Source organism: Piliocolobus tephrosceles, chromosome 10 (assembly GCF_002776525.5).
Source record: "Piliocolobus tephrosceles isolate RC106 chromosome 10, ASM277652v3, whole genome shotgun sequence".
Lineage (NCBI taxonomy): Eukaryota > Metazoa > Chordata > Mammalia > Primates > Cercopithecidae > Piliocolobus > Piliocolobus tephrosceles.
In genome coordinates, this window is record NC_045443.1 from 35,394,666 (window position 1) to 35,466,754 (window position 72,089).

A 72,089-nucleotide genomic window follows, 5' to 3' on the forward strand; every position below is an offset into this window, starting at 1 on the left:
TGTCCTTCCTCAGATTCCACAAAAACAGTGATTTCAAGCAGCTCAACCCAAAGAATGGTTTTACTTCATGAGACGAATACACACATCACAAAGCAGTTGGTCGGAACATTTCTGCACGTTTTATCGGAAGAGGTTACCTTGCTCACCACAAGCCTTCGTGCATCACTAAATATCCGTTCACAGATTCCTCAAAGACAGAGTTTCACAACTGGGCAACATAGAGTAAGCATTAAATCTGTGAAGTGAATGCACATATCAGAGAGCAGATTCTTGGAACGCTTCTTCCTAGATTTTATTTCAGTATATTTCACTATTTGCCATAGCCCTCAATGCACACCAAAATATCACATGTTTGGTTTCTCAGGAACAGTGCTCAAACGCTGCCTTGTGAGAAAAGAGGTAAAAATTCCTGAGTGGAATGCATACATCACAAAGTAGTTTCTCAGAAAGCATCTATCCAGTTTTCATCTGAAGATATCTCCTCCTTTACCGTAGGCCTGAACATGCTCCCGAATGTCCCTTCGTGGATCCATGCATGACGGAGTTTCCAAACTGTGTAATATAAGAAAAGTTTTACCTATGCGAGATGAATAAATGTATCTAACACAAAGCAGTTTCACAGAAATCTTCTTTCCAGTTTTTGTCTGAGGATATTTCCTTTTTCACCATTGCTAACCCCATACTCCGGAATTTCTCTTAGTAGCTTTCTATCCAAAAGAGATTCCCGAATTCTTTGTGAGAAGAAGGGTATATTTTTGTGAGTGGAATGCCTACGTCACAAAGCAGCTCCTCAGAAAGCTTCTCTCCAGTTTCTTTCTGAAGACGTTTCCTTTCTCACCGTGAGTCTCAAAGTGCTCCAGAATATCCCTTCTCAGACTAAACAAAAACAGTGTTATAATACTGCTCAATGAAAAGAGAAGCTTAACTGTGTGAGCGGAATTCACATGACACAGAGCAGTTTCACAGAAAGCTTCCTTCTGTTTTTTCTCTGAGGTTATTTCTTTTTCAGGATATTCTAAAGAGCGTTTACAAATGTCCTTTCTCAGATTCCACAGAAACAGTGATTTCAAACCGTTCAATCCAAAGAATGATTTAACTCTATGAGATGAGTGCAAACATCACAAATGAGTTGCGCATAAAGCTTCTATCCACTTTTCGATGAAAGACATTTCCTTGCTCAACAAAGGCCTCGGGTTACCACTTACTATCCCTTTGCAGAATCCTAGAAGACCAACTTTCAAACTGGGAAATGTAGAGTAAGCTTTAACCCTGTGAAAAGAACCGACATGTCAGAGAGCAGTTTCTTCGATTGCTTCTTTCTGTTTTTTATTGGACGACATTTCACTTTTTACCATAGTCTTCAATGTGATCCGAATATCACTCTTTTGGTTTTACAGGAACAGTGTTCAAACTGCACCTTATGAGAAGAAACTTATAACTCCCTGAGTGGAATGCACACATCACTGAGCAGTTTCTCAGAAAGTTTCTCTCCAGTTTTTATCTGACTGTATTTCCTACTTCACCATAGGCCTGAGGTTGATCCCAATTTCAAAGCTGCGCAATGTAAAGAAAGCTTCATCTATGTGAGATGAATAAACATAGCAAGAAGCTGATTCACAGAAAGCTTCTTTCCACTTTTTGTCTGAAGATATTTCCTTTTTCACCATAGTACTGAATGTGCTCCCGAAGGTCCCTTCGTGTATCCGTCCACGACAGTTTACAAACTGCGTAATGTAAAGAAAGCTTTATCTATGTGAGATGATTACACATATCACAGAGTAGTTTCCTAGAAACCTTCTTTCCAGTTTTTGTCGGAGGCTATTTCCCTTTTCACCATCGGCATCAACATGCTCCCGAATATCACTTGATACCTGTTTCTCCAAAAGGGTTTCCCCCAACGATGTATGAGAAGAGAGGTATAACACTGTGAGTGGAATGCACATGTCACAAAGCAGGTCTTCGGAAAGCTTCTCTCCAGTTTCAGTCTGAACATATTTCCTTTTTCACTGTAAGCCTGAAAATGCTCCCGAATATCCCATCACACGCTAAACATACACAGGGTTAAGAAACTGCTTAATGAAAACAGAGGCTTCTCTGAGTGAGAGGAATTAAGACGACACAGAGCTCTTACACAGAATGCTTCTGTGTCGATTTTACCTGATGATATTTCTTTCTCCATATTCTAAGAATCGTTCCCAAATGTCCTTGCTCAGATTCCACAAAAACAGTGATTTCAAGGTGCTCAATCCAAAGAATGGTTTAACTCTATGAGATAAATACAAACTTTGCAAAGCAGTTACTCAAAAAGTTTCTCTGCAGGTTTCATGGGAAGCCGTTTCCTTACTCACCACAAGCCTCCGGGCGTCACTAAATATACCTTCACAGATACTTCAAAGACAGAATTTCAAAAGTGGGCATCAGAGAGTAAGCGTTAACTTAGCATACTCATTAACATAGAGTAAGCGTAACTCTGTGAAGTGAATGCACATATCAGAGAGCAGATTCTTGGAACACTTCTTCCTCGATTTTATTTCAGTATATTTCACTATTCACCATAACCTCAAGGCTCTCCGAAATAACAGGTTTTTGATCTCACAGAAACAGTGTTCGAATGCTGCCTTGTGAGAAAAGAGGTATAATTCCCGGAGTGGAATGCATACAACACAAAGTAGTTTCTAAAGAAGCTCCTATCCAGTTTTGATCTGAAGATATCTCCTCTTTCACCGTAGGACTGTATGTGCCCTCAAAAGTCCCTTTGCAGATCCGTTCATGATGGAGTTTCCAAACTGCATAATATAAGAAAAGTTTTAACTATGCCAGATGATTACATATATCTAACACAAAGCAGTGTCACAGAACTCTTCTTCCAGTTTTTGTCTGAGAATATTTCCTTTTTCTCTATAGAAATCCTTCTACTCCCAAATGTCTCTTGGTAGCTTTTTCTCCAAACGGGAATCCGGAATCCGCTAGGGAAAGAGAGTTATATTTCTGTGAGTGGAATTCACACGTCAGAAATTAGCTCCTCAGAAAATTTCTATCTAGTTTCTATGTGAAGACGTTTTCTTTCTCACCATAAGCCTCAAAGAGGTCCTGAATATCCCTTTCACAGACTAAACAAAAACAGGGTTATGATACTGCTCAATGAAAAGAGAAGCTTATCTATGTGAGCGGAATTCACGAGATATAGAGCAGTTTCACAGAAAGATTCCTTGTTGTTTCCTTCTGAGGTTATTTCTTTTTCAGGATATTCTAAAGAGCGTTTCCAAATGTCCTTTCCCAGATTGCACAGAAACAGTGATTTCAAACTGCTCAATCCAAAGAATGATTTAACTCTTTAAGATGAATACAAACACCACAAAAGAGTTGCGCAGAAAGCTTCTCTCCAATTTTCGATGGAAGACATTTGCTTGCTCGACACAGGCCTCCGGTTGCCACTTACTATCCCTTCGCAGAACCCTCAGAGACCGACTTTCAAACTGGGAAATGTAGAGTAAGCTTTAACCCTGTGAAAAGAATGGATATGTCAGAGAGCAGGTTCTTCGAGTGCTTCTTTTTGTTTTTTATTGTACGACATTTCACTTTTTGCCATAGTCTTCAATGTGCTCCCAATACCACTCTTCTGGTTTTACAGGAACCGTGTTCAAACTGCCTTATGAGAAAAAAGTTATAACTCCCTCAGTGGAATGCACACATCACCAAGCAGTTTTTCAGAAAGCTTCTCTCCACTTTTTATCTGAATATATTTCCTATTTCACTGTAGGCAAGAATGCGATCCCAAATATCCCTTCGTGGACCCATCCACGAGGAAGTTTCCAAGCTGCGTAATGTAAGGAAAGCTTCATCTATGTGAGATGAATAAACAGCAAAAAGTAGATTCACAGAAAGCTTCTTTTCAATTTTTATCTAAAGATAATTCCTTTTTCACCATAGTCCTGAATGTGCTCCCGAATGTCCCTTCGAGGATCTGTCCATGACAGTTTCCAAGCTGCGTAATGTAAAGAAAGCTTTATCTATGTGAAATTATTACACATATCACAGAGTAGTTTCCTGAAAAGCTTCTTTCCAATTTTTATCTGAAGCTATTTCTCTTTTCACCATCGGCATCAACATGCTCCTGAATATCACCTGGTACCTCTTTCTCCAAAAGGGTTTCCCCGACACTGTATGAGAAGAGAGGTATAAATCTGTGAGTGGAATGCACACGTCACAGAGCAGTTCCTCGGAAAGCTTCTCTCCAGTTTTGGTCTGAACATATTTTCTTTTTCACCGTAAGACTCATAGTGCTCCCGAATATCCCATCACACCCTAAACACACACAGGGTTAGAAACCTGCTGAATGAAAAAAGAGGCTTAACTGAGCGAGAGGAATTAAGACAACACAGAGCAGTTACACAGAAAGCTTCCTTCTGGATTTTACCTGAGGAAATTTATTTCTCCATATTCTAAAAATTGTTGCCAAATGTCCCTGCTCAGATTCCTCAAAAACAGTGATTTCAGGCAGCTCAATCCATAGAACGATTTAACTCTATGAGACGAATGCACACCTCGCAAAGCTGTTGCTCAGAAAGTTTCTCTGCTGGTTTCATCAGAAGAGGTTTCCGTGCTCACCACAAGCCTCTGGGCGTCACTAAATATCCCTTCACAGATTCTTCAAAGACAGAGTTTTGAAACTGGGCATCATAGAGTAAGGGTTAACTTAGCATACCCATTAACATAGAGTAAGCATTACTCTGTGAACTGAATGCACATATCAGAGAGCAGATTCTTGGAATGCTTCTTCCTCGATTTTATTTCAGTATTTTTCGTTATTCACCAGAGTCCTCAATGCGCTCCAAAATAATAGTTTTTTGGTTTCACAGGAACAGTGTTCAAATGCAGCCTCAAGAGAAAAATGTATAACTCCCTGAGTGGAATGCATACATCACAAAGTAGTTTCTCAGAAAGCTTCCATCCAGTTTTTATCTGAAGACATCTCCTCCTTCAACGTAGTCCTGAATGTGCTCCCGAATGTCCATTTGCAGAAACTAAGTGCATGACTTAGTTTCCAAAATGTGTAATATAAGAAAAGTTTTAACTATGTGAGATGAATGAATATATGTAACACAAAGCAGTTTCACAGAAATCTTCTTTCCGGTTATTGTCTGAGGATATTTGGTTTTTCACCATAGCCGTCCCTACACTCCCGAATGTCTCTTGGTAGCCTTTTCTCCAAAAGATATTCCGGAATCCTCTCAGAGAAAAAAAACGGATATTTCTGTGAGTGGAATGCACACGTCACAAAGCAGCTCCTCAGAAAGCTTCTCTCCAGTTTCTATCTGAAGATGTTTCCTTTCTCACCATGAGTCTCAAAGTGCAGTTGAATATCCCTTCTCAGATTAAACAAAAACAGTGTTATGATACTGCCCAATGAAAGAGAAGCTTAACTGTTTGAGCTGAACTCACGTGACACAGAGCAGATTCACAGAAACTTTCCTTCTGGGTTCTCTCTGAGGTTATTTCTATATCAGGATATTCTAAATAGCGTTTCCAAATGTCCTTTCTCAGATTCCACAGAAACAGTGATTTCAAACTGCTCAGTCCAAAGAATGATTTAACTCTATGAGATGAACACAAACATCACAAAAGAGTTGCGCAGAAAGCTTCTCTCCAATTTTCGATGAAAGACATTTCCTTGCTCGACATAGGCCTCCAGTTGCCACTTACTATCCTTTTGCAGAACCCTCAAAGACCGGCTTTCAAACTGGGAAATGTAGAGTAAGCTTTAAGCCTGTGAAAAGAATGGACATGTCAGAGAACAGTTTCTTCGAGAGCTTCTGCCTGTTTTTTATTGGACGATATTTCACTTTTTGCCACTGTCTTCAATGTGCTCCAAATATCACTCTTTTTGTTTTACAGAAACAGTGTTCAAACTGTGCCTTATGAGAAGAATGTTATAACTCCCTGAGTGGAATGCACACATCACCAAGCAGTTTCTCAGAATGCTTCTCTCCAGTTTTTATCTGACTACATTTTCTATTTCACCATTGGCCTGAAAGTGTTCCCAAATATCTCTTCCTGGATCCATCCACGAGGGATTTTCCAACCTGGGTAATTTAGAAGGTTCATCTATGTGAGATGAATAAACATAGGAAAAAGCAAATTCACAGAAAGCTTTTCTCCTGTTTTTATCTGAAGACAGTTCCTTTTTCACCATAGTCCTCAATGAGCTCCTGAAGGTCCTTTCATGGATCCGTCCATGACAGTTTCCAAGCTGTGTAATGTAAAGAAAGCTTTAATTATGTAAGATGGTTACACATATCACAGAGGAGTTTCCTAGAAAGCTTCTTTCCAGTGTTTGTCTGAGGCTATTTCCCTTTTCACCATCGGCATCAACATGCTCCCGAATATCACTTGGTACCTGTTTCTCCAAAAGGGTTTCCCCGATGCTATATAAGAAGAGAGGTCTAACACTTTGAGTGGAATGCACACGTCACAAAACAGTTCTGCAGAAAGTTTCTCTCCAGTTTAGGACTAAACATATTTCCTTTTTCACCGTAGACCTCAAAGTGCTCCTGAATATCCCATCACATGCAAATCATACACAGGGTTACAAAACAGCTCGATGAAAAGAGAGGCTTAATTGAGTGAGAGGAAATAAGATGACACAGAGCAGTTATACTGAAAGCTTACTTCTGGATTTTACCTGAGGATATTTCTGTCTCCATATTCTTTTTTTTATTATTTATTTTATTATACTTTGAGTTCTAGGGTACATGTGAATAACGTGCAGGTTTGTTACATATGTATACCTGTACCATGTAGGTGTACTGGACGCATCAACTCGTCAGCACCCATCAATTCATCATTTATATCAGGTATAACTCCCAATGCAATCCCTCTCCCCTCCCCCCTCCCCATGATAGGCCCTGGTGTGTGATGTTTCCATTCCCGAGCCCAAGTGCTCTCATCGTTCAGTTTCCACGTATGAGTGAGAACATGCGGTGTTTGGTTTTCTGTTCTTGTGATAGTTTGCTAAGAATGATGGTTTGCAGCTGCATCCATGTCCCTACAAAGGATGCAAACTCATCCTTTTTTATGGCTGCAGAGTATTCTATGGTGTATATGTGCTACATTTTCTTAATCCAGTCTGTCACTGATGGACATTTGGGTTGATTCCAAGTCTTTGCTATTGTGAATAGTGCTGCAATAAACATACGTGTGCATGTGTCTTTATAGGAGCATGATTTATAATCCTTTGGGTATATACCCAGAAGTGGGATGGCTGGGTCATATGGTACATCTAGTTCTAGATCCTTGAGGAATTGCCATACTGTTTTCCATATTGGTTGAACTAGTTTACAAACCCATCAACAGTGTAAAAGTGTTCCTATTTCTGCACATCCTCTCCAACACCTGTTGTTTCCTGATTTTCAATGATTGCCGTTCTAACTGGTGTGAGATGGTATCTCATTGTGCTGTTGATTTGCATTTCTCTGATGGCGAGTGATGATGAGCATTTTATCATGTGTCTGTTGGCTGTATGAATGTCTTCTTTTGAGAAATGTCTGTTCATGTCCTTTGCCCACATTTTGATGGGGTTTTTTGTTTCTTTCTTGTACATTTGTTTGAGTTCTTTGTAGATTCTGGATATTAGCCCTTTGTCAGATGAGTAGATTGCAAAAATTTTCTCCCATTCTGTATGTTGCCTTTTCAATCTGATGGTAGTTTCTTCTGCTGTGCAGGAGCTCCTTAGTTTAATTAGATCCCAGTTGTCAATTTTGGCTTTTGCTGCCGTTGCTTTTGGTGTTTTAGACATGAAGTCCTTGCCCGTGCCCATGCCCTGAATGGTATTACCTAGGTTTTCTTCTAGGGTTTTTATGCTATTAGGTCTAACATTTAAGTCTCTAATCCATCTTGAATTAATCTTCGTATAAGCAGTAAGGAAAGGATCCAGTTTCAGCTTTCTACTCATGGCTAGCCAATTTTCCCAGCACCATTTATTAAATAGCGAATCCTTTCCCTATTTCTTGTTTCTCTCAGGTTTGTCAAAGATCAGATGGCTGTAGATGTGTGGTATTATTTCTGAGGACTCTGTTCTGTTCCCTTGGTCTATATCTCTGTTTTAATACCAGTGCCATGCTGTTTTGGTTACTGTAGCCTTGTAGTATAGTTTGAAGTCAGGTAGCGTGACGCCTCCAGCTTTGTCCTTTTGACTTAGGATTGTCTTGGCAATGCGGGCTCTTTTTTCATTCCATATGAACTTTAAAGCTGTTTCTTCCACTTCTGTGAAGAAACTCATTGGTAGCTTGATGGGGATGGCATTGAATATTTATATTGAATATAAATAACCTTGGGCAGTATGGCCATTTTCACGATATTGATTCTTCATATCCATGAGCATGGTATGTTCTTCCATTTGTTTGTGTCCTCTTTTATTTCACTGAGCAGTGGTTTGTAGTCTCCTTGAAGAGGTCCTTTACATCCCTTGTCTGTTGGATTCCTAGGTATTTTATTCTCTTTGAAGCAATTGTGAATGGAAGTTCATTCATGATTTGGCTCTCTGTTTGTCTGTTACTGGTGTATAAGAATGCTTGTGATTTTTGCACATTAATTTTGTGTCCTGAGATTTTGCTGAAGTTTCTTATCAGCTTACGGAGATTTTAGGCTGAGACAATTGGGTTTTCTAAATTTACAATCATGTTATCTGCAAACAGGGACAATTTGACTTCTTCTTTTCCTAACTGAATACCCTTGATTTCTTTCTCTTGCCTGATTGCCCTAGCCAGAACTTCCAACACTATGTTGAATAGGAGTGGTGAGAGAGGGCATCCCTGTCTTGTGCCAGTTTTCAAAGAGAATTTTTCCAGTTTTTGCCCATTCAGTATGATATTGGCTGTGGGTTTGTCATGAATAGCTTTTATTATTTTGAGGTACGTTCCATCAATACCGAATTTATTGAGCATTTTTAGCATGAAGGGCTGTTGAATTTTGTCAAAAGCCTTTTCTGCATCTATTGAGATAATCATGTGGTTCTGGTCTTTGGTTCTGTTTATATGCTGGATTACGTTTATTGATTTGCGAATGTTGAACCAGCCTTGCATCCCAGGGATGAAACCCACTTGATCATGTTGGATAAGCTTGTTGATGTGCTACTGAATCCGATTTGCCAGTATTTTAGTGAGAATTTTTGCATCAATGTTTATCAGGAATATTGGTCTAAAATTCTCTTTTTTTGTTGTGTCTCTGCCAGGCTTTGTTATCAGGATGATGTTGGCCTCATAAAATGAGTTAGGGAGGATTCCCTGTTTTTCGATTGATTGGAATAGTTTCAGAAGGAATGGTACCAGCTCCTCCTTGTACCGCTGTTAGAATTCAGCTGTGAATCCAATTGGTCCTGGACGATTTTTGGTTCGTAGGCTATTAATTATTGCCTCAATTTCAGACCCTGCTATTGGTCTATTCAGGGATTCCACTTCTTCCTGGTTTAGTCTTGGAAGAGTGTAAGTGTCCAGGAAATTTTCCATTTCTTCTAGATTTTCTAGTTGATTTGCGTAGAGGTGTTTATAGTATTCTCTGATGGTAGTTTGTATTTCTGTGGGGTCAGTGGCGATATCCCCTTTATCATTTTTTATTGCATCTATTTGATTCCTCTCTCTTTTCTTCTTTATTAGTCTTGCTAGTGGTCTGTCAATTTTGTTGATCTTTTCAAGAAACCAACTCCTGGATTCATTGATTTTTTGGAGGGTTTTTTGTGTCTCTATCTCCTTCAGTTCTGCTCTGATCTTAGTTATTTCTTGTCTTCTGCTAGCTTTTGAATGTGTTTGCTCTTGCCTCTCTAGTTCTTTTAATTGTGATGTTAGAGTGTCAATTTTAGATCTTTCTTGTTTTGTCTTGTGGGCATTTAGTGCTATAAATTTCCCTCTACACACTGCTTTAAATGTGTCCCAGAGATTCTGGTATGCTGTATCTTTGTTCTCATTGGTTTCAAAGAACATCTTTATTTCTGCCTTCATTTTGTTATGTACGCAGTAGTCATTCAGGAGCAGGTTGTTCAGTTTCCATGTAGTTGAGCGGTTTTGATTGAGTTTCTTAGTCCTGAGTTCTAGTTTGATTGCACTGTGGTCTGAGAGACAGTTTTTTATAATTTCCGTTCTTTTACATTTGGTGCGGAGTGCTTTACTTCCAATTATGTGGTCAATTTTGGAATAAGTGCGATGTGGTGCTAAGAAGAATGTATATTCTGTTGATTTGGGGTGGAGAGTTCTGTAGATGTCTATTAGGTCCGCTTGGTGCAGAGATGAGTTCAATTCCTGGATATCCTTGTTAACTTTCTGTCTCATTGATCTGTCTAATGTAGACAGTGGAGTGTTGAAGTCTCCCATTATTATTGTATGGGTGTCTAAGTCTCTTTGTAAGTCTCTAAGGACTTGCTTTATGAATTTGGGTGCTCCTGTATTGGGTGCATATATATTTAGGATAATTAACTCTTCCTGTTGTATTTATCCCTTTACCATTATGTAATGGCCTTGTCTCTTTTGACCTTTGAAGGTTTAAAGTCCATGTTATCAGAGACTAAGATTGCAACCCCTGCTTTTTTTTGTTCTCCATTTGCTTGGTAGATCTTCCTCCATCCTTTTATTTTGAGCCTATGTATGTCTCTGCATGTGAGATGGGTCTCCTGAATACAGCAGACTGATGGGTCTTGACTCTTTATCCAGTTTGCCAGTCTGTGTCTTTTAATTGGAGCATTTAGTCCATTTATATTTAAGGTTAATATCATTATGTGTGAACTTGATCCTGCCATTATGATGTTAACTGGTTATTTTGCTTGTTAGTTGATGCAGTTTCTTCCTAGCTTTGATGGTCTTTACATTTTGGCATGTTTTTGCAATGGCTGGTACCGGTTGTTCCTTTCCATGTTTAGGGCTTCCTTCAGGGTCTCTTGTAAGGGCTGCCTGGTGGTGTCAAAATCGCTAAGCATTTGCTTATCTGTAAAGGATTTTATTTCTCCTTCACTTATGAAACTTAATTTGGCTGGATATGAAATTCTGGGTTTAAAATTCTTTTCTTTAAGAATGTTGAATATTGGCCCCCACTCTCTTCTGGCTTCTAAAGTTTCTGCTGAGAGATCTGCTGTTAGTCTAATGGGCTTCCCTTTGTGGGTAACCCGACCTTTCTCTCTTGCTGCCCTTAAGATTGTTTCCCTCATTTCAACTTTGATGAATATGGCAATTATGTGTCTTGGAGTTGCTCTTCTGGAGGAGTATCTTTGTGGCGTTCTCTGTATTTCCTGAATTTGAATGTTGGCCTGTCTTACTAGGTTGGGGAAGTTCTCCTGGATGATATCCTGAAGAGTGTTTTCCAACTTGGTTCCATTTTCCCCTCACTTTCAGGCACCCCAATCAGACGTAGATTTGGTCTTTTAACATAATCCCATACTTCTTGCAGGCTTTGTTCATTTCTTTTTCTTCGTTTTTCTTTTGGTTTCTCTTCTCGCTTCATTTCATTCATTTGACACTCAATCGCTGATACTCTTTCTTCCAGTTGATTTAGTCGGTTACTGAAGCTTGGGCATTTGTCACGTATTTCTTATGTCATGGTTTTCATCTCTGTCATCTCATTTATGACCTTCTCTACATTAATTAGTCTAGCTATCAATTCTTCCAGTCTGTTTTCAAGATTTTTAGTTTCTTTGCGCTGGGTACGTAATTCCTCCTATAGCTCTGAGAAGTTTGATGGAATGAAGCCTTCTTCTCTCATCTCATCAAAGTTATTCTCTGACCAGCTTTGATCCGTTGCTGGTTATGGTCTGTGCTCCTTTGCAGGGGTAGATGCGCTCTTATTTTTTGAATTTCCAGCTTTTCTGACCTGGTTCTTCCCCATCTTTGTGGTTTTATCTGCCTCTGGTCTTTGGTGATGGTGACGTACTGATGGGGTTTTGGTATAGGTGTCCTTCCTGTTTGATAGTTTTCCTTCTAACAGACAGGACCCTCAGCTGTAGGTCTGTTGGATATTGCTTGAATTCCGCTCCAGACCCTGTTTGCCTGGGTTTCAGCAGCAGAGGTTACAGAAGATAGAATATTGCTGAGCAGCGAGAGTACCTGTCTGATTCTTACTTTGGAAGCTTCCTCTCAGGGCTGTACTCCACCCTGTGAGGTGTGGGGTGTCAGACTGCCCCTAGTGGGGGATGTCTCCCAGTTAGGCTACTCAGGGGTCAGGGACCCACTTGAGCAGGCAGTATGTCCATTCTCAGATCTCAACCTCGGTTTTGGGAGATCCACTGCTGTCTTCAAAGCTGTCAGACAGAGTCGTTTGCATCTGTAGAAGCTCCTGCTGCTTTTGTTGTTGTTGCTGTTAACTGTGCCCTGTCCCCAGAGTGGAGTCTATGGAGACACGCAGTTTTCCTTGAGCTGCTGTGAGCTCCACCCAGTTGGAGCTTTCCAGCAGCTTTGTTTACCTACTTAAGCCTCAGCAATGGTGGGTGCCCCTCCCCCAGCCTCGCTGCTGCCTTGCAGTTAGATCACAGACTGCTGTCTTAGCAATGAGGGAGGCTCCGTGGGCGTGGGACCCTCCCATCCTGGTGTGGGTATATTCTACTGGTGTGTCCGTTTGCTTAAAGCACAGCATTGGGGTTGCAGTCACCCCATTTTCCAGGTGTTGTGTGTCTCAGTTCACCTGCCTAGGAAAAGTGATTCCCTTCCCCCTTGCGCTTCCCAGGTGAGGCGATGCCTTGCCCTGCTTCAGCTCTCACTGGTCAGGCTGCAACAGCTGATAAGCACCGATTGTCCGGCACTCCCTAGTGAGATGACCCCAGTACATCAGTTGAAAATGCAGAAATCACCGGTCTTCTGTGTCGCTTGCACTGGGAGTTGGAGACTGGAGCTGCTCCTATTCAGCCATGTCTTTCTCCATATTCTAAGGATCGTTTCCAAATATCCTTCCTCAGATTCCACAAAAGCAGTGATTTCAAGCTGCTCAATCCAAGGAATGGTTTAACTCTAAGGACGAATATGTACATCGCAAAGTAGTTCCTCAGAAGGATTCTCTGCAGGTTTTATTGTAAGACGTTTCCTTGCTCACCACAAGCCTCTGGGTGTCCCTAAATATCCCCTTAGAGATTCTTCAAAGACAGACTTTTGAAACTTGGCAACACAGAGTAAGCATTAATTCTCTGATGTGAATGCACATATCAGAGAGCAGATACTCTTAAGGCTTCTACATCGATTTTATTTCAGTATATTTCACTATTTGCCATAGTCCTCAATGTGCTCCTAAATATCACTTTTTCGGTTTCACAGGAACAGTGTTCAAACTCTGCCTTGTGAGAAAATCGGTATAACTCCCTGAGTTGAATGCATACATCACGAAGGAGTTTCTCAGAAAGCTTCTGTCCAGTTTTTATCTGAAGATATCTCCTCTCTCACCATAGGCCTGAATGTGCTCCCGAATGTCCCTTTCTGGATCCATGCACCGAGTTTCCAAACTGCGTAATATAAGAAAAGTTTTAACTATGAGAGATGAATAAATATATCTAACACAAAGCAGTTTCACAAAAATCTTTCCAGTTTTTGTCTGAGGATATTTCCTTTTACACCATAACCATCCCTATACTCCGGAATGACTCTGGTAGCTTTTTCTCCAAAAGGGATTCCGGAATGCTCTAGGAGAAGAAAGGTATATTTCTGGGAGTGGAATGTACACGTCACAAAGCAGCTCCTCAAAAAGCTTTTCTTCAGTTTCTATGTGAAGACGTTTCCATTCTCACTGTAAGCCTCAAAGTGCTCCAGAATATCCCTTCATAGTCTAAACAAAAACAGAGTTATGATACTACTCAATGAAAAGAAAAGCTTAACTTTGTGTGAGCGGAATTCACGTGACACAGAGCAGTTTCACAGAAAGCTTCCTTCTGGTTTTCTCTGAGGCTATTTCTTTTTCAGGATATTCTAAAGATCGTTTCTAAATGTTCTTTCTCAGATTCCACAGAAACAGTAATTTCCAACTGCTCAATCCAAAGAATGATTTAACGCTATGAGACGAATACATGCATCATAAAAGACTTGAGCAGAAAGCTTCCTTCCTATTTTCGATGTGGACATTTCCTTGCTCGACACAGTCCTCCAGTTGCCACTTTCTATACCCTTGCAGAACCCTCAAGAAATGTAGAGTAAGCTTTAACACTGTGGAAATAATGGACATGTCAGAGAACAGTTTCCTCGAGTGCTTCTTTCTGTTTTTTATTGGACGACATTTCACTTTTTGCCATACTCTTCAATGTGATCCGAATATCACTCTTCTGTTTTTACGGGAACAGTGTTCAAACTCTGTCTTATGAGAAGAAAGTTAAAATTCCCTGAGTGGAATGCACACATCACCAAGCAGTTTCTCAGAACGCTTCTCTCCAGTTGCTATCTGACTATATTTCCTATTTCAACATAGGCCCGAATGTGATCCCAAATAACCCTTCGCAGATCCATCCACAAGGAAGTTTGCAAGTCACGAAATGTAAAGAAAGCTTCATCTATGTGAGATGAATACATATAGTAAAAAGCAGATTCACAGTAAGCTTCTTGCCAGTTTTTACCTGAAGATATTTCCTTTTTCACCATAGTTCTGAAAGTGCTCATGCAAGTCCCTTCGCAGATCCGTCAATGACAATTTACAAGCTGCGTAATGTAAAGAAAGCTTTATCTATGTGAGATGATTACACATATCACAGTGTAGTTTCCTAGAAAGCTTCTTTCCAGTTTTTGTCTGAGGCTATTTCCCTTTCCACCATCAGCATCAACATGCTCCCGAATGTCACTTGGTACCTTTTTTTCAAAAGAGGTTTCCCTGATGCTGTATGAGAAGAAATGTATAACACTGTGAGTGGAATGCACACATCACAAAGCAGGTCCTCGGAAACCTTCTCCCCAGTTTCGGCCTCAGCGTATTTCCTTTTTCACCATAGTACTTAAAGTGCTCCCAAATATCCCATCACACACTAAACATACGCACGGTTAGAAAACTGCTCAATGAAAAGAGATGCATAACTGAGCAAGAGGAATTAATATGACACAGAGCAGTTTCACAGATACTTCCTTCTGGATTTTGTCTGAGAATATTTCTTTCTCCATATTCTAAGGATCGTTCCCAATTGTCCTTCCTCAGATTCCACAAAAACAGTGACTTCAAGCTGCTCAATCCAAAGAATGGTTTAACTCTATGAGACGAATACACACATAGCAAAGCAGTTGCTCAAAAAATTTCTCGCACGTTTCATTGGAAAACCTTTTCTCTCTCACCACAAGCCTCTGGTCACCACTAAATATTCCTTCACAGATACTTCAAATAGAAAGTTTTGAAACTGGGCAACATAGAGTAAACATTAACTCTGTGAAGTGAATGCACATATCAGAGAGCAGATTTTTGGAATGCTTCTTCCTCGATTTTATTTCAGCATATTTCACTATTCGCCATAGTCCTCAATGTGCTCCGTTATATTACATATTTGATTTCATAGGAAGAGTGTTCAAACGCTGCCTTGTGAGAAAAGACGTTTAAATCCCTGAGTGGAATGCATACATCACTAAGTAGTTTCTCAGAAAGCTTCTCTCCAGTTTTTATGCGAAGATATCTCCTCTTTCACCATAGGCCTGAAAGTGCTCCCGAATGTCCCTTCACGGATCCATGCATGACGGAGCTTCCAAACTGCATAATACAAGAAAAGTTTTGGCTGGGAGCGGTGGCTCAAGCCTGTAATCCCAGCACTTTGGGAGGCTGAGACACGTGTATCACGACGTCAGGAGATCGAGACCATCCTGGCTAACATGGTGAAACCTCGTCTCTACTAAAAAAAAAAAAAATACAAAAAACTAGCTGGGCGAGGCGGCGGGCGCCCAGAGTCCCAGCTACTCGGGAGGCTTAGGCAGGAGAATGGCATTAACCTGGGAGGCAGAGCTTACAGTGAGCTGAGATCCAGCCACTGCACTCCAGCCTGGGTGACAGAGCGAGACTCCGTCTCAAAAAAAAAAGTTTCAACTATGCGAGATGAATAAATATATCTCACACAAAACAGTTTCACAGAAATGTACTTTCCAGTTTTTGTCTGAGGATATTTCCTTTTTTCACCATAAAGTTCCCTATACTCCCGAATGTCTCTTGGTACTTTTTTCTCCAAAAGGGATTCCAGAATCCTCTAGGAGAAGAAAGGTATATTTCTGTGAGTGGAATGCACATGTCACGATGCAGCTCCTCAGAAAGCTTCTCTCCAGTTTCTATCTGAACACGTTCCCTTTCTCACCATGAATCTCAAAGCGCTCCTGAATATCCCTTCACAGACTAAACAAAAACAGTGTTTTGATACTGCTTAATGAAAGGAGAACCTTAACTCTGTGAGCGGAATTCACGTGAATGCACATATAAGTGAGCAGATTCTTGGAACGCTTCTTCCTCGATTTTATTTCAATATATTTCACTACTCGCCATAGTCCTCAGTGTGCTCCGAAATATCACATTTTTGGTTTCACAGGAACAATGTTCAAACCCTGCCTTGTGAGGATAGAGGTATAACTCCCTGAGTGGAATGCATACATCACAAAGTAGTTACTCAGAAAGTTCTTTCCAGTTACTATCTTATGATATCTCCTCTTTCACCAAAGGCCAGAATGTGCTCCTGAATGTCCCTTCATGGATCCGTGCATGATGGAGTTTCCAAACTGCGTAATATAAGAAAGGTTTTAACTATGCGAGATGAATAGATATATCTAACATGAAGCAGTTTCACAGAAATGTTCCTTCCCGTTTTTGTCTGAGGATATTTCTTTTTCACCATAACCGTCCCTATACTCCCCAATATCTCTTGGTAGCTTTTCCTCCAAAAGGGATTCCGGAATCCTCTAGGAGAAGAAAGACATATTTCTGCGAGTGGAATGCACACGTCACAAAGCAGCTACTCTGAAAGCTTCTCTCCAGGTTCCTTCTGAAGAGGTTTCCTTTCTCACCGTAACCCTCAAATCGTTCCAGAATACCCCTTCGCAGTCTAAACAAAAACAGTGTTATGATATGCTCAATGAAAAGAGAAGCTTAAATGTGTGAGCGGAATTCACGTGACAGAGCAGTTTCACAGAAAACTTCCATCTGGTTTCCCTCTGAGCTTATTTCTTTCTCAGGATATTCTAAATAGCGTCTCCAAATGTCCTTTCTCAGATTCCACAGAAACAGTGATTTGAAACTGCTCAATCCAAAGAATGATTTCATTCTTTGAGATGAACACTAACATCACAAAAGAGTTGCGCAGAAAGCTTCTCTCCAATTTTCGATGGGAGACATTTCCTTGCTCGACACAGGCCTCCGGTTGCACTTACTATCCCTTCTCAGAACCCTCAGAGGCCGACTTTCAAACTGGGAAATGTAGAGTAAGCTTTACCCCTGTGAAAAGAATGGGCATGTCAGAGAGCAGTTTCTTGGAGTGCTTCCTTCTGTTTTTTATTGGACGACATTTTACTTTTTGCCATTGTCTTCAATGTGCTCCAAATATCACTCTTTTGATTTCACAGGAACAGTGTTCAAACTGTGCCTTATGAGAAGGACATTAAAACTCCCTGAGTGGAATGCACACATCACCAAGCAGCTTCTCAGAATGCTTCTCTCCAGTTTTTATCTGACTACATTTCCTATTGGACCATAGGCCCGAATGTGATCCCAAATATCCCTTCGTGGATCCATCCACGAGGAAGTTTCCAAGCTGCGTAATGTAAAGAAAGCTTCACCTATGTGAGAAGAATAAACATAGAAAAAAGCAGATTCACAGAAAGCTTCTTTCCAGTTTTTATCTGAAGATATTTCTTTTTCACCATAATCCTGAGTCTGCTCCCAAAAGTCCTTTGTGGATCCGTCCATGACAGTTTTCAAGCTGTGTAATGTTAGGAAACCTTTATCTCTGTTAGATGATTACACATATCACAGAGTAGTTTCCTAGAAAGCTTCTTTCCAGGTTTTGTCTGAGGCTATTTCCCTTTTCATCATCAGCATCAACATCCTCCCGAATATCACCTGGCACCTGTTTCTTCAAAAGGGTTTCCCCGACGCTGTATGAGAAGAGAGGTATAACACTGTGAGTGGAATGCACACGTCACAAAGCAGTTCCTTGGAAAGCTTCTCTCCAGTTTCGGTCTGAACATATTTCCTTTTTCACCATAAGCCTCAAAGTGCTCCCGAATGTCCCATTACACGGTAAACATACACAGGGCATAAAACTACTCGACATATGTGTCTGAGTAAACAGAGGTAAGATGGAGCACTTCCGGGTTCTTCATCACCAACTTTTTCCGTGCACAAGAAAATGCTGCCAGCGCCCGGGAAGATGCAGACCAACCGGCCATGTGCCAGGTGATGACAATCCAAATAGACCAAGATTTACCTGGTCACACCTATGGAACACCCCGTAGATGCCCTTGCCCTGCCTATTGCCTTCCCACTCCTGGAGTAGCCGCTCCCGGTGAGCATCTCACGCGGACTTCCCAGTCGCCAACTCTTGTCGGGACTGCATTAGGAACTCTGTCCGAGAGCTCCACGGAGCAACTCTCTTGGCCTCTCTTGCCAAAGGCCGTCACACCTCTCCCTACCCACCTTCTTCCCTGAAGCTAGGTGACCAAAAATAAATTTGCAGTTTTGCTCTTACCCTTGCCTACTCGCTGGTTCTTTTGTGCTCACTCTGTTGGTCTTAGGAAAACAAATCAGTTGGTGCCGAACCCGGGAGGAGACCTTTTCTCAGGGCCCCCAGGATCCGGGGAGCCTCCTCCTCCTTCATCCATGCCGCGGAAAGACCAGGACCTGAGACCCGCTTCCCTCACTCTCATGGCCACTCTAGGGTCAGTGCCCTTATCTCTTCTTTACCTCCCTCGGCCAAAAATCCTGTGCAGGTCCGAGGCACACTTTTGAGCCACCAAGTGGCTCGGGAGACACATTCAGGAAGGAGACGTCCACCTGAAGGTAATCTCCACCTTGGCTCCAAAAGCTTCCAGTCTGTCTCCGCTGGTTCCAAAGGATGCTTTGAAGCCAGGCAGAGATCAACTTCCATTTCCATTGTGTCCATTGTGTAAGTAAAGAGGAAACAAATAGGAAACCCCCAGTCCAAATTTCCAAAGAGCACCCCCTTAGGGTGCCTCCTAGCCAATTTAAAAACCTTACAGCTGAACAACACCATAGGAGAAAGCGGTTAATTTTCCTTTCCACTGTGGCTTGCCCCTGATACAAACTAGACAATCAGACTCAGTGGCCACAAGGGGGCACACTAGACCGCAATGTTCTGACCAACCTCAGGAATTTCGGCCAGTGGCTAGGCAAGTGATCTGTAATTACTTACATACCAGGCTTTTGGGCCTTACGTTCTCATCCCGACCTGTGTAGCTGGTGCTCTTTGGCCCAAGTTATGCTAGCCAAGAACGCCAGCTCACAGGAACCCGAAAAAGAGGAGTCTTCATTCCTTTCTGTTCAGCCAGAAGACCTAGGGTTTCCCTCACTTCCAACCTACACTTCTCCTCCTCCCTCCGTCCAGAATCCTCCTTCCTCTTCCTTATCTACTAATAATCCACTCGGTCCCGTGCCTCCTTCGGGGTCCCCAACTGGCTTTCTTGAGTCTCCTGTCTCTGCCCACACCCACTCTAAGTGCCCTGCTGATGCCCTCACTCCTGCCCCACACCCTCCTACAGTGTTAGCACCTTTGCAAGAGGTAGCTGGGGCGGAGGGGGTAGTCAGAGTACATGTCCCTTTTTCACTGGCTGATCTTTCCAAAATTGAGAAGCGTTTAGGTGATTTCTCCGCTAATCCTACCATATACATAAAGGAATTTAGATACCATTGTCAGGTCTATGACTTATCTTGGCATGACCTCCAGGTTATCCTAAACTCCACCCTAAATCCTGAGGAGCAAGAGCGCATCCTAGTGGCCGCCAGGCAGCATGCCAACCAACTACATTTAACTGTTGCCGCCATCCTACTAGGGGAGCAAGCAGTCCCCTCAGCAGACCTAGACTGGAACTATCAAGCAGGCCAGCCTGGGCGCTGTAGGTGAGACATAATGGACCAGTGTTTTTTGGCTGGTATGAAGCCAGCCTCAAACAAACTGTAAATTTTAACAAATTAAAAGAAATTATTCAAAATCCCGAAGAAAATCCAGCTGCATTCTTTAATAGGCTGATTAAGGTTCTAACCCAATATACCCGGTTAGATCCGGCCTCCCCCACAGGGGCCACCATTTTGGCATCTTATTTCACTTCTCAATCAGCTCCTGACATTTGTAAAAAACTTCAAAAGGTAGAGGATGGTCCTCAGGCACCAATACAAGACCTGGTTAAATTAGCCTTTAAGGTATATAACTCCAGAGAGGAGATGGCTGAAGCACAGCGACAGGCTCGCCTTAAACAGAAAGCACAGCTCCTAGCAGCAGCTTTACCACCCAGTCATAACCCCAGGCCAGAGAGCACACACCCCACAGACTCCAAGGCTACAAAAGGAGCCTGCTATAAGTGCGGCAAGGCAGGACACTATGCCAACAGGTTTCCGCAAGGTCCCTGAGCCCCAACGCAGCCTTACTATAAGTGCAAGGCATCAGGACATTGGGTCAGTGAAGTCCTAACCCTCGTCCACCTGCAACCCCCTGCCCTGCTTGATTGTCCCACCCTGAAAACAGGTGCCACATCTCCACGTGACCCCTTTCCCAGGATCCTGGGAGCTCCTTCCAGCTCCTACATCTGGATGCTGACAACTGAAGGTGCCGAGACTCGGGTCCCCCATCACCCTCGCCGAGCTGCAGGTAACTCTCCTGATAGCGGGTAAGACAATTAATTTTTTAATAGATAGCGGAGCTACCTATTCTGTTTTGCCATCCTCCTCTGAACCTAGCCTTAAATCCAACATCTCTGTAGTAGGAGTAGACGGAAAGCCATCCACTCCACGAAAAACTCCACTCCTTAATTGCTGCCTGGCCAGCAAATACTTTGCACACTCTTTCCTCATTATACCCCCATGCCCTACCCCTTTACTAGGCTGAGACATCCTGAGCACCTTAAAGGCCTCCATATACATTCCCACCAACCCATCCAGTCCCCTTCAACCCCCTCACGATCTATTTCTCATGCACTGTGCAGGCACACACGCTCCTCCTATGTCGCCCCCACCCCCCATCTTCCCTATTTCTGTACACCCTCAAGTGTGGGACACTTCCACCCCGATCATAGCTGCCCACCACCCACCAGTTCTTGTAAAGCTCAATGATCCCACCCGTTTCCCAAACCGCACCGAATTCTTGTCTCTCCGACACATCTACAAGGTTTAAAGCCAATTATCATGCAACTACTTAGCCAACATTTTCTTATCCGCACACATTTCCCCTGTAACACTCCAATACTTCCAGTTAAGAAGGCAGACGGAATGTATAGGTTAGTACACAATCTTCGGCTAGTCAATGAGGCTATCCGTCCAATGCACCCTGTAGTTCCCAACTCTTACACCCTTCTGTCCCATAGCCCCGCCAATTCCACTTATTTTACTGTGCTAGACCTTAAGGATGCTTCCTTTACCATACCCCTACACACAGACTGCCAGTTCCTTTTTGCTTTCACATGGGAGGACCCAGACACACATATCTCCAATCCACTGACGTGGACAGTCCTCCCACAAGGGTTCCTGGACTGTCGCCATTTCTTTGGTCAGGCCTTAGCAAAAAACCTTGCCTCCTGCCCTCTCACTAATAACAAAGTTCTGCAGTATGTAGATGATCTCCTAATCTGTAGCCCTACCAAAAAAGACTCTCTTCTAGACACTGCAACTATCCTCAACCATTTAGGTTCATTAGGTTATAGAGTATCTAAACACAAGGCCTAAATTTCTTGCCAAACCGTCATATACTTAGGAATTGAAATCACCCCAACAACCCGGTCATTAACTACCGACCGCATGGCCCTAATACGTAACCTTCTTCCCCCTCAAAATGCAAAAGAAATTCAATCCTTCCTAGGTCTAATAGGCTTCTTCAAACATTGGATCCACAATATTGGAATCTTAGCCAAACCTTTATACACCACAGTTAAAGAAACCCCACATGGGCCTTTGTCCAACCCCTAGTTAATCTCGACTCATTTCACCCACATAAAAGCTTGCCTTCGCTCACAACCCACTCTCTCACTGCCTGATTTCCAGCGTCCCTTCCAACTCTTTACAGATGAAAGGCAGAAAGTGGCACTTGGTCTTTTAGCACAGCCTGTCTGCAGCACCCACAGCCCTGTGGCCTATGTATTCAAACAACTAGACCCAACTGTACAAGGCTGGCAACCCTGTCAGCGTACATTAGCAGTGGCAGCCTGCCTGACCCAGGAAGCAAAAAAGCTCATTAGAGGCAGTAACCTAACTGTCCTCTCCACACACCATCCTCTCCACACACCATCTTCAGATTCTCATCTCTCATAAAAGTATTAGCCACTTAACTCCATCCTGGCTCCAACTTTTCCATCTCAAATTCATAGAAGACCCCACTGTTACTCTAGAAGTATGCTCCTCTCTAAATCCAGTCACTTTACTGCCAGACCCTCTTAAACCACCACAACATTCTTCTCCTGAGGTCCTGGAGGCTCAACCCCCCAGCCACCTACACTTGCATGACTGGCCCCTTCAGAATGCACAACTAACCCTATTTGTGGATGGCAGCTCCTTTATCAACCCTCAAGGAAACATACAGGCAAGATATGCAGTAGTTACCTCCTCCACAGTTTTAGAGGCAAAACCCCTACCACAAAGGACCACATCACAGCAGGCAGAACTCACTGCACTAACCAAGGCACTCCTACTATCAAAAGGAAAAACAGTAAACATATACACAGATTCTAAACATGCTTTTCTAATCACACACACCCATTCAGTCATCTGGAAAGAGAGAGGGTTTTTAACCACCGGCGGTACCCCTATTATTAACAAAAAACAAATACTCAAACTACTAGATGCACTGTCGGCTCCTTCCAAGGTAGCCATTATACATTGTAAAGGTCACCAAACTTCATCTAACCTGGTAGCAGCTGGCAACAGTTTTGCTGATGTCACTGTCAAGTCAGCCGCCAGATTTTCCACCCCTAAGCTTCCTTCTGTCTGTTTTCTCTCCCCCCAGTATGGCTCTAACTACACTCAGGAAGAAAAGGCTAAGCTATTACAAAATCCAACAGCCGAACTAACTACAGGTGACTGGATATATATTAATAACAAATTAGTCATTCCTGAAAGACAACTCCATACCATTCTAACAGACATACATAATTCTTTACATATAGGACCCAAAGCCTTATAAAATTTTCTAAATCCCCTCCTCCACTGTCCAACACTACAAAAACACTTATTTACTATCAACCAGCAGTGCTCTACCTGCCTAAAGGCAAATCCTCAAGGCGCATTGCGCAATCCCCGTCCCAGCCATCAACTCAGAGGATACCAACCAGGTGAAGATTGACAAATTGATTTCACACATATGCCAAGACATCAAAAATTCAAATACCTCTTAACCCTTGAGGACACCTTTTCAGGGTGGATAGAGGCCTATCCTACCACAGGAGAAACTGCTAACATTGTTTCCTCTGTACTCACTGAACATATTATCCCTAGGTTTGGCCTCCCTGTCACTCTTCAATCCGACAACGGTCCAGCATTCATCCCTAAGGTAGTCCAACAGGTGGCAGCCCTCCTACACATCACCTGGAAACTCCACATCCCTTATAGGCCTCAGTCTTCTGGTAAGGTGGAAAAGGCTAACAGACTCAGCAAACAACAGCTCACCAAACTCTCAATCGAAACCCAGCAGTCGTGGGTAACTCTCCTTCCCTTAGCACTGACCCGGCTGCGGGCAGCACCTCGAAGCCCAACTGGCCTCAGTCCGTTCGAATTAGTCTACGGACGGCCCCTAACCCTCCAGCAAATACCTTCCCTGCCCACCCCTTTGGTGAACTACATCCCATATCTCACTCTTTTCAGACAACTCCTAAGACAACACGCTGAGTTAGCACACTCTCCTTCAACAGATGCCTACAACCCACATCTCTCCCTCAGTCCTGGAGACCAAGTATACATAAAAGATATCCAAGCCAAAGACTTACAGCCCAGGTGGAAAGGCACATACACTGTCCTCCTGTCTACACATACAGCAGCAAAACTCCTAGGACACACACATTGGATTCATATTTCCCAGCTAAAAAGGGCCCCCACCGAGAACAACCAGTGGACATCAGTTCAACTTTCCCTCACTCGAATCAAAGTTACAAAATTTCCTTGACTATCTCATTCTCCCCGACCCCTGGCGCTTAGCTAGCTTTCTCACCATCCTCTACATAAACCTATCAGACTTTCAATGCATAACCCCAGACCCATATCTACCTCCAGACAATAGTCCAGAGCAGTGGTTCTCCTGACTCCTAACCTTCATCAAACATCTTCATTGACAAGGACACTCTGAGACTACACTGAAATGAAGTCTCATTTTATACTTATATTGCTGTCTCACTCATACACTCAGACCTTTGCTAGTCTGCCTACTGAATGGCAATATTTTTTTCATCACTGAAACTTGGTAACAAGACAGCCGAACACACTCAGTAGTACATAGTTCTGCCAGTTGTCTTCCTTAAGGCTGTCAAACTTCTCTCCGGACAATAGAGACCCCTTCTCATGGCTCACACTTATCCGCCAAGGGCTAAACTTAAGCTACACTGTGAATAGAACCAATCTCTCCCATTGCTTCCTCTGTGAGGCTTTAGAAGCCCCCCCACCCCCAGTGGCAGCACCCTGCCCATGGCCTTCAACACAACTGGTCAAACATCCCACAATTTACTCGCACTCCAGGCACCACTATACCAAGATCCAAATAGCCCAATCCTTCCTTTTTGTTATTCAACCTCAAATTCATCCTGGGGTAATCATACTCAGGTGCCCAGTGAAGGCCAAAGAGCCCCGATTGGAGGCTATTTCTGCTGCAAAGGGTCCCTTTCTGAAACCTTTAACAAAACTGTCACAACTCAATCTCAATCTCTCTGTGTCCCAGTATTCTTAGTGCCCAGCCTCACCCTGTATAGCAAGGCTGAACTAGTCGAACTGACACTGCAGCTACACCCTCCTGCCAATCGCTTACAAAAATGGGCTGTTTTCCTCCCTCTAGTTCCTTCTGGATTTTACCTGAGGACATTTCTTTCTCCATATTCTCAAAGCACTTCTGAATATCCCTTCTAAGACTAAACAAAAACAGTGTTATAATACTGCTCAATGAAAAGAGAAGCTTAAAGGTGTGAGCAGAATTCACGTGACACAGAGCAGTTTCACAGAAAGCTTCCTTCTGGTTTCTCTCTGAGGTTATTTTTTTTTTCAGGATATTCTAGAGAACATTTCCAAATGTCCTTTCTCAGATTCCACAGAAGCAGTGATTTCAAACTACTCAATCCAAAGAATGATTTAACTCTATGAGATGAATACATACATCACAAAAGAGTTGCGCAGAAAGATTCTCTCCGATTTCCGATGGAGGACATTTTCATGCCTCACACAGGCCTCCTGACGCCACTTACTATTCCTTAACAGAACCCTCAAAGACCAACTTCAAACTCGGAAATATAGAGGACACTTTAACCCTGCGAAAAGGATGGACATGTCAGAGATCAGTTTCTTCAAGTGCTTCTTTCTGTTTTTTATTGCACGTCATAAAACTTTTTGCCATAGTCTTCAATATGCTCTGAATATCATTCTTTTGGATTACAAGAAAAGCGTTCAAACTGTTACTTATGAGAAGAAAGTTGTTTCTCCATGAGTAGAATTCTCACATCACCAAGCAGTTTCTCAGAAAGCTTCTCTCCAGTTTTATCTGACTATATTTCCTATTTTGCTGTAGGCCTGAATGCGATCCGAAATAACCCTTCATGGATCCATCCACGAGGGAGTTTCCAAGCTGTGTAATGTAATTCATCTCTGTGAGATGAATAAACATAGCAAAAAGCAGATTCATAGAAAACTTCTTTCCAGTTTTTATCATAAGATATTTCCCATGTCAACATAGTCCAGAATGTGCTCCTGAAGGTCCCTTTGTGGAACTGTCCATGACAGTTTCCAGGCTGCATAGTGTAAGGAAAGCTTTATCTATGTGAGATGATTTTACATATCACAGAGTATTTTCCTAGAAAGCTTCTTTCCACTTTTTGTCTGAGTCTATTTCCCTTTTCACCATCTACATAAACATGCTCCTGAATATCACTTTGTACCTGTTTCTCCAAAAGGCTTTCCCCAACGCTGTATGTGAAGAGAGGTATAACACTGTGACTGGAATGCACAAGTCACAAAGCAGTTTCTCTGAAAGCTTCTCTCCATTTTCGATCTGATCGTATTTCCTTTTAAACATAAGCCTCAAAATGCTCCCTAACATCCCATCAAATGATAAACGTACACAGGGTTAGAAAACTGCTCAATGAAAAGAGAGGCTTAACTGAGTGAGAGGAATTAAGACGACACAGGGTAGTTTCACAAAAGCTTCCTTCTGGATTTTACCTGAGGATATTTCTTTCTCTATATTATAAGGATCGTTCCCAAATGTCCTTCCTCAGATTCCACAAAACAGTGATTTCAAGCTGATCAATACAAAGAATGGTATAAATTTATGAGATGAATACACACATCGCAAAGCAGTTGCTCAGAAAGTTTCTCTGCAGGATTCATCAGAAGCTGTTTCCTTATTCACCACAAGCCTCTGGGCTTCACTAAATATCCCTTCACAGATTCTTCAAAGACAGAGTTTCGAAACTGGGCAACATAGAGTACACATTAACTCTGTGAACGGAATGCACATATCAGAGAGCAGATTCTTGGAACGCTTCTTCCTCGATTTTATTTTAGTATATTTCACTATTTGCCATAGTCCTCAATGCATTCCAAAATATCACATTTTCGGTTTCACAGGAACAGTGTTCGAACACTGCCTTGTGAGAAAAGCAGTATTACTCCCTGAGTGGAATGCATACATCACAAAGTTGTTTCTCAGAAAGCTTTTATCCAGTTTTTATATGAAGATATATCCTCTTTCACCATAGGCCTGAATGTGCTCCCGAATGTCCATTCACGGATCCGTTCATGATGGAGTTTCTAAACTGCATAATATAAGAAAAGTTTTAACTACGCAAGATGAATAATTATATCTAACACAAAGCAGTTTCACAGAAATCTTCTTTCCAGTTTTTGTCTGAGGATATTTCCATTTTCACCATATCCGTCCCTATACTCCAAAATGTCTCTTGGTAGCTTTTTCTCCAAAAGGAATTTCGGAATCCTCTATGATAAGAAAGGTATATTTCTGTGAGTGGAATGGCCATGTCACAAGGCAGCTCCACAGCAAGCTTCTCTCCAGTTTCTGTCTAAAGATGTTTCCTTTCTCACCGTAATCCTCGAAGTGCTCCAGAATATCCCTTCGCAGACTTAACAATAACAGTGTTATGATACTATTCAATGAATAGAGAAGCTTAACTGTGTGAGCGGAATTCACGTGACACACACTAGTTTCACAGAAAATTTCCTTCTGTATTCTCTCTGATATTATTTCTCTTTCAGGGTATTCTAAAGAGCGTTTCCAAGTGTTCTTTCTCAGTTTCCACAGAAGCAGTGATTTCAAACTGCTCAATCCAAAGAATGATTTAACTCTCTGAGATTAATACAAACATCATAAAAAGTTGCCCAGAAAACTTCTCTCCAATTTTCCATGGAAGATATTTCCTTGCCTCACTCAGTCCTCCGGTTACCAATTACAATCCCTTCGCAGAATACTCAAAGACAGACTTTCAACATGGGAAATGTAGAGTAAGCTTTAACCCAGTGAAAAAAATGGACATGTCAGAAAGCAGTTTCTTTGAGTGCTTATTACTGTTTTTTATTGGATGACATTTCACATTTTGCCATAGTCTTCAAAGTGCTCTGAATATCATTCTTTTGGTTTTACAAGAATAGTGTTCAAACTTTGCCTTGTGAGAAGAAAGTTATAACTCCCTGAGTGGAATGCACACATCACCGAGCAGTTTCTCAGAAAGCTTCTCTCCAGTTTTTATCTATGTTTGCTATTTCGCCATAGGCAAGAATGTGATTCCAAGTATCCCTTCATGGATCCATCTACGAGGGAGTTTCCAAGCTGTGTAATATAAAGAAAGCTTCATCTATGTGAGTTGAATAAACATAGCAAAAAGCAGATTCACAGAAAGCTTCTTACCAGATTTTATCTGAAGACATTTACTTTTACACCCTAGTCCGGAATGTGCTCCCGAAAGTCCCTTCGTGGATCTGTCCATGAAAGTTTCAGAGCTGCATAATGTAAAGAAAATGTTATCTATTTGAGAGGATTACACATATCACTGAGTAGTTTCCTAGAAATGTTCTTTCCAGTTTTTCTCCGAGGCTATTTCCCTTTTCACCATTGGCATCAACATGCTCCCGAATATCACTTGGTACCTGTTTCTCCTAAAGGGTTTCCCTGATGCTGTATGAGAAGAGAGGTATAACACTGTGAGTGGAATGCACACAACACAAAGCAGTTCCTCGGAAAACTTCTCTCCAGTTTCGTTCTGAACATATTTCGTTTTTCACCGTAAGATATGTCTTTCTCCATATTTTAAGGATTGTTCCCAAATGTCCTTCCTTAGATTCCACAAAAACAGTGATTTCAAGCTGCTCAATTGAAAGAACGGTTGAACTCTAGGAGACGAATACACTCATTGCAAAGCAGTTGCACAGAACGTTTCTCTGCAGGTTTCATCAGAAGACGTTTCCTCACTCACCACAGGCCTCTAGGCGTCACTAAATATCCCTTCACAGATTCTTCAAAACAGAGTTTCTAAACTGGGCAACAGAGAGTAAGCATAAACTCTGTGAATTGAATGCACATATCAGAGATCAGATTCTTGGAACGCTTCTTCCTCGATTTTATTTCACTATATTTCACTATTCACCACAGTCCTCAAAGCGTTCCAAAATATCACCTTTTCGTTTTCAGAGAAACAGTGTTCAAACACTGCCTTGTGAGAAAAGAGGTATAACACCCTGAGTGGAATGCATACATCTCAAAGTACTTTCTCAGAAAGCTTCTATCCAGTTTTTACCTGAAGATATCTCCTCTTTCACTGTAGGGCTGAATGTGCTCCCGAATGTCCCCTTGCAGAACTGTGCATGACGAAGTTGCCAAACGGCATAATATAATTAAAGTTTTAACTATGCGAGACCAATAAATATATCTAACACAAAGCAGTTTCACAGAAATCATCTTTCCAGTCTTTGTCTGAGGATATTTGCTTCTTCATCCTAGTCGTCCAGAATATCTCTTGGTAGCTTTTTATCCAAAAGGGATGCCGGAATCCTCTAGGAGAAGAACGGTATATTTCTTTGAGTGGAGTGCACATGTTACAAAGCAGCTCTTCAGAAAGCTTCTCTCCAGTTTCTATCTGAAGACGTTTCCTTTCTCATCATAAGCCTCAAAGCCCTCCAGAATATTCTTGCACAGACTAAACAAAACCAGTGTTATGATACAGCTTAATGAAAAGAGAAGTGTGACTGTGAGAGGAATTTATGTGACACAGAGCAGTTTCGCAGAAAGATTCCCTCTGGTTTCTCTGAGGTTATTTCTTTTTCAGGATATTCTAAAGAGCGATTCCAAATATCCTTTCTCAGATTGCACAGAAACAGTGATTTAAAGCTGCTCAATTCAAAGAATGATTTAACGCTATGAGATGAATACAAACATCACAAAAGAGTTGCGCAGAAAGCTTCCCTCCAATTTTCGATGGATGACATTTCCTTGCTTGACACAGGACTCCGGTTGCCACTTACTATTCCTTCTCACAACCCTCAAAGATCAACTTTCAAACTGGGCAATGTAGAGTAAGCTTTAACCCAGTAAAAAGAATGGACATGACAGAGAGCAGTTTCTTTGAGTGCTTCTTTCTGTTTTTTATTGTATGACATTTCACTGTTTGCCAAAGTCTTCAAAGTGCTCCGAATATCAGTCTTTTGATTTTACAAAACCAGTGTTCAAACTGTGCCTTATGAGAAGAAAGTTACAACAACTTGAGTGGAATGCACACATCATCAAGCAGTTTGTCGGAAGCTTTCTCTCCAGTTTTTATCTAACTATATTTTCTATTTCACCATAGGCTTGAATGTGATCCCAAACATCCGTTCGCGGATCCATTCACAAGGGAATTTCCAAGCTGCATAATGTAAAAAGCTTCATCTATGTAAGATGAATAAACATAGCAAAAAGTAGATTCACAGAAAGCTTCTCTCCAATTTTTATCTGAAGATAAAATAGTCCTGAATGTGTTCCCGAAGGTCCCTTCATAGATCTGTCCATGAGAGGTTCCAAGTTGCGTAATGCAAAGAAAGCTTTATCTATGTGAGATGATTACACATATCACAGAGGAATTTCCTAGACACAGTCCTTCCAGTTTTTGTCTGAGGCTATTTCTCATTTCACCATCGGCATCAACATGCTCCTTAATATCACTTGGTATCTGTTTCTCCAAAAGAGTTTCCCCAACACTGTATGAGATGAGAGGTATAGCACTCTGAGTGGAATGCACACGTCACAAAGCCGTTCCTCGGAAAGCTTCTCTCCGGTTTCCATCTGAACATATTTACTTTTTCACCGTAAGCCTCAAAGTGCTCCCAAATATCACATCACACGCTAAACATACACAGGGTAAGAAAACTGCTCAATGAAAAGAGAGGCTTAACTGTGTGAGAGGATTTAAAACGACACAGTGTAGTTTCACAGAAACTAGCTTTCACAGAAAGCTTCCTTCTGGATTTTACCTGAGGAAATTTCTTTCTCCGTGTTCTAAGGATCATTCCCAAATGTCCTTCCTCAGATGCTGCAAAAACAGTGACTTCAACCTGCTCAATTCAAAGAATGATTTAACTCTATGAGACGAATACACACATCGCATGGAAGTTGCTCAGAACGTTTCTCTGCAGGTTTCATCGGAAGGCGTTTCCTCACTCACCACAAGCCTCCAGCGTCACTAAATATCCCTTCACAGATTCTTCAAGGACAGAGTTTCGAAACTGTGCAACATAGAGTAAGCATTAACTCTGTGAATTGAATGCACATATCAGAGAGCAGATTCTTGGAATGCTTCTTCCTCGATTTTATTTCAGCATATTTCACATTTGCCATAGTCCTCAATGCACCCCGAAATATCACATTTTCAGTTCCACAAGAACAGTGTTCAAAACTTGCCTTGTGAGAAAAGTGGTATAACTCCCTGAGTGGAATTCATACATCACAAAGTAGTTTCTCAGAAGGCTTCCATCCAGTTTTTATCTGAAGATATCTACTCTTTCACCGTAGGCCTGAATGAGCTCTCGAATGTCCCTTCACAGATCCGTGCATGAAGGTGTTTCCAAACAGCACAATAAAAGACACTTTCTAACTCTGTGACATTAATAAATATATCTAACACAAAGCAGTTTCACAGAAATATTCTTTCCACTTTTTGTCTGAGGATATTTCCTTCTTCACCAGAGCCATCCCTATACTCTCAAATGTCTCTCGGTAGCTTTTTCTCTGAAAGGGATTCCAGAATCCTCTAGGAGAAGAAAGGTATATTTCTGTGAGTGGAATGCACCTGTCACAAAGGAGCTCCTCAGAAAACATTTTTTTGGTTTCTATCTGAAGATGTTTCCTTTCACACCATGCATCTCAAAGCACTCCTGAATATCCCATCTCAGACTAAACAAAAACAGTGTTATGATACTACTAAATGAAAAGAGAAGCTTAACTGTGTGAGCGGAATTCACATGCTACAGAGCAGTTTCACAGAAAGTTTCCTTCTGGTTTCTCTCTGAGGTTATTTCTTTTTCAGGATATTCTAAACAGTGTTTCCAAATGTCCTTTCTCAGATTCCACAGAAACAGTGATTTCAAACTGCTCAATCCAAAGAATGATTTAACTCTATAAGATGAATACAAACATCACAAAAAAGTTCTGCAGAAAGCTTCTCTCCACTTTTTGATAGAAGACATTTCCTTGTTGGACACAGGCCTCTAGTTGCCACTTACTATTCCTTCGCAGAACCCTCAAAGACTGACTTTGAAACTAGGAAATGTCGAGTAAGCTTTAACCATGTGAAAAGAATGGATGTGTCAGAGAACAGTTTCTACGAGTGTTTCTTTCTGGTTTTTATTGGACGTCCTTTCACTTTTTGCCATAGTCTTCAATGTGCTCCGAATATCACTCTTTTGTTTTTCCAGGAACAGTGTTCAAACTGTGCCTTATGAGAAGAAAGTTATAACTCCCTGAGTGGAATGCACACGACACCCAGCAGTTTCTCAGAAAGCTTCTCTCCAGTTTTTATCTGACTATATGCCCTATTTCACCACAGGCCTGAATGTGATCCCAAATATCCCTTCGTGGACAGATCCACGAGGGAGTTTCCAAGCTGCATAATCCACACAGAGCTTCATTTATGGGAGATGAATAAAAATAGCAAATACTAGATTCGCAGAAAGTTTCTTACCAGTTTTTATCCGAAGACATTTCCTTTTTCACCACAGTACTGAAAGTGCTCCCGAAGGTCCCTTCGTGGATCCATCCATGAGAGTTTCCAAGCTGCGTAAGGTAAAGAAAGCTTTATCTATACGAGATGATTACACATATCACAAAGTAGTTTCCCAGAAAGATTCTTTCCAGTTTTTTTCTGAGGCTATTTCCCTTTTCACCATCAGCATAAACATGCTCCCGAATATCACTTGGTACCTGTTTCTCCGAAAGGGTTTCCCTGACACATGAGAAGGGAGGTACAACACTGTGAGTGTAGTACACACGTCACAAAGCAGTTCCTTGGAAAGCTTCTCTCCATTTATGGTCTGAACATATTTCCTTTTTCACTGTAAGCCTCAAATTGCTCCCGAATATCCCATCATATGCTCAACATACACAGGGTAGAAAACTGCTCAATGTAAAGAGAGGCTTATCTGTGTGAGAGGGATCAAGACGACACAGAGCAGTTTCACAGAAAGCTTCCTTCTGGATTTTAAGTGAGGATACTTCTTTCTCCATATTCTAAGGATCGTTCCCAAATGTCCTTCCTCAGATTCCACAAAAACAGTGCTTTCGAGCTCCTCAATCTGAAGAATGGTTTAACTCTATGAGAGGAATACACACATCACAAAGCAGTTGCTCAGAACCTTTCTGTGCAGGTTTCATCGGAAGACGTTTCCTCACCCACCACAAGCCTCCGGGCGTCACTAAATATCCCTTCCAGATTTTTCAAAGACAGAATTTCAAAAACGGGCAACATAGTGTAAGCATTAACCCTATGAAGTGAATGCACATATAACAGAGCAGATTCTTGGAACGCTTCTTCCTCAATTTTATTTCAGTATATTTCACTATTTGCCATAGTCCTCAATGCGTTCCAAAATATCAGTTTTTCGGTTTCTCAGAAACAGTATTCAAACACAGCCTTGTGAGAAAAGAGGTACAACTCCCTGAGTGGAATACATGCATCACAAAGTAGTTTGTCAGAATGCTTCTATCCAGTTTTTATCTGAAGATATCTCCTCTTTCAACGTTGGCCTGAATGTTCACCCAAACATCCCTTCATGGATCTGTGCCTGACAGAGTTTCCAAACTGTGTAATATAATTAAAGTTTTAACTATGCGAGATGAATAAATATATCCAACTCAAGGCAGTTTCACTGAAATGTTCTTTCCAGTTTTTGTCTGAGTATATCTCCTTTTCACTAGATTCGTCACTATTCTCCCGAATATCTCTTGATAGCTGTTTCTCCACAAGGGATTCCGGAATCCTCTAGGAGAAGAAAGGTATATTTCTGTGAGTGGAATGCACACGTCAAAAAGCAGCTCCTCAGAAAGCTTCTCTCCAGCTTCTATCTGAAGACGTTTACTTTCTCACTGGAAGCCTCCAAGCCCTCCACAATATCCCTTCTCAGACTAAACAAAAAAAGTGTTATGACACATCTCAATGAAAAGAGAAGCTTAACTCTGTGAGTGGAATTCACGTGACAAAGGGCAGTTTCACAGAAAGCTTCCTTCTGGTTTCGCTCTGAGGTTATTTCTTTTTCAGGATATTCTAAAGAGCGTCTACAAATGTCCTAACTCAGATTACACAGAAACAGTGATTTAAAACTGCTCAATCCAAAGTGTGATTTAACTCTATGAGATGAATACAAATATTACAAAGGAGTTGTGAAGAAAGCTTCTCTCCGAATTTCGATGCAAGACATTTCCTTGGCTCACACAGGCCTCCAGTTGCCACCTACTATCCAGTCGCAGAAACCTCAAAGACCGACTTTCAAACTGGGAAATGTAAAGGAAGCTTTAACCCTGTGAAAAGAATGGACATGTCAGAGAGCAGTTTTTTGAGTACTTCTTTCGGTTTTTTATTGGACGTCATTTCACTTTTTGCCATACTTTTCAATGTGCTCGGAATATCACTCTTTTGGTTTTACAGGAACAGTTTTCAAGCTGTACCTTATTAAAAGAAAGGTATAATTCTCTGCGTGGAATGCACACAACACCAAGCAGTTTCTCAGAAGGCTTCTCTCCAATTTTTATCTGACTATATTTCCTCTTTCACCATAGGCCTGAATGTTATCCCAAATATCCCTTTGTGGATCCATCCACGAGAGAGTTTCCAAGCTGCATAATGTAAAGAAAGCTTCATCTATGTGAGATGAATAAACATAGCAAAAAAAAAAAAATCACAGAAAGCTTCTTTCCAGTTTTTATCTGAAGATATTTTCTTTTTCACCGTAGTCCAAAATTTGCTCCCGAAGGTCCCTTCGTGGATCCGTCCATGAAAGTTTCCAAGCTGCGTAATATAAAGAAAGCTTTATCTATGTGAGATGATTACACATATCACAAAGGAGTTTCCTAGAAGGTTTCTTTCTAGTTTTTGTCTGAGTCTATTTCCCTTTTCACCATCAGCATCAACATGCTCCCGAATATCACTTGGTACCTGTTTCTCCAAAAGGGTTTCCTTGACGCTGTATGAGAAGAGAGGTATAACATTGTGACTGGAATGGACACGTCACAAATCAGTTTCTGTGAAAGCTTCTCTTCAGTTTTGGTTTGAACATATTTCCTTTTTCACCATTACCCTCAATGAGCTCCCGAATATCCTATCACATGCTAAACATACAAAGTGCTAGAAAACTGCTCAATGAAAAGGGTGCCTTATCTGAGTGAGAGGAATTAAGACGACACAGAGCAGTTTCACAGAAAGCTTCCTTCTGGATTTCACCCGTGGATATTTATTTCTCCATATTCTAAGGTCGTTCCCAAATGTCGTTCCTCAGATTCCACAAAAACAGTGATTTCAAGCTGGGAAATCCAAATAATGGTTTAAATCTAGGAGATGAATACACACATCGCAAAGCAGTTGCTCAGAACTTTTCTCTACAGGTTTCCTCGGTAGACGTTTCCTCGCTCACCACAAGCCTCCGGGCGTCACTAAATATCCCTTCACAGATTCTTCAAAGACAGAGTTTCGAAACTGGGCAACATACAGTAAGCATAAACTCTGCGAATTGAAAGCATATATCAGAGATCTGATTCTTGGAACGCATCTTCCTCGATTTTATTTCAGTATATTTCACTATTCACCGCAGTCCTCAATATGTTCTGAAATATCACTTTTTTGCTCTCACAGGAACAGTGTGCAAACACTGCCTTGTGAGAAAAGAGGTGTAACACCCTGAGTGGAATGCATACATCACAAAGTAGTTTCTCAGAAAGCTTCTATCCAGTTTTTATCTGAAGATATCTTTTCTTTCACCATAGGGCTGAATGTGCTCCTGAACGTCCCTTTGCAGATATGTGCATGACACAGTTTCCAAACTGTGTAATATAATTACAGTTTTAACTATGCGAGATGAATTAATATATCTAGCAAAAGGCAGTTTCACAGAAATCTTCTTTCCAGTTTTTGTCTGAGGATATTTCCTTTTTCACCAGGTTCGTCACTATACTCCCGAATATCTCTTGGTAGCTTTTTCTCCAAAAGGGATTCAAGAATCCTCTAGGAGCACAAACGTATATTTCTGTGAGTGGCAGGCACACGTCACAGAGCAGCTCCTCAGAAAGCTTCTCTCAAGTTTCTATCTGAAGACATTTCCATTCTCACCATAAGCCTGAAAGCCGTCCAGAGAATCACTTCACAGAGAAAACAAAAACAGTGTTATGATACAGCTCAATAAAAAGGGAAACTTAACTGTGTGAGCAGAATTCACGTGACACAGAGCAGTTTCACAGAAAGCTTCCTTCTGGTTTCTCTCCGAGGTTATTTCTTTTTCAGGATATTCTAAAGAGCGTTTCCAAATGTCCTTTCTCAGATTCCACAGAAACAGTGAATCCAAACTGCTCAATCCAAAGAATGATTTAACTCTATGAGATGAATTCAAACATCACAAATAGTTGTGCAGAAAGCTTCTCTCCGATTTTCGATGGAAGATATTTCCTTGCCTCACACAGGCCTCCTGTCGCCGCTAATGATCCCTTCGCAAAAGCTTCAAAGTCCGACATTCAAACTGGGAAATGTAGAGTAAGCTCTAACCCTATGAAAAGAATGGACATATCAGAGAGCAGTTTCTTCGAGTGCTTCTTTCTGTTTTTTATTGGACACCATTTTACTTTTTGCCATATTCTTCAAAGTGCTCTGAATATCACTCTCTTGGTTTCACTGGAATAGTGTTCATACTGTGCCTCATGAGCAGAAAGTTATAACTCCCTGAGTGGAATGCAACATCACCTAGCAGTTTCTCAGAAAGCTTCCCTTCAGTTTTTATCTGAATATATTCGTTATTTCACCATATTCCCGAATGTGATCCCAAATATCCCTTCACGGATCCATCCACGAGGGAGTTTCCAAGCTGTGTAATGTAAAGAAAGCTTCATCTCTGTGAAATGAAAAAACATAGCAAAAAACAGATTCATAGAAAGCTTCTTTTCAGTTTTTATCTGAAGATATATCCTTGTTCACAATTGTCCTAAATGTGCTCCCAAACTTGCCTTCATGGATCCGTCCATGACAGTTTCCAAGCTGCATAATGTAAAGAAAGCTTTATCGATGTGAGATGATTACACATATCACAGTGTAGTTTCCTAGAAAGCTTCTTTCCAGTTTTTGTCTGAGGCTATTTCCCTTTTCACCATCGGCATCAACATGTTCCCGAATATCACGTGGTACCTGTTTCTCCAAAATGGTTTCCCAGATGCTGTATGAGAAGAGAGGTATAACACTGTGACTGGAATGGACACGTCACAAAGCAGTTCCTCGGAAAGCTTCTCCCCAGTTTCAGTCTGAACATATTTCCTTTTTCACCATTAGTCGCATAGTGCTCCCGCATATCCCATCACATGCTAAACATACAGAGGGCTAGAAAACTGCTCAATGAAAAGAGAGGCTTATCTGAGTGAGAGAAATTAAGATGACAGAGAGCAGTTTCACAGAAAGCTTCCTTCTGGATTTGTACCTGAGGATATTTCTTTCTCCATATTCTAAGGATTCTTCCCAAATGTCCTTCCTCAGATTTAACAAAAACAGTGAATTCAAGCTGTGAAATCCAAAGAATGGTTTAATCTAGGAGACAAATACACACGTCACAAAACAGTTGCTCAGAACATTTCTCTGCAGGTTTCATCGGAAGACGTTTCCTCGCTCACCACAAGCCTCCGGGCGTCACTAAATATCCCTTCACCGATTCTTCAAAGACAGAGTTTCGAAACTGGGCAACATACAGTAAGCATTAACTCTGTGAAGTGAATGCACATATCAGAGATTAGATTTTTGGAACACTTCTTCCTCGATTTTATTTCAGTATATTTCACTATTCGCCATAGTCCTCCATGCGTTCTGAAATATCACTTTTTTGGTTTCACAGGAACAGTGTTCAAATGCTGCCTTGTGAGAAAAGAGGTTTAACACCCTGACTGGAATGCGTACATCACAAAGTAGTTTCTCAGACAGCTTCTATCCAGTTTTTATCTGAAGATATCTCCTCTTTCTCCATAGTCCTGAATGTGCTCCTGAATGACCCTTCACGGATCTGAGCATGATGGAGTTTCCAAAATGCATAATGTAATTAACGTTTTAACTAGGCGAGACGAATAAACTTATCTAACACAAAGCAGTTTCACAGATATATTCTTTCCAGTTTTAGTCTGAAGATATTTCCTTTTTCACCACAGTTGTGTCTATACTCCCAAATATTTCTTGGTAGCTTTTTCTCCAAAAGGTATTCCAGAATCCTCTAGGAGAAGAAAGGTATATCTCTGTGAGTGGAATGCACACGTCACAAAGCAGCTCCTCAGAAAGCTTCTCTCCACTTTCTATCTGAAGACGTTTCCTTTTGCACCATAAGCCTGAAAGCCCTCCAGAGTACCCCTTCGCAGACTCAACAAAAATAGTGTTATCATACAGCTCAATGAAAAGAGAAGGTTAATTGTGTGAGTGGAATTTACATGACACAGAGTAGTTTCACAGAAAGCTTCTTTCTGGTTTCCCGCTGAGGTTATTTCTTTTTCAGGATATTCAAAAGAGCATTTCTAAATGTCCTTTCTGAGATTCCACAGAAACAGTGCCTTCAAATTGCTCATTGCAAAGAATGATTTAACGCTATGAGGTGAATACAAACATCACAAAAGAGTTGCACAGGAAGCTTCTCTCCCATTTTCGATGGAAGGTATTTCCTTGCCTCACACAGGCCTCTGGTCACCACTTATTATCCCTTTGCAGAACCCTCAAAGAATGACTTTCAACCTGGGAAATGTAGAGTAAGCTTTAACCCTGTGAAAAGAATGGACTTGTCAGAGAGCAGTTTCTTCGAGTGCTTCTTTCTGTTTTTTATTGGACGGCATTTCACTTTTTGCCATCATCTTCAATGTGCTCAGAATATCACTCTATTGGTTTTACAGGTAGAGTGTCCAAACTGTTCCTTATGAGAAAAAAAATTATAACACTCTGAGTGGAATCTGCACATCATGAAACAGTTTCTCAGAAAGCTTCTCTCCAATTTTTATCTGACTATATTCCCTCTTTCACCATAGGCCCAAATGTGATCCAAAATATCCCTTCGCGGATCGATCCACGAGGCAGTTTCCAATGTGGATAATGTAAACTAAGCTTCATGTTTGTGTGATAAATAAACATATCAAAAAGCAGATTCACAGAAAGGTTCTTTCCAGTTTTTATCTGAAGATATTTCCTTTTACACCATAGTCCAGAATGTGCTCCGGAAGATCCCTTCGTGGATCCGCCTATGACAGTTTAAAAGCTGCGTGATGTACATAAAGCTTTACCTATATGAGATGATTACACATATACCAGAGTAGTTTCCTAGAAAGGTTCTTTCAAGTTTTTTTCTGAGGCTATTTCCCTTTTCACCAATGGCATCAACATGCTCCCGAATATCACTTGGTACCTGTTTATCCAAAAGGGCTTCCCCGACCCTGCAGGAGAAGAGAGGTATAACACTGTGACGGAAATGCAAACATCACAAAGCAATTCCTCGGAAAGCTTCTTTCCAGTTTCAGTCTGAACACATATCCTTTTTCATCATTAGCCTCAAAGTGCTCCCAAATATCCCATCACACGCTAAACATACACAGGGCTAGAAAGCTGCCCAATGAAAAGAGAGGCTTATCTGAGTGAGAAGAATTAAGATGACACAGAGCAGTTTCACAGAAAGCTTCCTTCTGGATTTTACCTGTTGATATTTCTTTCTTCATATTACAAGGGTCGATCCCAAATGTCCTTCCTCAGATTCCACAAAAACAGTGATTTCACATTGCTGAATCCAAAGAATGCCTTAATGCTAGGAGACGAATACACACATTGCAAAGCAGTTTCTCAGAATGATTCTCTGCAGATTTCATCAGAAGACGTTTCACCGCTCACCACAAGCCTCCAGGCATCACTAAATATCCCTTCAAAGATTCTTCAAAGAGAGTTTCAAAACTGGTGAACATACAGTAAGCATTAACTCCGTGAAGTGAATGCACATATCAGAGAGCAGATTCTTGTAACGCTTCTTCCTCGATTTTATTTCAGCATATTTCACTATTAGCCATAGTCCTCAATGCATTCCCAAATATCACATTTTTGGTTTCACAGAAACAATGTTCAAACACTTCCTTGTGAGAAAATAGGTATAATTCCCTGAATGGAATGCATACATCACAAAGGAGTTTCTCAGAAATCTTCTATCCAGTTTTTATCTGAAGATGTCTTGTCTTTCACCATAGGCCTGAATGTGCTCCCGAATGTCCTTCGCGGATATGTGCATGACAAAGTTTCCAAACTGCGTAATATAATTGAAATTTTAACTATGTGAGATGAATAAATATATCTAACACAAAGCAGTTTCACAGAAATCTTTCCCGTTTATTCTGAGGATATTGCTTTTTTTCACCATAATCGTCGCTATACTCCCGAATATCTCTTGGTAGCTTTTTATCCAAAAGGGATTACAGAATCCTCTAGGAGAAGAAAGGTATATTTCTGTGAGTGGAATGCACACGTCACAAAGCAGCTCCTCTGGAAGCTTCTCTCCAGTCTCTCTCTGAAGATGTTTCCTTTCTCACAGTAGTCCTCAAATCCCTCCAGAATATCCCTTCACAGACTAATCAAAAACAGTGTTATGATACAGCTCAATGAAAAGAGAAGCTTAACTGTGTGAGTGGAATTCACGTGACACAGAGCAGTTTCACAGAAAGATTCCTTCTGGTTTCTCTCTGAGGTTATTTCTTTTTTAGGATATTCTAAAGAGCTTTTCAAATGTCCTTTCTCAGATTCCACAGAAACAGTCATTTCAAACTGCTCAATCCAAAGAATGATTTAACTCTATGACATCAATACAAACATCACAAAAGAGTTGTGCAGAAAGCTTCTCTCCGATTTTGGATGGACGACATTTCCTTGCCTCACACAGGCCTCCGGTCGCCACTTACTATCTCTTTGCAGAACCCACAAAGACCGACTTTCAAACTGGGAAATGTAGAGTAAGCTTTAACCCTGTGAAAAGAATGGACATGTCAGAGAGTAGTTTCTTCAAGTGCTTCTTTCTGTTTTTTATTGGACAACATTTCACTTTTGCCATAGTCTTCAATGTGTCCCGAATATCAATATTTTGCTTTTACAGGAACAGTGTTCAAACTGTGTCTTCTGAGAAGAATGTTATAACTTCCAGAGTGGAATGCACCCATCACCAAGCAGTTTCTAAGAGAGCTTCTCTCCAGTTTTTATCTGACTATATTTCCTATTTCACTATAGGCCCGAAAGTGATCCCAAATATCCCTGTGCAGATCCATCCACGAGGGTGTTTCCAAGCTGCATAATGTAAAGAAAGCTTCATCTATCTGAGAAGAATAAACATAGTGAAAACAGATTCACAGAAAGCTTCTTTTCAGTTTTTATCTGAAGATATTTCCTGTTTCACCATAGTCCAGAATGTTTTTCAAAGGTCTTTTCCTGGATCCATCCATGAGAGTTTCCAAGCTGCGTAATGTAAAGAAAGCTTTATCTATGTGAGATGATTACACATATCACAGAGTAGTTTCCTAAAAAGCTCCTTTTCAGTTTTTGTTTGAGGCTATTTCCTTTTCACCATCGGTATCAACATGCTCCCGAATATCACTTGGTACCTGTTCCTCCAAAAGGGTTTCCCAGACGCTGTAGGAGAAGAGAGGTATAACAGTGTGATTGGAATGCACACGTCAAAAAGCAGTTCCTCGGAAAGTTTCTCTCCAGTTTCGGTCTGAACATATTTCCGTTTTCACTGTTAGCCTCAAAGTGCTCCCGAATATCCCATCACATGCTAAACATGCATAGCGCTAGAGAACTCCTCAATGAAAAGAGAGGCTTATCTGAGTGAGAGGAATTAAGAGGAAACAGAGCAATTTCACAGAAAGCTTCCTTCTGGATTTTACCTGAAGATATTTCTTTCTCTATATTCTAAGAATCAATCCCAAATGTCCTTCCTCAGATTCTACAAAACAGTGATTTCAAGCTGCTCCATCCAAAGAATTGTTTAAGTCTAGGAAATGAATACACACATTGCAAAGCATTAGCTCAGAACGTTTCTCTGCAGGTTTCTTTGGAAGGCGTTCCCTCGCTCACCACAAGCCTCCGGGCGTCACTAAATATCCCTTCACATATTCTTCAAAGACAGAGTTTCGAAACTGGGCAACATAGAGTAAGCATTAACTGTGTGAAGTGAATGCACATATCAGAGAGCACTTCACTTTTTGCCATAGTCTTCAATGGGCTCCGAATATCACTCTTTTGGTTTTACAAGAACAGTGTTCAAACTGTGCCTTATGAGAAGAAAGTTATAACTCCCTGAGCGGAATTCACACATCACCAAGCAGTTTCTCAGAAAGCTTCTCTCCAGTTTTTATCTGACTATATTTCCCTTTTCACCATAGGCCCGAATGCGATCCCAAATATCCCTTCGTGGATCCATCCACGAGGGAGTTTCCAAGCTGTGTAATGTAAAGAAAGCTTCATCTATGTGAGATGAATAAACATAGTAAAAAGCATGTTCACAGAAAGCTTCTTTCCTGTTTTGATCGGAAGATATTTCCTTTTTCACCATAGTCTATAATGTGCTCCCGAAGGTCCTTTCATGGGTCCGTCCATGACAGTTTCCAAGGTGCGTAGTGTAAAGAAGACTTTATCGATGTGAGATGATTACACATATCACAGAGTAGTTTCCTAGAAAGCTTCTTCCAGCTTTTGACTGAGGTTATTTCCCTTTTCACTATCAGCATCAACATGCTCCCGAATATCACTTGGTACCTGTTTCTCCAAAAGATTTTCCCTGATGCTGCATGAGAAGAAAGGTATAACACTGTGAGTGGAATTCTCACATCACAAAGCAGTTCCTCGTAAAACTTCTGTCTAGGTTAGGTCTGAGGATATTTCCTTTTTCACCGTAAGCCTCAAAGTGCTCCCGAATATCCCATCACTGGTTGAACATACACAGGGCTAGAAAACTGCTCAATAAAAAGAGAGGCTTAACTGAGCATTAGGAATTATGACGACACAGAACACTTGCACAGAAAGCTTCCTTCCGGATTTTAACTGAGGGCATTTCTTTCTCCGTACTCTAAGGGTCGTTCCCAAACGTCCTTCCTCAGATTCCAGATAAACCGTGATTTCAAGCTGCTCAATTCAAAGAATGGTTTAACTCTATGAGACAAATACACACATTGCAGAGCAGTGGCTCAGAATGATTCTCTTCAGGTTTAATCGGAAGACATTTCCTTGCTCACCACAAGCTTTCTGGCGTCACTTAGTGTACCTTCACAGATACCTCAAAGACAGAGTTTTGAAACTGGACAACATAGAGGAAGAATTAACTCTGTGAAGTGAATGCACTTATCAGAGAACAGATTCTTGGAACATTTCTTGCTCGATTTTATTTCAGTATATTTCACTATTCGCCACAGTCCTCCATGCGCTCCGAAATATCACTTTTTCTGTTTCACAGAAACAGTGTTGAAACACTGCCTTGTGAGAAAAGAGGCATAACTCCCTGAGTGGAATGCATACATCACAAAATAGTTTCTCAGAAAGCTTCTATGCAGTTTTTATCTGAAGATACCTCCTCTGTCACTGAAGGCCTGAATGTGCTCCTGAATGTCCCTTTGCAGATCCTTTCATGACGGAGTTTCCATATTGCATAATATGAGAAAAGTTTAACTATGTGAGATGAATCAATATATCTAACACAAAGCAGATTCACAGAAATCTTCTTACCATTTTTTGTCTGAGGATATTTACTTTTTCACCATAGCCGTCCCGATAGTCCTGAATGTCTCTTGGTAGCTTTTTCTTCAAAAGGGATTCCGGAATCCTCTATGAAGAGAAAGGCATATTTCTGTGAGTGGAATGCACACATCACAAAGCAGCTTCTCGGAAAGCTTCTCTGCAGTTTCTATCTGAAGACGTTTCCTTTCTCACAGTAAGCCTCAAAGTGCACCTGAATATCCCTTCACAGACTAAACAAAAACAGTGTTATGATACTGCTCAATGGAAAGAGAAGCTTAGCTGTGTGAGCAGAATTCACGTGACACAGAGCAGTTTTACAGAAAGCTTCCTTCTGGTTTCTCTCTGAGGTTATTTCTTTCTCATGATATTCTAAAGAGCGTTTCCAAATGTCCTTTCTCAGATTCCATAGAAAGAGTGATTTGAAACTGCTCAATCCAAAGAATGATTTAACTCCATGAGATGAATACAAGCATCACAAAAGTGTTCTGCAGAAAGCTTCTCTCCAATTTTTGATGGAAGACATTTCCATGCTCCACACAGGCCTCCGGTTGCCAATTACTATCCCTTCGCGGAACCCCCAAAAACCGACTTTCAAACTGGGAAATGTATAGTAAGCTTTAACACTCTGAAAAGAATGGACATGTCAGAGAGCAGTTTCTTCGAGGGCTTCTTTCTGTTTTTTCTTGGACGACATTTCACTTTTTGTCACAGTCGTCAATGTGCTCCGAATATCACTCTTTTGGTTTCACAGGAACAGGGTTCAAACTGTGCCTTAGGAGAAGAACGTTACAACTCCCTGAGTGGAATGCACACATCACCAAGCAGTTTCTCAGAAAACTTCTCTCCAGTTTTCCACTGACTATATTTCCTATTTCACCACAGTCCTGAATGTGATCCCAAATATCCCTTCGGGGATCCATCCACGAGGGAGTTTCCAAGATGTGTAATGTAAAGAAAGCTTCATCTATGTCAGATGAATAAACATAGCCAAAAGGAGATTCACAGAAAGCTTCTTTCCAGTTTTTATCTGAAGATATTTCCTTTTTCACCATAGTCCAGACTGTGTTCCCGAAGGTGCCTTCTTGGATCCGTCCATGAGAGTTTCCAAGCTGCATAATGTAAAGAAAGCTTTATCGATGTGACATGAGTACACATATCACAGAGTACTTTCCTAGAAAGCTTCTTTCCACTTTTTGTCTGAGGCTATTTCCCTTTCCACCATCGGCATCAACATGCTCCCCAATATCACTTGGTAGCTGTTTCTCCAAAAGGGTTTCCCCCATGCTGTATGGGAAGAGGGGTATAACACTGTGATTGGAATGCACACGAAACAAAGCAGTTCCTCGGAAAGATTCTCTCCAGTTTCAGTCAGAACATATTTCCTTTTTCACCATTAGCCTCAAAGTGCTCCCGAATAACCCATCAAACGCTAAACAAACACAAGGTTAGAAAACTACTCATTGAAAAGAGAGGCTTAAGTGAGTGAGAGGAATTAAGATGACACAGAGTAGTTTCACAGAAAGCTTCCTTCTGGATTTTATTTCAGTATATTTCTTTCTCCGTATTCTAAAGATCGTTCCCAAATGTCCTTCCTCAGATTCCACAAAAACAGTGATTTCAAGCTGCTCAATACAAAGGATGGTATAACTTTATGAGACGAGTACACACATCACAAAGCAGTTGCTCAGAACGTTTCTCTGTAGCATTCATCGGAAGACGTTTCCTTATTCACCACAAGCCTCTGGGTGTCACTAAATATCCTTTCACAGATTCTTCAAAGACAGTTTCAAAACTGGGCAACATAGAGTAAGCATTAACTCTGTGAAGTGAATGCAAATATCAGAGAGCAGATTCTTGGAACGCTTCTTCCTTGGTTTTATTTCAGTATATTTCACTATTCTCCATAGTCCTCAATGAGCCCCGAATATCACTTTTTTGGTTTCACAGGAACAGTGATCTAACACTGCCTTGTGAGAAAAGAGGTATAAGTCCCTGAGTAGAATGCATACACCACAATGTAGTTTCTCAGAAAGCTTCTATCCAGTTTTTATCTGAAGATATCTCCTCTTTCACCGTAGGTGAAAATATGCTCCCGAATGTCCCTTCATGGATCTGTTCATGACGGAGTTTCTAAACTGTGCAATATAAGAAAAGTTTTAACTATGCAAGATGAATAAGTATATCTAACAGAAAGCAGTTTCACAGAAATCTTCTCTCCAGTTTTTGTCTGAGGATATTTCCTTTTTCACCATGTCAGTCCCTACACTAACGAATGTCTCTTGGTAGCATTTTCTCCTAAAGTAATTCCGGAATCCTCTATGATATGAAAGGTATATTTCTGTGAGTGGAATGCACATGTCACAAGGCAGCTCAACAGAAAGCTTCTCTCCAGTTTCCGTCTAAAGTTGTTTTCTTATTCACCGTAACCCTTGAAGCGTTCTGGAATATCCCTTCGCAGACTAAACAAAAACAGTGTTATGATACAGCTCAATGAAAAGAGAAGCGTAACTGTGTGAGTGGAATTCACGTGACACAGAGCAGTTTCACAGAAAGCTTCCTTCTGTTTTTTCTCTGAGGTTATTTCTTTTTCAGGATATTCTAAAGAGCGTTTCCAAATGTCCTTTTTCTGATTCCACAGAAAGATTGATTTCAAACTGCTCAATCCAATAATGATTTATCTCTATGAGATGAATACAAACATCACAAAAGAGGTGTGCAGAAAGCTTCATCCAATTTTCCATGGAAGACAATACCTTGCCTCACACAGTCCTCCGGTCGCCATTTACTATCCCTTCGCAGAACCCTAAGAGACCACCTTTCAAACTGGGAAATGTAAAGTAAACCTTAACCCTGTGAAAAGAATGAACATGTGAGAGCAGTTTCTTCCAGTGCTTCTTTCTGTTTTTTATTGGACGCCATTTCACTTTTTGCTATAGTCTTCAAAGTGCTCGAATATCACGGTTTTTTGCACTGGAACAGTGTTCAAACTGTGCGTTATGAGAAGAAAGTTATAACTCCCTGAGTGGAATGCACACATCACCAAGCAGTTTCCCAGAAATCTTCCCTCGAGTTTTTATCTGACTATATTTGTTATTTCACAATAGGCCCGAATGTGACCCATATATCCCTTTGCGGATCCATCCACGAGGCAGATTCCAAACTGCATAATGTAAAGAAAGCTTCATCTATTTGAGATGAATAAAAATAGCAAAAAGCAGAATCACAGAAAGCTCCTTTCCAGTTTTTTTCTGAAGATATTTCCTTTTTCACCATAGTCCTGAATATGCTACCGAAAGTCCCTTTGTAGATCCGTCCATGAGAGTTTCCAAGCTGCATAATATAAACAAAGCTTTTTCTATGTGAGATGATTTCACATATCACAGAGTAGTTTCCTAGAAATCTTCTCTCCAATTTTTGTCTTAGGCTATTTCCCTTTTCACCATCGGCATCAACATGCTCCAAGAATATCACTTGGTACCTGTTACTCCAAAAGGGTTTCCCTGACTCTGTATGAGAAGAGAGGTATAACACTGTGAATGGAATGCACACCTCACAAAGCAGTTCCTCGGAAAGCTTCTCTCCAGTGTCATTCTGAACATATTTCCTTTTCGACCATTAGCCTCAAAGTGCTCTCGAATATCCTATCACACGCTAACCTTACACAGGGTTAGAAAACTGCTCAATGAAAACAGAGGCTTAGCTGAGTGAGGGGAATTAAGATGACACAGAGCAGTTTCACAGAAAGCTTCCTTCTGGATTTTACCTGAGGATATTTCTTTCTCCATGTTCTAAGGCTCATTCCCAAATGTCCTTCCTCAGATTCCACAAAAACAGTGATTTCAAGCTGCTGAATCCAAAGAATGGATTAACTCTAGGAGACGAATACACACATCGCAAATCAGTTGCTCAGAAAGTTTCTCTGCATTTTCATTGGAACGCGGTTCTGTGCTCACCACAAGCCTTCATGCATCACTAAATATCCCTTCATGGATTCTTCAAAGTCAGAGTTTCGAAACTGGGCAACATAGAGTAAGCATTAACTCTGTGAAATGAATGCACATATCACAGAGCAGATTCTTGGAACGCTACTTCCTCGATTTTATTTCAGTATATTTCACTATTCGCCATAGTCCTCAATGCGTTCCAAAATATCACTTTCTCAGTTTCACAGGAACAGTGTTCAAACACTGCCTTGTGGGAATGGATGTATAACTCCCTGAGTGGAATGCATCCATCTCAAAGTAGTTTCTCAGAAAGCTTCTATCCAATTTTTATCTGAAGATACCTCCTCTTTCACTGTAGGCCTGAATGTGCTCCCGAATGTCCATTCATGTATCCGTGCATGACGGAGTTTCCAAACTGTGTAATATAAGAAAGGTTTTAACTATGCGAGATGAATAAATATATCAAACACAAAGCAGTTTCACAGAAATTTTCTTTCCAGTTTTTGTCTGAGGATATTTCCTTTTTCATCATAGCAGTCCCTATACTCCTGAATGTCTCTTGGTAGCCTTTTCTCCAAAAGGGATTCTGGAATCCTCTAGGAGAAGAAAGGTATATTTCTGTGAGTGGAATGCACATGTCACAAAGCAGCTCCTCAGAAAGTTTCTCTCTAGTTTCTATCTGAAGACGCTTCCTTTCTCACTGTCAGCCTCAAAGCACTCCTGCATATACCTTTGAAGACTGAACAAAAGGTGTTATGATACTGCTCAATGAAAAGAAAAGCTTAACTGTGTGAGCGGAATTCATGTGACACAGAGCAGTTTCACAGAAAGCTTCCTTCTGGTTTTCTCTGAGATTATTTGTTTTTCAGGATATTCTAAAGAACGTTTCCAAATGCCCCTTCTCAGGTTCCACAGAAACAGTGCTTTCAAACTGCTCAATCCAAAGAATGACTTAACTCTATGACATCAATGCAAACATCACAAAAGAGTGGCGCAGAAAGCTTCTCTCCAATTTTCGATGGAAGGCAATTCCTTGCTCGACACAGGCCTCTGGTTGCCACTTACTATCCCTTTGCAGAAACCTCAAAGACCAACATTCAAACAGAGAAATATAGAGTAAGCTTTAACCCTGTGAAAAGAATGGACATGTCAGAGGGCCGTTTCTTTGAGTCCTTCTTTCTGTTTTTTATTAGATGATAAAAAACATTGCTTTTTATGATTGCTTTTGTCATAATCTTCAATGTGCTCCGAATGTCACTCTTTTGGTTTTGCAGGGACAGTGTTCAAACTGTGCCTTATAAGAATGTTATAGCTCCCTGAGTGAAATCCTCACATTACCAAGTAGTTTCTCAGAATGCTTCTCTCCAGTTTTTATCTGACTATATTTCCTATTTCACCACAGGCCCGAATGTGATCCCAAATATCCCTACATGGATCCATCCACGAGGGAGTTTCCAAGCTGCATAATGTAAAGAAAGCTATATCTATGTGAGATGAATAAATATAGCAAATAGAAGATTCACAGAAAGCTTCTTTCCAGTTTTTATCTGAAGATATTTCCTTTTTCACCATAGTCCTGAATGAGCTCCCGAAAGTCCCTTCGTGGATTCGTCCATGACAGTTTTCAAGCTGCGTAATGCAAAGAAAGCTGAATTTATGTGAGATGATAACACATATCACAGAGTAGTTTCCTAGAAAGCTTCTTTCCAGTTTTTGTCTGAGGCTATTTCCCTTTTCACCATAGGCATCAACGTGCTCCCGAATATCACCTGGTACCTGTTTCTCTAAAAGGTTTGCTCTGACGCTGTATGGGAAGAGAGGTACAACACTGTGAGTGGAATGCACACGTCACAAAGCAGTTCCTTGGAAAGCTTCTCTCCAGTTTCTGTCTGAACATATTTACTTTTTCACGTAAGAATCAAAGTGCTCCCTTATATCCCATCATATGCTAAACATACACAGGGTTAGAAAAATGCTCAGTGAAAGGAGAGGCTTAACTGAGTGAGAGGAATTATGATGACATGGAGAAGTTTTACAGAAAGCTTCCCTCAGGCTTTTACCTGAGGATATTTCTTTCTCCATATTCTAAGGATCATTGCCAAATGTCCTTCCTCAGATTCCACAAAAATAGTGATTTCAAGCTGCTAAATCCAAACAATAGTTTAAATCTATGAGACGAATACCCACGTAAGACAGCAGTTGCTCAGAACGTTTCTCTGCAGGTTTCATCGGAACACCTTTCCTTGCTCACCACAAGCCTCCAGGTGTCACTAAATATTACTTCACAGATTCTTCAAAGACAGAGTTTCAAAACTGGGCAACATAGAGTAAGCATTAATTCAGTGAACAGAATGCACATATCAGAGAGCAGATTCTTGGAATGCTTCTTCGATTTTATTTCAGTATATTTCACTCTTCGCCATAGTCCTCCATGCACTCTGAAATATCACTTTTTCGGTTTCACAGGAACAGTGTTCAAACACTGCCTTGGGGAATGGAGGTATAACTCCCTGAATGGAATGCATCCTCTCAAAGTAGTTTCTCAGAAAGCTTCCATCCAGTTTTTATCTGAAGATATCTCCTCTTTCACCGTAGGCCTGCATGTGCTCCCGAATGTCTTTTCGTGGTTCCGTGTATGACGGAGTTTCCAAACTGTGTAATATAAGAAAAGTTTTAGCTATGCGAGATGAATAAATATATCCAACACAAAGTAGTTTCACAGAAATTTCCATCCAGTTTTTTTTTCGAGAATATTTCCTTTTTCTCCATAGCCATCCCTATACTCCTGAATGTCTCTTGGTAGCTTTTTCTGCAAAAGGGATTCCAGAATCCTCAATGAGAATAAAGGTATATTTCTGTGAGTGGAATGCACACGTCACAAAGCTCCTCAGAAAGCTTCTCTCCTGTTTCTACCTGAAGAAGTTTCCTTTCTCACCATAAGCCTCAAAGCGCTCCAGAATATCCCTTCACAGACTAAAAAGAAACAGTGTTATGATACTGCTCAATGAACAGAAAAGCTTAACAGTGTGAGCAGAATTCACGTGACACAGAGTAGTTTCACAGAAAGCTTCCTTCTGGTTTCTCTCTGAGGTTACTTCTTTTTCAAGATATTCTAAAGAGCGTTTCCAAATGTCCTTTCTCATATTCCACAGAAACGGTGATTTCAAACTGCTCAGTACAAAGAATGATTTAACTCTATGAGATGAATACGAACATTACAAAAGAGTTGCACAGAAAGCTTCTCTCCAATTTTCGATGGAAGACATTTCCTTGCTTGACACAGGCCTCCGGTTACCACTTACTACCCCTTCGCAGAATCCTCAAAGACCGACTTTCAAACTGGGAAATGTAGAGTCAGCTTTAACCCTTTGAAAAGAATGGACCTGTCAGAGAGCAGTTTCTTCGAGTGCTTCTTTATGTATTTTTTTGGACGACATTTCACTTTTTGCAATAGTCTTCAATGTGCTCCGAATATCTCTCTTTTGGTTTTACAGGAACAGTGCTCAAACTGTGCCTTATGAGAAGAAAGTTATCACTCCTCAGTGAAATGCACATGACACCAAGCAGTTTCTCAGAAAGCTTCTCTCCAGTTTTTATCTGACCCTATTTCCTATTTCACCATAGGCCCGAATGTGATCACAAATATCCCTTCACGGATGCACCCAAGAGGGAGTTTCCAAGCTGTGTAATGTAAAGAAAGCTTCCGCTATGAGAGATGAATTAACATAGTAAAGAGCAGATTCACAGAAAGCTTCCTTCCAGTTTTTATTTGAAGATATTTCCTTTTCCTCCATAGTCCTGAAAGTGCTCCCGAAAGTCCCTTCCTGGATCCGTCCATGACAGTTTCCAAACTGCGTAATGTAAAGAAAGTTTTATCTATGTGAGGTCATTACACATGTCACAGAGTTGCTTCTTAGAAAGCTTGTTTCCAGCTTTCTTGTTTTGACTACACCTATTTCCCTTTTCACCATCAGAATCAACATGCTCCCGAATATCACTTGGTGCATGTGTCTACAAAAGTGTTTCCCAGATGCTGTATGAGAAGGGCGGTATAGCACTGTGAGTGGAATGCACACATCACAAAGCAGTTTCTCGAAAAGTGCTCCCGAATATCCCTTGACACCCTAAACATACACAGGGTTAGAAAACTGCTCAATGAAAAGAGAGGCTTAACTAAGCGAGAGGAATTAAGGTGACAGAGAGCAGTTCCACAGAAAGCTTCCTTCTGGATTTTACGTGAGGATATCTCTTTCCAAATGTTCTAAGGATCATTCCCAAGTATCCCTCCTCAGATTCCACAAAAACAGTGATTTCAAGCTGCTCATTCCAAATAATGGTTTAACTCTATGAGATGAATACACACATCCTAAAGCAGTTGTTCAGAAAATTTCTCTGCAGGTTTCATCGGAAGACGTTTCCTTGCTCACCACAAGCCTCTGGGCGTCACTAAATATCGCTTCACAGATTCTTCAAAGACAGAGTTTCAAAACTGGGCAATGTAGAATAAGCATAAACTCTGTGAAGTGAATGTATATATAAGAGAGCAGATTCTTAGAACGCTTTTTCCTCGATTTCATTTCAGTATATTTCATTGTTCGCCATAGTCCTCAATGCGCTCCAAAGTATCACTCTTTCGGTTTCACAGGAACAGTGTTCAAACGTTGCCTTGTGAGAAAAGAGGTATAACACCCTGAGTGGAATGCATACGTCACAAAGTAGTTTCTCAGAAAGCTTCTATCCAGTTTTGATATGAAGATATCTCCTCTTTCACCGTAGGACTGAATGTGCTCTTGAATGTCCCTTCACAGAACCATCCTTGACGGAGTTTCCACACTGCGTAATATAAGAAATGTTTTAACTATGCAAGATGAATAAGTATATCTAACACAATGCAGTTTCACAGAAATCTTCTTTCAAGTTTTTGTCTGAGGATATTTCCTTTTTCACCATAGCCGTCCCTATACTCCCGAACATCCCTTGATACCTTTTTCTCCAAAAGGGATTCCAGAACCCTCCAGGAGAAGAAAGGTATATTTCTGTGAGTGGAATGCACAAGTCACAAACACCTCCACAGAAAGCTTCTCTCCAGTTTCTATCTGAAAAAGTTTCCTTTCTCACCTTAAGCCTCAAAGCGTTTCTGAATATCCCTTCACAGAGTAAACAAAAACAGTGTTATGATACTGCTCAAAGAAAAGAGAAGCTTAACTGTGTGAGTGGAATTCACGTGACATAGAGCAGATACACGGAAAGAATCCTTCTGTTTTCTCTCTTAGTTTATTTCTTTTTCAGGATATTCTAAAGAGCGTTTCCAAATATCTTTTTTGAGATTCCACAGAAACAGTGATTTCAAACTGCTCAATACAAATAATGATTTAACTCAGTGAGATGAATACAAACATCACAAAAGACTTGCGCAGAAAGCTTCTCTACAATTTCCTATGGGAGAAATTTTCTTGCTTGACACAGGCCTCCGGTTGCCACTTAGTATCCCTTCACAGAACCCTGAAAACCCAACTTTCAAAATGAGAAATGTAGAGTAAGCTTTAACCCTGTGAAAAGAATGGACATATCAGAGAGCTGTTTTTTCGAATGCTTCTTTCTGTTTTTTATTAGATGACATTTCACTTTTTGCCATAATCTTCAATGTGCTCCGAATATCACTCTTTTGGTTTTACAGGAACAGTGTTCAAACTGTACCTTATTTGAAGAATGTTATAACTTCCTGAGTGGAATGCTCACATCACCAAGCAGTTTCTCAGAAAGCTTCTCTTCAGTTTTTATCTGACTATATTTCCTATTTCACCACAGGCCCGAATGTGATCCCAAGTATCCCTTCGCGGATCAATCCATGAGGGACTTTCCAAGCTTCGTCTATGGGAGAAGAATAAACATAGCAAAAAGCAGATTCAGAGAAAGCTTCTTTCCAGTTTTTATCTGAAGATATTTCCTTTTTCACCATAGTCCCGAATGAGCTCCCGAAGGTCCCTTCATGGGTCCATTCATGATAGGTTCCAAGCTGAGTAATGTAAAGAAAGCTTTATTTATATGAGATGATTACACATATCACAGAGTAGTTTCCTAGAGAGCTTCTTTCCAGTTTTTGTGTGAGGCTCTTTCCCTTTTCACCATAGGCATCAACGTGCTCCCGAATATTACTTGCTACCTGTTTCTCCAAAAGGGTTTCCGCAACGCTGTATGGGAAGAAAGGTTTAACAATGTGAGTGGAATGCACGGGTCACAAAGCAGTTTCTCGGAAAGCTTCTCTCCAGTTTCGGTCAGAACCTATTTCCGTTTTCACCGTAAGCTTCAACGTGCTCCTGAATATCCCGTCACATGCTAAACACACACAGGGTTTGAAAACTGCTCAATGAAAGGAGAGGCTTAACTGAGTGAGGGGAATTAAGATGACACAGTGCAGTTTCACAGAAATCTTCCTCTGGCTTTTACCTGAGGATATTTCTTTCTCCATATTCTAAGGATCATTGCCAAATGTCCTTCCTGAGATTCCACAAAAATAGTGATTTCACGCTGCTCAATCCAAAGAATGGTTTCACTCTATGAGACGAATACACACATAACAAAGCAGTTGCAAAGAATGTTTCTGTGCACATTTCATCGGAACATGTTTCTGTGCTCACCAGAAGCCTCCGGCATTGACTAAATATCCCTTCACAGATTCTTTAAAGACAGAGTTTCGAAACTGGGCAACATATATTAAGCATTAATTCTGTGAAGTGAATGCACATATCACAGAGCAGATTCTTGGAACGCTTCTTCCTCGATTTTATTTCAGCATATTTCACTATTCACCATAGTCCTCAATGTGCTCTGAAATATCACCGTTTCAGTTTCACAGGAACAATGTCCAAACACTGCCTTGTGGGAATGGAGGTTTAAATCCCTGAGTGGAAATCATCCATCTCAGAGTAGTTTCTCACAACGCTTCTATCCAGTTTTTATCTGAAGATATCTCCTCTTCACCATAGGCCTTAATGTGCTCCCGAATGTCCCTTCACGTATCCGTGCATTACGGTGTTTCCAAACTGCGTAATATAAGAAAAGTTTTAACTGTGTGAGAAGAATAAATATATCTTACACAAAGCACTTTCACAGAAATCTTCTTTCCAGTTTTTGTCTGAGGATATTTCCTTTTTCACTATAGCCGTCCCTAGACTCCGGAATGTCCCTTGGTAGCTTTTTCTCCATAAGGCATTCCAGAATCCTCTAGGAGAAGAAAGGTATATTTCTGTGAGCGGAATACACACGTCACAAAGCAGCTCCTCAGAAAGTTTCTCTCTAGTTTCTATCTGAAAACGTTTTCTTTCTCACCTTAAGCCTCAATGAGGTCCTGAATATCCATTCGCAGACTAAACAAAACAGGGTTATGATACTGATCAATGAAAAGGGAAGCATAACTGTATGAGCAGAATTCACATGACATAGAGAAGTTTCACAGAAAGCTTACATCTGGTTTCTCTCTGAGGTTATTTCTTTTTCAGGATATTCTAAAGAGCATTTCCAAATGTCCTTTCTCAGATTCCACAGAAACTGTGATTTCAAACTGCTCAGTACAAAGAATGATTTAACTCTATGAGATGAATACAAAGATCACAAAAGAGTTGCGCAGAAAGCTCTCCAATTTTCCATGGAAGACATTTCCTTGCTCGACACAGGCCTCTGGTTGCCACTTACTATCCCTTCGCAGAACCCTAAAAGACCGACTTTCAAACTGGGAAATGTAGAGTAAGCTTTAACCCTTTGAAAAGAATAGACCTCTCAGAGAGCAGTTTCTTTGAGTGCTTCTGTCTGTTTTTTGTTGGACGACATTTCACTTTTTGCCATATTATTCAATGTGCTCCGAATATCACTCTTTTGGTTATACGGGAACAGTGTTCACACTGTGCCTTACAAGAAGAAAGTTATAACTTTCTCAGTGGAATGCACATGTCACCAAGCAGTTTCTCAGAAAGCTTCTCTCCAGTTTTTATCTGACTATATTTCCTATTTCACAGTAGGCCCGAATGTGATCCCAAACAACCCTTCATGGATTCCCCCACGAGGAAGTTTTCAAGCTTCATAATGTAAGTAAAGCTTCATCTATGTGAGATGAATAAACACAGCAAAAATCAGATTCACAGAAACCTTCTTTCCAGTTTTTTTCTGAAGATATTTCCTTTTTCACCGTAGTTCTGAATATGTTCCCGAAGGTCCCTTCGTGGATCCGTCCATGACAGTTTCCAAGCTGCGTAAACTAAAGAAAGCTTTATCTATGTGGGATGATTACACATATCACAGAGTAGTTTCCTAGAAAGCTTCTTTCCAGTTTTTGTCTAAGGCTATTTCCCTTTTCACCATCGGCCTCAAGATGCTCCGAATATCACTTGGTACCTGATTCTCCAAAAGGGTTTCCCTGACGCTGTGTGAGAAGAGAGGTACAACACTGTGACTGGAATGCACACATCACAAAGCAGTTCCTCGGAAATTTTCTCTCCAGTTTCTGTCTGAACTATTTCTGTTTTCACCATAAGCCTCAAAGTGCTCCCGAATATCCCATCACACACTAAACATACACAGGGTTACATAACTGCTCAATGAAAAGAGAGGCTTAACTGAGCAAGAGCAATTAAGACGACACAGAGCAGTTTCACAGAAAGCTTCCTTCTGGATTTTACTTGAGGATATTTCTTTCTCCATATTCTAAGGATCGTTCCCAAATGTCCTTCCTCATATTCCATAAAAACAGTGATTTCAAGCTGCTCAATCCAAAGAATGGTTTAATCTAGGAGACGAATGCACACATAACAAAGCAGTGGTCTTTGATGATGGTGACGTACTGATGGGGTTTTGGTATAGGTGTCCTTCCTGTTTGATAGTTTTCCTTCTGACAGTCAGGACCCTCAGCTATAGGTCTGTTGGAGATTGCTTGAGGTCCACTCCAGACCCTGTTTTCCTGGGTATCAGCAGCAGAGGTTGCAGAAGACAGAATATTGCTGAACAGCGAGTGCACCTGTTGATTCTTGCTTTGGAAGCTTCCTCTCAGGGGTGTACTCCACCCTGTGAGATGTGGGGTGTCAGACTGCCCCTAGTGGGGGATGTCTCCCAGTTAGGCTACTCAGGGGTCAGGGACCCACTTGAGCAGGCAGACTGCCCCTTCTCAGATCTCAACCTCCGTGTTGGGAGACCCACTGCTCTCTTCAAAGCTGTCAAACAGAGTCATTCACGTCTGCACAGGCTTCTGCTCCTTTAGCTGAGCCCTGTCCCCAGAGGCGGAATCTACAGAGACAGGCAGGTTTCCTTGAGCTGCTGTGAGCTCCACCCAGTTCGAGCTTCCCAGCGGCTTTATTTACCTACTTAAGCCTCAGTGATGGCGGGCGCCCCTCCCCCAGCCTCGCTGCTGCCTTGCGGTTGGATTGCCGCAGACTGCTGTGTTAGCAAGGAGGGAGGCTCCGTGGTCGTGGGACCCTCCCGGCCAGGTGTGGGATATAATCTCCGGTGTGCCGCTGTTACAGCGCAGTATTGGGGTGGGAGTTACCCGATTTTCCAGGTGTTGTGTATCTCAGTTCCCCTGGCTAGGAAAAGGGACTCCCTTCCCCATCGCGCTTCCCAGGTGAGGCGATGCCTCGCCCTGCTTCAGCTCTCGCTGGTCAGGCTGCAGCAGCTGACCCGCACGGATTGTCCGGCACTCCTGAGTGAGATGACCCCAGTACCTCAGTTGAAAATGCAGAAATCATCGGTCTTCTTTGTCGCTCGCGCTGGGAGATCGAGACTGACGCTGTTCCTATTCACCTACTTGCTCCCAGAAAGAGTGATTTCAAACTGGTCAATCCAAAGAATGATTTAACTCTTTGAGATGAATACAAACATCACAAAAGAGTTTCTCAGAAAGCTTCTCTTTGATTGTTGATGGAGGACATTTCCATCCCTCACACAGGCCTCTGGACGCCACTTACTATCCTTTCGCAGAACCCTCAAAGAACGACTTTCAAACACAGAAATCCACATGGATCCGTCCATGACAGTTTCCAAGCTGCGTAATGTAAAGAAAGCTTTATCTATGTGAGATGATTTCACATATCACACAGTAGTTTCCTAGAAAGCTTCTTTCCAGGTTTTTTCTGAGGCTATTTCCCTTTTCACCATCGGCATCAATGTGCTCCCGAATAACCCTTGGTACCTGTTTCTCCAAAAGGGTTTCCCCCACGCTGTCTGAGAAGAGACGTATAACAGTGTGCCTGGAATGCACACATCACAAAGCAGTTCCTCGGAAAGCTTCTCTCCAATTTCGGTCTGAACATATTTCCTTTTTCACCGTTAGCCACAAAGAGATCCCAAATATCCCATCATACGCTAAACATACACAGGGTGAGAAAACTGCTCAATGAAAAGAGAGGCTTAACTGAGTGAGAGGATTTAAAATGACACAGTGTAGTTTCACAGAAAGCTTCCTCCTGGATTTTGCCTGAGGATATTTCTTTCTCTGTATTCTAAGGATCATTCCCAAATGTCCTTCCTCAGATGTTGCAAAAACAGTGATTTCAACCTGCTCAATCCAAGGAATGATTTAACTCTATGAGACGAATACACAAATAGCAAGGAATTTGCTCAGAAAGTTTCACTGCATGTTTTGTTGGAAGACAATTCCTCGCTCAACATAAGCCTCCGGGCGTCACTAAATATCCCTTGACAGATTCTTCAAATACAGAGTTTCGAAACTGAGCACATAGAGTAAGCATTAACTCTGTGAAGTGAATGCACGTATCAGAGAGCAGATTCTTGGAATACTTCTTCTTCAATTTTATTTCAGCATATTTCACTATTCAACATAGTCCTCAATGTGCTCCGAAATATCATATTTTCGGTTTCACAAGAACAGTGTTCAAAAACTGCCTTGTAAAAAAGTGGTAAAACTCCCTGAGTGGAATGCATACATCACAAAGTCGTTTCTTACAAAGCTTCTATCCAATTTTTATCTGAAGATATCTGGTCTTTCATTGTAGGCCTGAATGTGCTCTTGAATGTCCCTTCACGGATCTGTGAATGAAGGTGTTTCCAAACAGCACAATAAAAGAAACTTTCTAACTCTGTGAGATTAATAAATATATATAACAGAAAGCACTTTCACAGTAATATTCTTTCCACTTTTTTTCTGAAGATATTTCCTTCTTCATCAGAACAGTCCCTACACTCTCGAATGTCTCTTGGTAGCTTTTTCTCTGAAAGGGATTCCGGAATCCTCTAGGAGAAAAAAGGTATGTTTCTGTGAGTGGAATGCACATGTCACAAAGCAGCTCCTCAGAAAGCTTTTTTACAGTTTCTATCTGAGGTCATTTCCTTTCACACCATGCATCTCAAACCACTCCTGAATATCCCTTCTCAGACTAAACAAAAACAGTGTTATGACACTGCTCATTGAAAAGAGAAGCTTAACTGTGTGAGTGGAATTCATGTGCTACAGAGCAATTTCACAGAAAGCTTCCTTCTGGTTTCTCTCTGAGGTTATTTCTTTTTCAGGATATTCTAAAGAGCATTTACAAATGTCCTTTCTCAGATTCCACAGAACCAGTGACTTCAAACTGCTCAATCCAAAGAATGATTTCACTCTATGAGATGAATATAAACATCGCAAAAAAGTTGCGCAGAAAAATTCTCTCCAATTTTCGATGGAAGACATTTCCTTGCTTGACACATGCCTCCGGTTTCCACTTACTATCATTTCGCAGAACCCTCAACGGACGACTTTCAAACTGGGTAATGTACCATAAGCTTTAATCCTGTGAAAAGAATGGACATGACAGAGAGAAATTTCTTCGTGTCCTTCTTTCTGTTTTTTATTAGAGGACATTTCACTTTTTGCAATAGTCTTCAATGTGCTCTGAATATCACTCTTTTGGTTTTACAGGAACAATGTTCAAAATGTGCCTTATAAGAGGAAAGTTAAAACCCCTTGATTGGAATTCTGACATCAGCAAGTAGATTTACAGAAAGCCTCTCTCGAGTTTTTATGTGACTATATTTCCTCTTTCACCATAGACCCGAATATGATCTCAAACATCCTTTCGCTGATCCATCCACGAGGGAGTTTCCAAGCTGTGTAATGTAAAGAAAGGTTCATCGAAGTGAGATGAATAAACATGGCAAAAAGCAGATTCACAGAAACCTTCTTTCCAATTTTTATCAAAAGATATTTCCCTTTTCAACATTGTCGTGAATGTGCTCCCGAAGGTCCTTTCGTGGATCCAACCATAAGAGTTTCCAAGCTGTGTAATGTAAAGAAAACTATCTATGTGAGATGATTACACATATCACAGAGTAGTTTCCTAGAAAGCATCCTTCCAGTTTTTGTCTGAGGCTACTTCCGTTTTCACCATTGGCACCAACATGCTCCGATTATCACTTGGTACCTGTTTCTCCAAAACGGTTTCCCAGACGCTGTATGAGAAGAGAGGTATAACACTGGGACGGCAATGCACACATCACAAACAGCTCCTCCGAAAGCTTCTGTCCAGTTTCCATCAGAACATATTTCCTTTTTCAACATAAGCCTCAAAGTGCTCCCGAATATCCTATCACACGCTAAACATACACAGGGTTAGAAAACTGCTCAATGAAAAGAGAGGCTTAACTGAGCGATAGAAATTAAGATGCCACAGAGCAGTTTCCCAGAAAGCTTCCTACTGGATGCTTCCTGAGGATATTTCTTTCTCCATAATCTAAGGATCATTCCCAAATGTCCTTCCTCAGATTCCACAAAAACAGTGATTTCAAGCTGCTCCATCAAAAGAATGGTTTAACTCTGAGACAAATACACACATCACAAAGCAGTGGCTCAGAAAGTTTCTCTGCAGGATTCATCGGAAGACGTTTCCTTGCTCACCAGAATCCCCCAGGTGTCACTAAATATCCCTTCACAGATTCGTCAAAGACAGAGATTCAAAACTGGACACATTAATACTGTGAAGTGAATGCACATATCAGAGACCAGATTCTTGGAACGCTTCTTCCTCGATTTTATTTCAGTATATTTCACTATCCGCCATAGTCCTCAATGCACTCCAAAATATTACCTTTTTGGTTTCACAGGAACAGTGTTCAAATGCTGCCTTGTGAAAAAAAGAAGTATAACTCCCTGAGTGGAATGCGTATATCACAAAGTAATTTCTCAGAAAGATTCTATCCAGTTTTATCTGAATATATCTTCTCTTTCACCATAGGCCTGAATGTTCTCCCGAATGTCCCTCCACGGAACTGTGCATGACGGAGTTTCCAAACTACGTAATATAAGAAAAGTTTTAACTATGCGAGATTAATAAATATATCTAACACAAAGCTGTTTCACAGAAATCTTCTTTCCAGTATTTGTGTGAGGATATTTCCTTTTTCACCATAGCCCTCCCTATAGTTCCAAATGTCTCTTGTAGCTCTTTCTCCAAAAAGGATTCTGGAATCCTCTAGGAGAAGAAAAGTATATTTCTGTGAGTGGAATGCACACGTCACAAAGCAGCTCCTCAGAAAGCTTCTCTCCAGTTTCAATCTGAAGACGTTTCCTTTCTCACGTAAGCCTCAAAGCACTCCTGAATATCCCTTCACAGACTAAACAAAATCAGTGTTATGATACAGTTCAATGAAAAGAGAAGCTTAACTGTGTGAGCAGAATTCACGTGACACAGAGCAGTTTCACAGAAAGCTCCCTTCAGGTTTCTCTCTGAGGTTATTTCTTTTTCAGGATATTCTACAGAGAGTTTCCAAATGTCTTTTCTCAGATTCCACAGAAACAGTGATTTCAAACTGCTCAATCCAAAGAATGGTTTAACTCTCTGAGATGAATACAAACATCACAAAAGAGTTGCACAGAAAGCTTCTCTCCAATTTTCCATGGAAGATATTTCCTTGCTCGATGCAGGCCTCAGGATGTGACTTTCTATCCCTTCGCAGAACCCTCAAAGACCGATTTTCAAACTGGGAAATCTAGAATAAGCTTTAACCCTGTGAAAAGAATGGACATGTCAGAGAGCAGTGTTTTCGAGTGCTTCATTCTGTTTTGTATTAGACGACATTTCACGTTTTGCCTTAGTCTTCCATGTGCTCCGAATATCACTCTTTTGGTTTTACAGGAACAGTGTTCACACTGTGCCTTATGATAAGAAAGTTATAACTCCCTGACTGGAATGCACACAACACCAAGCAGTTTCTCAGCAAGCTTTTGTCCAGTTTTTATCTGAACATATTTCGTATTTCACCGGAGGCCCAAAGTGATTCCAAATATCCCTTCGCGGATCCATTCATGAGGGAGTTTCCAAGCTGCATAATGTAGAGAAAGCTTCATCTATGTGAGATGAATAAACATAGGAAAAAGCAGATCCAGAGAAAGCTTCATTCCAGTTTTTATCTGAAGATATTTCCTTTTACACCACAGTTCTGAATGTTCTCCCGAAGGTCCATTTGTAGATCCGTCCATGACAGTTTCCAACCTGCGTAATTTAAGAAAGCTTTATCTATGTGAGATGATTTCACATATCACAGACTACTTTCCTAGAAAGCTTCTTTCCAGTTTTTGTCTGAAGCTATTTCCCTTTTCACCATCGGCATCAACATGCTCCCGAATATCAGTTGGTATCTGTATCTCCAAAAGGGTTTCCCCGATGCTGTATGAGAAGAGAGGTATAACACTGTGACTGGAATGCACACGTCACAAAGCAGTTCCTCAGAAAGCTTCTCTCCAGTTTCGGTCTGAACATATTTCCTTTTTCACCTTTAGCCTGAAAGTGCTCCGGAATATCCCCTCACATGCTAAACATACACGGGGCTAGAAAACTGCTCAATGAAAAGGGAGGTTTATCTGAGTGAGAGGAATTAAGACGACACAGAGCAGTTTCACAGAAAGCTTTCTTCTGGATTTTACCTGAGGATATTTCTTTCTCCATATTCTAAGGATTGTTCCCTAATGTCCTTCCTCAGATTCCACAAAAACAGTGATTTCAAGCTGCTCAATCCAAAGAATGATTTAACTGTAGGAGTTGAATACACACATCGCTAAGCAGTTGCTCAGAATGTTTTTCTGCCGGTTTCATCCAAAGACGTTTCCTCGCTCACCACAGGCCTCCAGGCATCACTAAAAATCCCTTCACAGATTCTTCAAAGACAGAGTTTCGAAACTGGGCAACATAGAGTAAGTATTAACTCTGTGAAGTGAATGCACATATCAGAGAGCAGACTCTTGGAACGCTTCTTCCTCGATTTTATTTCAGTGTATTTCACTATTCGCCATAGTCCTCAATGTGTTCCAAAATATCACTTTTTCGGTTTCACAGGAACAGTGTTCAAACACTGCCTTGTGAGAAAAGAGGTATAACTTGCTCAGTGGAATGCATACATAACAAAGTAGTTTCTCAGAAAGCTACTATCCAGTGTTTATCTGAAGATATCTCCTTCTTCACCGTAGGCCTGAATGTGCTCCCAATTGTCCTTTCGTGGATGTCTGCATGACGGAGTTTCCAAACTGCATAATATAATTTGAGTTTTAACTATGCGAGATGAATGGATATATCTAACAGAAAGCAGTTTCACAGAAATTTTCTTTCCAGTTTTTGTCTGAGGATAATTCCTTTTTCACCTTAGCTCTCCCTATACTCCCGAATATCTCTTGATAGCTTTTTCTCCAAAAGGGATTCCTGAATCCTGTAGGAGAAGAAAGGTATATTTCTGTGAGTGTAGTGCACATGTCACAAAGCAGCTCCTCAGAAAGCTTCTCTCCAGTCGCTATCTGAAGGCGTTTCCTTTGTCACCATAAGACTGAAAGCCCTTCAAAGTATCCCTTTGCAACCTACACAAAAACAGTGTTATGATACAGCTCAATGAAAAGAGGAGCTTAACTGTGTGAGCAGAATTCACGTGACACAGAGCAGCTTCACATAAAGCTTCCTTCTGGTTTCTCTCTGAGGATATTTCTTTTTCAGGATATTGTAAACAGCGTTTCCAAATGTCCTTTTTCAGATTCCACAGAAACAGTGATTTCAAACTGCTCAATGCAAAGAATCATTTAATTCTATGACATCAATACAAACATCACAAAAGTGTTGTGCAGAAAACTTCTCTCAGATTTTCAATGGAAGATATTTCCTTGCCTCACACAGGACTCTGGTCGTCACTTACTATCTCCTTGCAGAACCCTCAAAGATCGACCTTCAAACAGGGTAATGTACAGTAAGCTTTAACCTGTGAAAAGAATGGACATGTCAGAGAGCAGTTTCTTCGAGTGCTTCTTTCTGTTTTTTATTGGACGTCATTTCACTTTTTGCCATAGTCTTCAATGTGCTCAGAATATCACTCTTTTGGCTTTACAGGAACAGTGTTCAAACTGTACCTTAGTAGAAGAAAGTTATAACTCTCTGCGTGGAATGCACACATCTCCGATCAGTTTCCCAGAAAGCTTCTCTCCAGTTTTTATCTGACTATATTTCCTCTTTCACCATAGGCTCGAATGTTATCACAAATATCCCTTCGCAGATCTATCCACGAGAGAATTTCCAAGCTGTATAATGTAAAGAAAGCTTCATCTATGTTAGATGAATAAACATAGCAAAAAACGGATTCACAGAAAGCTTCTTTCCAGTTGTTATCTCAAGATATTTCCTTTTTCACCATAGTCCAGAATGTGCTCCCAAAAGTCCCTTCATGGATCCATCCATGACAGTTTCCAAGCTGTGTAATATAAAGAAAGCTTTACCTATGTTAGATGATTACACATATCACAGCGGAGTTTCCTAGAAAGTTTCTTTCCAGTTTTTGTCTGAGTCTTTTTTTTTTTCACCATCAGCATCAACATGCTCCCGAATATCACTTGGTACCCGTTTCTCCAAAACGGTTTCCCCAAAACTGTATGAGAAGAGAGGTATAACATTGTGACTGGAATGCACACATCACAAAGCAGTTTCTCTGAAAGCTTCTCTCCATTTTTGGTCTGAACATATTTCCTTTTTCACCATTAGCCCCAAAGTGCCTCCAAATATCCCATCACATGCTAAACATACACAGGCTAGAAAACTGCTCAATGAAAAGGGAGGCTTAACAGAGCAAGTGTAGTTAAGACGACACAGAGCAGTTACAGAGAAAACTTCCTACTGTATTTTTCCTGAGGATACTTCTTTTTCCATATTCTAAGGATTGTTCCCAAATGTTCTTCCTCAGATTCCACAAAAACAATGATTTCAAGCTGTGAATCCAAAGAACAGTTTAACTTTATGAGATGAATATACACATCGCAAAGCAGTTGCTTGGAACGTTTCTCTACAGGTTTCATCGGAAGACATTTCCTCGCTCACCACAAGCCCCCAGTCATCAATAAATATTTCTTCACAGATTCTTCAAAGACAGAGTTTTGAAACTGTGCAAATACAGTAAGCATTAACTCTGTAAAGTGAATGCACATATCAGAGAGCAGATTCTTGGAATGCTTCTTCCTCGTTTTTATTTCAGTATATTTCACTACCCGCCAGAGTTCTAAATGCATTCCGAAATATCACCTTTTCTGTTTCACAGGAACAGAGTTCAAACACAGCCTTGTGAGAAAAGAGGTATAACAGTCTGAGTGGAATGCATACATCACAAAGTAGTTTCCCAGAAAGCTTCTATCCAGTTTTTATCTGAAGATATCTCCTCTTTCACCGTAGGCCAGAATGTGCTCCTGAATGTCCCTTCACGGATACGTGTGTGACGGAGTTCCCAAACTGCGTAATATAAAGTTTTAACTATGCGAGATGAATAAATACATCTAACACAAGGCAGTTTCACAGAAATCTTCTTTCCAGTTTTTGTCTGAGGATTTTTTTTTTTTTTCACCAGAGTCACCACTATACTCCCGAATATCTCTTGGTAGCTTTTTCTCCAAAAAGGATTCCGGAATCCTCGAGGAGAAGAAAGGTATATTTATGTGAGTGGGATGCACACGTCACAGAGCAGCTCCTCAGAAAGCTTCACTCCAGTTTCTATTTGAAGAAGTTTCCTTTCTCACCATAAGCCTCAAAACCGTCCAGAGTATCCCTTCACAAACTAAACAAAAACAGTGTTATGATACAGCTCAATGAAATGGGAAACTTAAATGTGTGAGCGGAATTCACGTGACACAGAGCAGTTTCACAGAAAGCTTCCTTCTGGTTTCTCTCTGAGGTTATTTCTTTTTCAGAATATTCTAAAGAGCGTTTCCAAATGTCCTTTCTCAGATTCCACAGAACCAGTGATTCCAAACTGCTCAATCCAAAGAATTATTTAACTCTATGAGATCAATTCAAACATCACAAAAGAGTTGTGCAGAAAGCTTCTTTCCGATTTTCGATGGAAGACATTTCCTTGCCTCACACAGGCCTCCAGTCACCTCTTACCATCCATTCGCAGAAGCCTCAAAGACCAACTTGCAAATTGGGAAATGTAGAGTAAGCTTTAACCCTGTGAAAAGAATGGACATGTCAGAAAGCAGTTTCTTCGAGTGCTTCTTTCTGTTTCTTATTGGACGCCATTTCACTTTTACCATAGTCTTCAAAGTGCTCCGAATATCACTCTTTCAGTTTTAGAGGAACAGTGTTCCATCTGTGCCTCATGAGAAGAAAGTTATAACTCCCTGAGTGGAATGCACAGATCACCAAGGAGTTTCTCAGAAAGCTTCGCTCCAGTTTTTATCTGACTATAATTGTTATTTCACCATAGGCCCCAATGTGATCCCAAATGTCCCTTCTCAGATCCATCCACGAGGGAGTTTCCAAGCTGCGTAATGGAAAGAAAGCTTCATCTCTGTGAGATGAATAAACATAGCAAAAAGCAGATTCACAGAAAGCTTCTCTCCAGTTTTTATCTGAAGATATTTCCTTTTTCACCATAGTTCTGAATGTGCTCCCGAAGGTCCCTTCGTAGATCCGTCCATGAGAGTTTCCTAGCTGCGTAATGTAAAGAAAGCTTTATGGATGTGACATGATTACACATATCACAGAGTTGTTTCATAGAAAGCAAATTTCCAGTTTCAGTCTGAGGCAATTTCCCTGTTCATCATCAGCATCAACATGTTCCTGAATATCAATTAATACCTGTTTCTCCAAAAGGGATTCCCCGACACTGTATGAAAAGAGAAGTATAACACTGTGACTGGAATGCACACCTCACAAAGCAGTTCCTCGGAAAGCTTCTCCCCAGTTTTGGTCTGAATATACTTCCTTTTTCACTGTTAGCCTCAAAGTACTCCCGAATATCCCATCACACTCTAAACATACACAGGGCTAGAAAACTGCTCAATGAAAAGAGAGGCTTATCTGTGTGAGAGGAATTAAGACGACACAGAGCAGTTTCACAGAAAGCTTCCTTCTGGATTTTTCCTGAGGATATTTATTTCTCTATGTTCTAAGGATCGTTCCCAAATGTCCTTCCTTAGATTCCACAAAAAGAGTGATTTCAAGCTGTTCAATACAAAGAATGATTTAACTCTAGGAGATGACTACACTCATCGCAAAGCATTTGCTCAGAACGTTTCTGTGCAGGTTTCTTGGAAAGGCATTTCCTCGTTCACCACAAGCCTCTGGGCGTCACTAAATATCCCTTCACATATTCTTCAAAGACAGAATTTCGAAACTGGGCAACATAGAGTAAGCATTAACTCTGTGAAGTGAATGCACATATCAGAGAGCAGATTTTGGAACACTTCTTCCTTGATTTTATTTCAGTATATTTCACCATTCGCCATAGTTCTCAATGCGTTCCAAAATATCACTTTTTCGGTTTCACAGGAATAGTGTTCAAACACTGCATTGTGAGAAAAGAGGTATAACTCCCTGAGTGGAATGCATACATCACAAAGTAGTTTCTCAGAAAGCTTCTATCCAGTTTTTATCTGAAGATATATTCTCTTTCACCATAGGACTGAATATTATCCTGAATGTGCCTTCGTGGATCTTGCTGATGGAGTTTCCAAACTCCGTAATATAATTAACGTTTTAACTATGTGAGATGAATAAAAATATCTAACACATAGCACTTTCACAGAAATCTTCTTTCCATTTTTTGTCTGAGGATATTTCCTTCTTCACCATAGTCGTCGCTATACTCCCGAATATCTCTTGGTAGCTTTTTCCCCAAAGGGGTTCTGGAATCCTCTAGGAGAAGAAACGTATATCTCTGTGAGTGGGATGAACATGTCACAAAGCAGCTCCTCAGAAATCTTCTCTGCAGTTTCTATCTGAAGACGTTTCCTTTTGCACCATAAGCCTGAAAGCCCTCCAGAGTATCCCTTCACAGACTAAACAAAAGCAGTGTTATGGTACAGCAGAATGAAAAGACAAGCTTAACTGTGTGAGCAGAATTCACGTGACACAGAGCAGTTTCACAGAAAGCTTCCTCCTGGTTTGTCTCTGTGGTTATTTCATTTTCTGGATATTCTAAAGAGCATTTCCAAATGTCCTTTCTCAGATTCCGCAGAAACAGTGATTTCAAATTGCTCAATGCAAAGAATGATTTAACGCAATGAGGTGAATACAATAATCACAAAAGAGTTGCACAGAATGCTTCTCTCCGATTTTCAATGGAATATATTTCCTTGCCTTACACAGGCCTCTGCTCGCCACTTACTATCCCTTCGCAGAACCTTCCAAGACCAACTTTCAAACTGGAAAATGTAGAGTAAGTTTAACCCTGTGAAAAGAATGGACATGTCAGGTAGTTTCTTCCTGTGCTTCTTTCTGTTTTTTATTGGACGGCATTTCACTTTTTGCCATCTTCTTTAATGTGCTCGGAATATCACTCTATTGGTTTTACAGGAACAGTGTCCAAACTGTTCCATATGAGAAAAAAGTTATAACCCTCTGAGTGGAATGTGCACATCACCAAACAGTTTTTCAGAAAGCTTCTCTCCAATTTTTATCTGACTGTATTTCCTCTTTCACCATAGGCTCGAATGTGATTCCAAATATCCCTTTGCGGATCCATCCACAAGGGAGTTTTCAAGCTGCGTAATGTAAACAAAGCTTCATCTATGTGAGATGAATAAACATGGCAAAAAGCAGATTCACAGAAAGCTTCTTTCCAGTTTTTGTCTGAAGATATTTCCTTTTTCACCATAATCCAGAATGTGCTCCCAAAGGTCCCTTCTTGGATCCGTCCATGAGAGGTTCCAAGCCACGTATTGTAAAGAAAGCTTTATCTATGTGAGATGATTACACATATCACAGAGTCATTTTCTAGCAAGCGTCTTTCTGGTTTTTGTCTGATGCTATTGCCCTTTACACCATCGGAATAAACATGCTCCCGAATATCACTTGGTACCTGTTTCTCCAGAAGGGTTTCCCCGACGCTGTATGAGAAGAGAGGTGTGAGCCATTCCTCGGAAAGCTTCTCTACGATTTCCGTCTGAACATATTTCCTTTTTCACCGTAAGCCTCAAAATGCTCCCGAATATCCCATCACATGCTAGGCATACACAGGGTAAGAAAACTGCTCAATGAATACAGAGGCTTAACTGAGTGAGAGAATTTCAAACGACACAGTGTAGTTTCGCAGAAGGCTTCCTTCTTGATTTTACCTGATGATATTTCTTTCTCCATATTCTAAGTATCATTCCCAAATATCCTTCCTCAGATGCTGCAAAAACAGTGATTTCAACCTGTTCAATCCAAAGAATTGTTTAACTCTATGCGACGAATACACACATCACAAAGCAGTTGCTCAGAACATTTCTCTGCAGGATTCATCAGAAGACGTTTCCTCACTCACCACAAGCCTCCGGGCGTCACTAAATATCCCTTGACAGATTCTTCAAAGACAGACTTTTGAAACTGAGCAACATAGAGTAAGCATTAACTTTCTGAAATGAATGAGCATTTCAGAGAGCAGATTCTCGGAATGCTTCTTCCTCGATTTTATTTCAGCATATTTCACTATTCGCCATAGTCCTCAATGCGCTCTGAAATATCACATTTTTGGATTCACAGGAACAGTGTTCAAAAACTGCCTCATGAGAAAAGAGGTATAACTCCCTGAGTGGAATGCATACATCACAAAACAGTTTCTCAGAAAGCTTCTATCCAGTTTTTATCTGAAGATATCTGCTCTTTCACCATAGGCCTGAATGTGCTCTTCAATGTCCCTTCACAGATCCGTGCATGAAGGTGTTTCAAAAGTGCACAATACAAGAAACTTTCTAACTCTGTGAGATTAATAAATATATCTAACACAAAAGAGTTTCACATAAATCTTCTTTCCACTTTTTGTCTGAGGAGATTTCCTTCTTCACCTGAGCCATCCCTATGCTCTCGAGTGTCTCTTGGTAGCTTATTCTCTGAAAGGTATTCTGGAATCCTCTAGGAGAAGAAAGGTATATTTCAGTGAGTGGAATGCACACATCACAAAGCAGCTCCTCAGAAAGCTTCTCTCCAGTTTTTATCTGAAGACGTTTCCTTTCACACCATGCATCTCAAAGCACTCCTGAATATACCTTCTGAGACTAAACAAAAACAGTGTTATGATATTGCTCAATGAAAAGAGAAGCTTAAATGTGTGAGCGGAATTCACGTGACACAGAACAGTTTCACAGAAAGCTTCCTTCTGACACAAAGCAGTTTCACAGGAATCCTCTTTCCAGTTTTGTCTGAGGATATTTCTTTCATGGACGTGCTCCCTAATGTCCCTTTGTGGATATGTTCATGACGGAGTTTCCAAATTGTGTAATACAATTTGAGTTTTAACTATGCAAGACTAATGAATATATCTAACACAAACCAGTTTCACAGAAATCTTCTTTCCAGTTTTTGTCTGAGGCTATTTCCCTTTTCACCATCAGCATCAACATGCTCCCAAATATCACTTGGTACCTGTTTCTCCAAATGGGCTTCCCCAACACTGTATGAGAAGAGAGGTATAACACTGTGACTGGAATGCACAGGTCACAAAACAGTTTCCCAGAAAGTTTCTCTCCAGTTTCGGTCTGAAAATATTTCCTTTTTCACCATTAGCCTCAAAGTGCTCCCGAATATCTCATCACACACTAAACATACACAGGGCTATAAAACTGCTCAATGAAAAAAGAGGCCTATCTGAGAGGAATTAAGACCACACAGAGCAGTTTCACAGCAAGCTTCCTTCTGCATTTTAACTGAGGATATTTCTTTCTCCAAATTCTGAGGATCGTTCCCAAATGTCCTTCCTCAGATTCCACAAAAACAGTGATTTCAAGCTGATCAATCCAAAGAATGGTTTAACTCTATGAGATGAATACACACATCGCAAAACAGTTGCTCAGAATGTTTCTTGGCAGGTTTCATCAGAAGATGTCTCCTCGCTCACGACAAGCCCCTGTGCATCACTAAATATCCCTTCACAGATCCTTCAAAGACAAAGTTTCGAAACTGGGCAACATAGAGTAAGCATTAACTGTCTGACGGGAATGCACATATCAGAGAGCAGATTCTTGAAACGCTTCTTCCTCGATTTTAATTCAGTATATTTCACTATTCACCATAGTCCTCAATGCGTTCCGAAATATCACTTTTTAAGTTTCACAGGGGCAGTGTTCAAACACTACATTGTGAGAAAAGAGGTAGAACTCCCTGAGTGGAATGCATATATCACAAAGTAGTTTCTCAGAAAGCTTCTATCCAGTTTTTATCTGAAGATGTCTCCTCTTTCACCGTAGACCTGCATGTGCTGCCGAATGTACCTTCGCGGATCTGTGCATGACTGTCTTTTTAAACTGCATAATATAATTAAAGTTTTAACTATGCAAAACGAATAAATATATCTAACACCAAGCAGTTTCACGGAAATCTTCTTACCGGTTTTATCTGAGGATATTTCCTTTTTCACCATAATCGTCACTATACTCCCGAATGTCTCTTGGTAGCTTTTTCTCCAAAAGGGATTTTGGAATCCTCTTGGAGGAGAAAGGTATATTTCAGTGAGTGGAATGCACATGTCACAAAGCAGCTCCTCAGAAAGCCTCTCCAGTTTCTATCTGAAGACGTTTCCACTCTCACCGTAAGCCTCAAAGCCCTCCAGAATATCCCTGTGCAGACTAAACAAAAACAGAGTTATGATACAGCCCAATGAAAAGAAAAGCTTAACTGTGTGAGCGGAATTTACGTGCCACAGAGCAGTTTCACAGAAAGATTCCTTCTGGTTTCTTTCCGAGGTTATTTCTTTTTCAGGATATTCTGAAGAGCGTTTCCAAATGCGCCTTCTCAGGTTCCACAGAAACAGTGCTTTCAAACTGCTCAATCTAAAGAATGATTTAACTCTATGAGATGAATACAAACATCACAAAAGGGTTGGGCCAAAATCTTCTCTCCAATTTTCGATGGAAGACAATTCCTTGCTTGAC